Below are 72,089 nucleotides of genomic sequence, written 5' to 3'. Positions count from 1 at the left end.
CCATAATTATCCAAACTGCTGTAGATGTAACGTAGAATTAATTGTATTATGGTTATTATTGTCTAAAGATCAGATACAGATGTATGAGGAAGAGAATGTGATCATGCAAAGAGACACAGGAGTGGGAAGAAAGATTTATAAAAAGAAACTGGAGAAGAACTTAGACGTTGATGAAACTTGAGAATATAGCAGAAGGTGAGAGAAGCTTAAAGGGAAGGAAGGGTAGAGTGCAAAGGGAGGGAGGGCAGGCTGCATGATGAGGAGGTGAGAGAAGCTTAAAGGGAAGGAAGGGTAGAGTGCAAAGGGAGGGAGGGAAGGCTGCATGATGAGGAGGTGAGAGAAGCTTAAAGGGAAGGAAGGGTAGAGTGCAAAGGGAGGGAGGGAAGGCTGCATGATGAGGAGGTGAGAGAAGCTTAAAGGGAAGGAAGGGTAGAGTGCAAAGGGAGGGAGGGAAGGCTGCATGATGAGGAGGTGAGGAGAAGAGGAGTGGAGTGTGGAGGTGGTTCAGATAAGGAGGATGTTCAAAGAGTGTGTCTAAGTGAGCTTCCAATGGTTGGTTTTCCTCTTTATCGCCTGCCTGGCACTCTAAGACCTCTTCAATGCTGCGGATGGATGAGAGAGGGAGACGGAGAGGGAGAGGGAGAGGGAGAGAGAGAGAGAGAGACAGAGACAGACAGACAGACAGACAGACAGACAGACAGACAGACAGACAGACAGAGAGGGAGAGAGAGTAAGGGGGAGAGACAGACAGACAGACAGACAGAGAGAGAGAGAGAGGGAGGGAGAGTAAGGGGGAGAGAGAGAGACAGACAGACAGACAGACAGAGAGACAGAGAGAGAGAGGGAGGGAGAGTAAGGGGGAGAGAGAGAGACAGACAGACAGATAGACAGACAGACAGACGGAGAGGGGGAGAGGGAGGGAGTCCTTCGACTGGATAATCCTCTCCATTAATACTAATCCCTCCCCTCTCACACACACAGTTTTCCCGCTTTACTAGTCAACTTCACTCCCACATACGTGTGTGTGTGTGTGTGTGTGTGTGTGTGTGTGTGTGTGTGTGTGTGTGTGTGTGTGTGTGTGTGTGTGTGTGACATGCACTATATGACCAAAAGTATGTGGACACCCTGACAAATGACCTGAAACAGGAAATGACTAAAACAAAGCAGGAAGAGTTTATCTGAATGTTTTTTACACGTTATCTTTGTACTCTATTTGTTTAGGGACATGAATGACTTTATATTATATAATAAGATGAAATATAAGAACTCGAAGAATAGTACTAAATTATTAATGTTGAAATATAAATATTGATATTTATATTCTGGATTTGATTGTCAATTTGAAGCCAAGTTCACAAACTTGATTTGGTCTGTTTATTCTTTCAGGTTCACAATTTCACAATATTATATTTAATAATATTGTATATTAGGGAGCTTTGAACCAGAGTGTTTCTGCGTCAAATCTAAAACCTGCAGCACATCAGCACCGTAGGACCTGAGGGGGCTCCACTGGAGAAGTTAGGAGATTAAATGCCTTGCTTAATGGAACTGTGGTAGAGAGCGAGTGTGTGTATGAGCGAGTGTGTGTATGTTTTGAAAGGTCAGAAGAGCATCTCGCTCTCTCTCCATCTCTCTCTCTGAGCTCCCCAAAGTCATTAATTATGATATGCACCTACTACCACACACACACACACACACACACACACACACACACACACACACACACACACACACACACACACACACACACACACACACACACTTCCATGGCTAAGCAGATAAAGGATTAGTGGTTGATCCTGTTTAGGCCAGGCTGTTTGGTTGAGCTGACTTTCACACTACCAACCTCACTCACACACTCACACACACACACACACACACACACACACACACACACACACACACACACACACACACACACACACACACACACACACACACTTTACCCTGGGGCATATACAGACAATGTCTTAGCACAGGCATATTTAAAGAAACACACACTAAAATTGACACACACACATTTCAGACTTTGACACACACACTCACAAGAAAGAAAAGAGGAACACAGATATAAATGGAAACAAACAGGAATTTAAAAATAAATAATATCAACCAAGCAAACAAGTAGTTGAGTGAGACAATAAGTGAAATATAAGGGACAGTGAAGGTGCTGAAGAGATGTAGGGTGTGGGTAATATATGCAGGTTCACACACATATGGACAGACAGACCGCCTCCTCCTCCTCCTCCCCCCCCCTCCTCCTCCTCCTCCTCCTCTTCTCATTGACTGAGCTGCAGGGTCATTTACTCTGAGGGGAGAGAATCAGGAGGTAGTGGATATCAAATAGCCTGTTCAGCTTAAAATCTAAAAGTTTTCAATTCAATCATTCTCTCCTTCCCCCCGGAGCAGATGAGAGGGGCCAACCTTCCCACCTAACCATTATTTTAATGCTACAGATCTTCATTAACAGAGAAGGACAGGGCAGCCCACATTATAATTCCCTCATTAAGATTTTACTTTGAAAACGCCAACTTTCTATTTTAGTTTTCAATTAATTTTTTTTCCCGTAAATTACAGAGAATTAATTAAAAGCGCTTCTGATTAAAAAGGTGTCTTTTCTTTCTCTTTAATTCCCCTGCCTTATTATGGGCTGTCAAGAGACGCAACGCAGGTTTCATGGCAACCTGAAAGAATACCTACAAAAAGAGGAGCAGGTGGAGGAAACGCTTCTTTACATGCAGTAAACCAAAACGACTCCACAGGTTGTAACCTATTCACAATCATTAAGGCACACACACACACACACACACACACACACACACACACACACACACACACACACACACACACACAGGCGAGAAATACGAACGAGTTGCTCTTGGCCACACCCCCACACGTGATGCCAACGTTTGAATCCACACAGAGTAGTGTGTTTCCATCCATGTTTTCTGGGATTTAACGTCACTCAAGCTTCCACGGAAGTGACGACATCATCAGATCTATTCATGCACGAGACAGACGTAATGTCATGTGTACATTGTCCACATGGGTTTGCATCGTTTGACTGGCGCTCTTACAGAATCACAAGAGTTGTCTGTGAATGCTCTGCAAAGACTCAGTGCTGGCGATGGCACATATTGAGGAGAAGATGTCTGCACTCTGAGGACCTTTACACACCGAGGTCGAATAAACAACACCGAAAATACGAAAAACTTTCCTTTTTGTGAAATGTGAGTTCCTTCTGGTTAAAGGTTACGCAGCGTACACGACTTGGGATTTGCTTTATTGTTTGCTGTCTTGGTTCCTACAGCAATATACAGGTCTGTGTACTTATTCAGGGCTCGCTCAGGGAAATGGACTCTTTTTGGCCACATAACATTCACGTTGGTGTTTTTGCACTTGTCTCTTGGTAATTGCATGTCTCCTAATGACTTTGCATTTACATATATGCACATATTTGATTGGAACACATTTAATTTGACAAACAAATACAGAAATGTGTTTAAAATTGTGCAGCAACGTGAAGGAAACGTAACAAGAGGACATACAAACACAGCAGTTATGTCGAAGTCTGCACTGGGTTAGATTAAGAGGTGATTCTTGTCACTTACAGCGGCAGGTCCTTCCGATCCCCTTGATTAAATACCTGCAGTCGTCACACAGCGGCACGAATAATACAAGCGCTCCATCTTCACTCTCTAATGTGAGGAATGTGCTGTGTGTAATTACCAGCAGCGTGGGTTCTCTCATTAATCTGTTCAGTCCTGTGACTCAGCATCATGGGCTTCTACGCACCAGATTGGTAAACTCTTCTGCACAGAAGTGAAAGGATTTGGAGAAGCCGGCGTCCCCCGGATGCATCCTGAGCTCCATCAAAGATGTTGCTACTTTTTCAAATAGCATCACGTCTGCATCTTTATTCATTCTGTGTAATATTTGCACCATTGGGATCATTTTCTCATCAGTTATCTGCATTTTACAAACTGGTTTGCACTGAACATGAGGCCTAAAAGGGAGCAGAGGGAAGAGGGTATGACTGATTATTAAATGTTTTACATTTACATTTGTTATCTTGCTTGCTACAATGGATCCCCTCAATGACCTACAGTTTCATGTCAGTCGGTCATTTTTGAAAGGCACAAAGTTACAAATTAATGAGTGTGAATATTAATTCCACACACGGTGTCCTGCGCAGAGGGAGAGTGAGTGATTGATTTTGTGTGCTTGTGTATGTGGGAGAGTGCTGATGTGCCCCGTTAAAGGTTGTCAGCGTGTGACTGGAGCCGCCTGTTAAGTAGAATAACAGTAACTCGATTAGCACACATCTGATCTGGTGTTTAACAACTAGATCACACCTGCAGGCTCGCCGTGGGGTGTGTGAGACTCTGTGGTGGAAATGTTTTCTTATACTTCACAGATGTTCCAGATGTTTAGGGTGTGCAGTGACAGTATGTGTAATAAAATGTACTGATTTAGATTTAGTGTTAAGATATATAATATATGTGTATTTTTCCTCTAACCAAAACGTAGTTGCCTTTCTTATTTCAGAGCAGCGGCCCCCAAACCTTTTGTTTCATGCAAGACAATTACATAACAAAACACACAATTAAGTGCAAATAATATCATTTAATTATTACATACAGTATATCTCAAAAGTGAGTACACCCTTTAGATTTTTGCAAATATTCTGTTATATCCTTTCAGGGGATAACATTATCCTACTGAAACTTTGATATAACTTAAAGTAGTCAGTGTGCTGCTTGAATAACAGTATAGATTTATTGTCCTTTGAAAATTACTCAGTACACAGCTGTTAATGTCTAAACAGCTGGCAACAAAAGTGAGTACACCCCATAGTGAACATGTCCTAATTGTGCCCAATGATGTTGTTTTCCCGCCCTGGTGTCATGTGACTCGTTAGTGTTACAAGGATTCAGGTGTAAATGATAAGCAGGGCTGTTAAATTTGGTGTTTTGGGCACAATTCTCTCTGAATGCTGGACAACATGGCACCTCATGGCAAGGAACTCTCTGAGCGGCTGAAAAAAAGGATTATTGCGCTTCACAAAGATGGCCTTGGCTATAAGAAGATTGCCAACACCATGAAAATGAGTTGCAGCACAGTGGCTAAGATCATACAGCGGTTTTCCAGGACAGGTTCCACTCGGAACAGGCCTCGCCAGGGTCGACCAAAGAAGTTGAGTCCACGTGCTCAGCGTCATATCCAGAGGTTGGTTTCCAAAAATAGACGTGCGAGTGCTTCCAGCATTGCTGCAGAGGTTGCAGAAGTGGGATGTCAGCCTGTCAGTGCCCAGACCATACGCCGCACACTGCATCAAATCGGTTTGTATGGCCGTCGCCCCAGACAGAAGCCCCTTCTGAAACCGATGCATAAGAAAGCCCGCAAACAGTTTGCTGAAGACAATGAATCCAAGAACATGAGTTACTGGAACCATGTCCTGTGGTCTGATGAGACCAAAATAAACCTGTTTGGGTCAGATGGTGTCCGGCGTGTGTGGCGGCACCCTGGTGAGGAGTACCAAGACAAATGTGTTTTGCCTACAGTCAAGCATGGTGGTGGCAGCATCATGGTCTGGGGCTGCATGAGTGCTGCCGGCACTGGGGAGCTGCATTTCATTGAGGGACACATGAATTCCAATATATACTGTGACATCCTGCAGCAGAGCATGATCCCCTCTCTTCGGAAACTGGGCCGTAGGGCAGTTTTCCAACATGATAATGACCCTAAACACACCTCCAAGATGACAACGGCCTTGCTGAAGAAGCTGAAGGTTAAGGTGATGGACTGGCCAAGTATGTCTCCAGACCTAAACCCAATTGAGCACATGTGGGGCATCCTCAAGAGGAAGGTGGAGGAGTGCAAGGTGTCCAACATCCGTGCGCTCCGTGATGTCGTCGTGGAGGAGTGGAAGAAGATTCCAGAAGCAACCTGTGCAGCTCTGGTGAATTCCATGCCCAGGAGGGTTAAAGCAGTGCTAGATAACAATGGTGGTCACACAAAATATTGACACTTTGGGCACAATTTAGACATGTTCACTATGGGGTGTACTCACTTTTGTTGCCAGCTGTTTAGACATTAACAGCTGTGTACTGAGTAATTTTCAAAGGACAATAAATCTATACTGTTATTCAAGCAGCACACTGACTACTTTAAGTTATATCAAAGTTTCAGTAGGATAATGTTATCCCCTGAAAGGATATAACAGAATATTTGCAAAAATCTAAAGGGTGTACTCACTTTGAGATATACTGTATATATACATAGATATATACATATATATATATATATACATATATATATATATATATATAACACATATATGAGAGAGAGAAGAGACACCAGAGAGAGGAGAGAGGAGAGGAGAGAGGAGAGCGAGAGAGGAGAGAGGAGAGAGAGAGAGAAAACACACAAAAGAGAGAGAGAGAGAGAGAGAGAGAGAGAGAGAAGGAGAGAGGACGAGAGAGAAAAAGGAGAGAGAGAGAGGGGAGAGAGAGCACAGAAGAGGAGGAAGAACAGAGAAGAGAGAGAGAGAGAGAGAGAGACACACACACAGAGGAGACACACAGTAGAGAGAGGAGGAGTAGAGACGAGAGAAAGGGGGAAAAGAGAGAGAGAGGGGGGAAGAGAGAGAGAGAGCGGCTACACAAAACAAGAAGATAGACAAAAAGTAGCAATATTAGAGATAGGAGATTAGATATATGGAATATGGGGAGATCTATATATAGGAAGATAGAGATATAAAAAGATATAGATATAGAGAGAGATGAGATAGAGAGGTGGAAGAGAGAGATAAGAGATATATATAGAGGGTAGATATATATATATATATATATATAGATATATATATATATATATATACACATATATATATATATACACATATATATATATACACACATATATATATATATATATATATATATATACACACATATATATATATATATATATAATGTAAATTTAATTATTCCATTTTATATTATGCACGCATAATGCATATTATATTATTTCATTTTCTAAATAAAATACCCTGCACACTGATGCAATAAATATTACCAATGTTCTGTGCGGCCCGGTACCAGATGGGAGGTGGTAGGGGACCCCTGTGTCACGGACCACAGCACAAAAAACTCAAGATCCAAAATACACGACTCCAAAAAGTGTCTGACGTACAAACAAAAGGTCTTTTAATACAACGTTTACCCGTTAACAAGAACCATACACTCGACTAGATCAACCAGACGAACTGGCACAAGACGAGGGGAGACAGGACTGTTTATACTGAGGTAAGGGGTCACAGGCAACAATCAGGGGCGGGGCAGACGATGCTGAAGCTGGAAAACACACAAAGGCAGGAAGTTAAGTGACCTGGAACGAGAGGGAAAGATGAGTTTCAAAACAAAACAGGAAGTGCAAGACGACACTAGACAAGCGTGACGGTAACTTAACGTAACATGACCTGAAAGACATTAAACACTGCACATGAACTATAACATAAATACATAACGTTAAATAATCTGACGGGACATGACACCCTGCTTTAGAAAGTGAGAATTAAAAAATGAAATTAGCATTGGACATTAAAATAAAGTAATTCTTGTGATGTCGGTTTTGCAGAATTGTCCAATATCCAGTTCTTGTTTGAGCTTTTTATGTGTGACGAGTTTTTCTAGAATATAATCTGCACACAGGTTCTTTCAGTGGGGAGAGCAGCATCAGCACCAAAGGACTCAGATACTTCAATCAATGCCAACGTTATCTGCAAATTCACATCCAATATATATTCATAATCACTGTCGCTTGTCTCAATCAGCCTCGGCAGCCTTCAGTCAGAGAGCTGCAATGCTGCAGCCACTCAGCTGTTGTCATAGCAAGTTGTGTCTCTCTAGATAATACACAACACATCACACTGCATCAGAATACACCGTGCTGTGAACGCCACATCCAGGACGTGGTCAGACCGTACTCCCCAGCCTGGCCGCTGCTCCCTCACACGGTCAGATGGACCACCAGTCGAAGCAAGTTGACTGGAGGATTCACTATTTTGATGTTCCACTTTGAAAGTTTGTCTTTCTGGGATATGCAAATGTCCTCGCCTTGTCGAGGGAGGATGTAAAGAGAAGGAGGTTGTTAAAATGTAGGACAGAAGCTCCTGCCGAGCTGTTAGATCTCCCTCTGCCAACGTTTCTTTATTTTTCCTTTTGTACCTGCCGCCAAAAAATAAAATAAAAAATCCTTTAATTTGATGGACAGCCAAAAATATTAATGAGACTAAAATGTGTACCTGTCATTGTGAGGGACCAGTAGACACACACGCTGCAGAGAGCCAGTGACGTGCATGAGAGGAGTGTGTGTGTCACTAATGAATACATGTGGTGTCTCCAACCACCGGGCCGCGGACCACTACCGGGCCGTGCATCATTTGGTACAGGGGTGTGTGTGTGTGTGTGTGTGTGTGTGTGTGTGTGTGTGTGTGTGTGTGTGAGTGTGTGTGTGTGTGTTATCTGTTTCTGAGACGCTTCATGGCGTGTGAAATACAAACGGTTTTATTAATCAACATCCTGACCTCGCCTCGGTTTTATAAGTTTTAGTTGGAGTGTAAATGTGCGAGTTGCTTCCAATGCTTCCGTCCAGCATGAAGAAACACTTCCTGTGGACTCCAAACAAAGTGTGTGTGTGTGATACATTGTGAAGTATCACACACACACACGTTTCCACTGGGGTTTCTTGAGCATGCCTGCTTTAGTTTCTTCTCTTTCCTGCACTTCTGTGTACAAAATCTGTCGGTGCTTTTTCTTTTTCTTCGGCGACATCTGTCTCTTTCTCTTTGCCAGTTCTAACCTTCTGCAAAGCAACACCAAGGCGTCTCTACAACAGACAGACGAAATAATGACTTAACTGTGTGCACGATGCCAGAACAAATGGTAATATCAACATATACACGTCGCTTTTTAATTGCATTTGTGTGTGTTTATCATAAATACAGTATTTGTCGTGTTTGTTTTCAAGCAGTAGTTGTGTACTTGTGAATCTGTGTGAACATAGTGTTCATGCATGTGTGCCTTCTGTGGCACGTGTAGTCCGTGTGTGTGTTTAAAGTGTGTGTTGCTCCGGCTGGTACAGGCCCCTCTCTAGTACCCCCCAGCTCCGTCTCTCCTGCCAATAGCTAATTGATTTGGCTCCATCCTGCCTGCTCTACTTACTCAAGTAGTTAATTAACTCAACTTTTAATTTGTTTCCACACAGTGCCTGGGTAAAGCATAAAGCTGACACGGGCTGCGCGACCACTCACCCTGTTTGTGTGTAACAGAGCACACAAAGCTGGGAGTCCCTCAGCTCGTAAACTGGCCGGCAGAGGTCGAGAAGTTGCTCAATAGGGTTTAGTGAACAAGCCGCTGGCTTTGCTCCACGACTCCAGATCTACATGTTGCTCCTTTTTACTTAATGCTTTGTAACTCCTGCCTTTTCCAGTGTTGCTCCATTTTCTCTCTTCAGCTTTTTACTGATTCCTCTTGTTAAATGTACATTAATTATGATTTTAATTGGCGCATAACAAGACATTACCATACTGCATCTGTATGGGGTTGATGAGCTTCTTGATTAATAGCAATTACTCTGCGATTACTTCACCAGGTTCTGAGATGACTGGCTTTCAAAAATCGCTTTCAAGCCCGTGTTCTTCTGGAACAAAAGCTTCTCTCACACCTACTCACATCAAGAACGCTGCTAGAAACAAGCTGCGTGCGTGCAGATATTATTGAACACCATGGATTCACTTGGACCTCTTCTGCATGTTTAACGTCACAGACGTTTTATTCCAGGTCCGCTGTGTTTCCCGATGCAGCAGCAAGTGATTTGCAGCGTGTGCGTCCTGTTCATGGAGGTCAATGTGACTCGTCATAACAGGAAATGTGCAGGTGGAACTACTGACATTGACATGATCCACTCAGGTGTCCGAGTCGGGCAGCGAGCCAGGAGACACGGCACCAGTGACCTCATACATAACGTGCATTATTCAACGTTTGAGTTGCACCTGTGCTTTTACATGATGTGACAAAAAAAAGTGGATAATCAAATATGAAGCATGTACATTCAGGAGTCGTGTCGTGCAGAAAAAACAAAAAAGGTAAGCGTGGCATCTTGTACTCAGAGACTCGTATGTTGTAACAGTAACAATATTACAAACGTCATGATATGCAGATCTTCTTCTGACGAGTAAAGGATGAACGTACGTTTCTCCACGCCTACTTTTAAACTTCCAAATCAAATCCCCTGTGTTATCAGTGCATAAACACATTGTATGGCACCCGTCCCCCCGTCCCCCCCGTCCCGGCCTCTCTGTCTGTCTCTTTCTTTTCCTTCGGGTCTGTCTGTTCATTTGTCTCTTTTTGTCCTTGTGGGCTGCTGAACGATTCTGTAACCCTTTGTTGGCTCAACTGTGTGACAGACATGGAAACATTGTGCACATGTTTCTTCTCTCTGCTGGCTTGAAGATAGAGAAGTCCATTCTGCTGCCACTCCGGGGGGTCGGACACTTTCTCCTCTCAGCTGCTTGTGCTGGACTTGTTTGGGTCTGTGTTTGGGTACAATGGAAACCACAGCCAACAGTTCAGTGTTGTGTGAATGTGCCTCTGTGTGTTTATTCATGTTCAACAGTTGGAGAGCGTCATGCCAAAAACAGAAATCTACAATTCTGAGCAAAAGGGAACGATGACGACAAGATGTGAAGGAACCAGAGCACGCACGGCGTCCACACGCGTGATGATCGTGTTGAATAACAACGCTTCAGTGTGTGACACAAGTCTTTATACAAAGTCCAAGAATCACACCTTCCTTTACCTTACAATACTGACACACACACACACACACACACACACACACACACACACACACACACACACAGACACACACACACACACACACACACACACACAGACACACACACACACAGACACACACACACAGACACACACACACACAGACACACACACACACACACACACACACACACAGACACACACACACACACACACACACACACACACACACACACACACACACAGACACACACACACAGACACACACACACAGACACACACAGACACACACAGACACACACACACACACACACACACACACACAGACACACCAGTTAACTTCTCTCATCCCCAGAAAGAAGAAAGAGAAGGAACACATCCCGACCCGGAGCAGAGCTGATAAACACAGAACACACTGATGATGTCAAGGTTGAACAAGAAGGAAAACAACAAGACTGCAGGACGTCTCATCATCCAGATGTGTTTATGACCCAGATTTGGATATTTCTGCGTGGAACAGAGAGGAGCCTTCGTGATCAGAAGGTTAACGAGCCTCTCAGGAAGAAGCAGAGACACAATTAATGCTAAAACCTCCACTGGAGTTTACAGGCGAACGATGTGCGCCTGCAATCTGCTCGCTAAACGCTTACCGATGAAAGATATCTAGAAACCGAAGAGACGACAGGTTAACGTTACTTCCCTGCACACTCGCCCGTGTGCACTAAAGATTTAAACATGTTTCAGGTCGGTGGCGTTGCAGATATTTGTTACTTCATTGTCTGACGGGAGGGGCTCCGATCTCCATGTTTTGTGCTCCACAGTTTCCCTCGGGATAAATAAAGTTCTATCTTATCTTATGTGTTCCGGCTGTATATGGATTTCAAGTTACTATATTAATAATATATATATATATATATATATATATTATTAATAAGGACAGCACACTGCATATGCCGATGCATAATTAAACAGGACGCTACAGCTGTGCAGATATGTTTAAAAAACTTCCATCCCTCCAGCCGATCGAGTATTCTCTGTGGTCCTGGTATAAAAACAGGATGTGTAAAATGTGTTTGAGTGTGTGACAACCAAACTTTTTAGAGCACCTTCTTCCCCTCTTTACTTTCTTGCAGAAAAACATTGACTTGTATTGACACATGGGAGCTGTTCAGTACGACTGCAGGCAACTGAGCCGCTCCACTCGACCACTCCAGTTCTTCACTTCATTAGCTCCTCCAGACTTCCCCCGCCGGTCCGAGGACTCCACTTGACTTGTCCTAACAAGAGTCTTCGCCTTTTTTGACCCATTTTGCTGGATCTTGCCGACAGTGAAGGCGGGCCTCGGTGATATCGGAGCACATCCTCTCTGATGTTCACCTGTAGTGTTGGAGGTCAGGGGTCACCGCAGAAAGAAAAACATTTTATCCTGTTCTGGGATTTAAAAAAAAGATGGCTGATGACAGCGAAAGATGAGACCCGCTGTGGACTTTCACCTTGTAGGTGTGCAGAAATGTGATGATGCTGAATACTCGAACGTGAGTGCTATTAATATGGCATCAAATATAATTCTCCATGCTGTTACCTTGTTCCCCTGTTTGTAATGATGTTCTGTAAAGATATATAAAGACAACTTCCTTCTAACTTCTACCTAAAAGTATTATTACTGTTGTATAAAGCCTGCAGGTTTTCATACTTTGTGAGAAGAACATTCGTAGAGACAATAGACTGATGCTGAATGAATCTGTTCAGAAACAGCAACGTGTTGAAGAGAACTGGATGTTTGAAACTAAGTTCTATAGGAAGAAATAATGAGGCTTAATGTTAGAAGTGGAGAAATGTGCAGGCAACACTGCCCTCTGCTGGACACCTGCAGTAAGTTCAATAAGCAGCATGTTCACACAACACAAAGGGGGCAGGAATAAAAACAGATTTTTCCACACTTGAATAGGAAATATAATGTATTTAAATAATATTACATAATAAAATGATATCAAAGTCCTCATCATGTGTCTGACACTCACCTGTGTGTCTGGGCTCCTTTATGTCTTTGTGATGGCAGCTTTGAAACATTTACGTACATTTGGTCCAGGTTTCATTATTGAGGGGGTTTGTGAGACGTCGTGTTTACTGTCAGGTTTGGGGTTGTAAACGTTAAGTTTAGGAGCTTTTAATAAAATGATGTCAATGTTGCTCCAGAATTTATAAGTTAACTTAACTTAACAGAACAATAACAAGTAAAATGTTAAAGCATTATGTAGTACTGGAGAATAAGAGGAGTGTTGTACAGGTTTAAGAGTCAACATGCACCTCTCATTACTGAGCAGCAGAGAGCAGCACAGAGCAGCACAGAGAAGCACAGAGAAGAACAGAGAAGAACAGATAAGTACGAGCAGCACAGAGAAGCACAATGCAGCACAGAGCAGCCAAGAGGCAGAGAGCAGTAGTAAGAAGTACAGAGCAGCAGAGAAAAGTACAGAGCCACAGAGAGCAGTACAAGCAGCACAGAGCAGCAGATAACAGCACAGAGCAGCAGAGAGAAGCAGCACAGAGAAGCACAGAGCAGCAGCACAGAGAGGCACAGAGCAGCAGAGAGAAGCACAGAGCAGCAGACAGAAGCACAGAGCAGCAGCACAGAAAGGCACAGAGCAGCACAGAGCTGCAGAGAGAAGCACAGAGCAGCAGAGAATAGCACAGAGCAGCAGAGAGAAGCACAGAGCAGCAGAGAGAAGCACAGAGCAGCAGCACAGAGCAGCAGAGACAAGCATAGAGCAGCAGAGAGTAGCACAAAGTAACAGAGAGAAGCAGAGAGCAGCAGCACAGAGCAGCACAGCACAGAGCAGCACAGAGCAGCAGCAGAGAGAAGCACCGCACAGAGCAGCAGCACAGAGAAGCACAGAGCAGCAGCACAGAGCAGCACAGCACAGAGCAGCACAGCACAGAGCAGCACAGAGCAGCAGCAGAGAGAAGCACCGCACAGAGCAGCACCGCACAGAGCAGCACAGAACAGCAGCACAGAGAAGCACAGAGCAGCAGCACAGAGCAGCAGAGAGCAGCATCCTGCAGCCATTCTTCATTTGTGGGATTCTGATCGGAGTTATTCATCAATTGGAAACGTGTGTATGTGATTTTGAGGATCATATTATGCGTCACGATTATGAGTCGTTATAATAGCACATGCACTGAGTTACAGAAATGTTGAAAATATTAGTTGAATAATTTTCCAAGATGTTCTGAAATCCTGGCAAATTTCACGTGGCAGCATTTTCACAGAAATTGGCATTTTGAAGTGTGAATAATAAAGTGCTCAACATCAGCTGTTAGATGTGTTATATTTCAGAATGTATTGCGTAAAAACAAAAAGAAGACGTATGATTATTGATTTATTGGCGGCTATTATTCCTGTGACCGCTGTCAAAACTGATATATATATATCTTTTGTATTGTCATATCGTTTCCAAGTTATAAAGTATCAAAGTAGAGAATTAAAACGTGCTTGAGGTTCACACATTGTAAGCTCTTACTGAAGTCTATTCTTGTCTTTATGTGGTATAATAAATATTAAATATTGAATTTAATTAAATATTATTATTGCTTACAGAGTTTCATTCATTCACAAACAACTGATGCCTGAACAATAAGCACAACTGTGTAATGTGATGTCTAATATGCTAATCTGAATCATTGACTGATATTTCAATTGTGATATTAGCGGGAATAATATTCTTTACACAATTATTCTTATTTGAATAGAAAGAGATATGTAAACTATTATAGAGGGATTTTGGGACGGATCTGTACCAACACACAGACTCTCTGACCTGCACTGACATCTGGATCCTCTTCACACACACACACACACACACACTCACACACACACACACACACACACTCACACACACACACACACACACAACACACACACACACACACACACACACACACACACAGACTCACACACACACACACACATTGCCCAGCAGTGAGTTGTCCAGCTGTCTCTTCTGTGTGTGTGTGTGTGTGTGTGTGTGTGTGTGTGTGTGTGTGTGTGTGTGTGTGTGTGTGTGTGTGTGTGTGTGTGTGTGTGTGTGTGTGTGTGTCTTGCACTAATAATGAATTTGAATAGATCATTTTTATCTGAAACACTTTCCTATGAATACATGTCAGTTTTTTCTTTCTGGGTCCCACTCGCAGTGAGGGAGCAGCGAGCCGATTGGCCGATGTAGAGCGAAGTGTACCAAGTGAGCGAAGTGAGCGAGCTGGGGTGTCTGGTTTGTAGGAAGGACCTGATCCATTCACAGCATGGTGGACCAACACCAGAGTCTGGAAACAGATTCAGGCAGCGACTGGTAACCAGTGAAGGGAGGGAGGAGTGGTGCATTGTGGGAGAACTTGGGTTAAAGACCAGTCAGGCTGCTGCATTCTGGATGAGCTGTAGAGGTCGGATGGCACATGAAGGTAGTCCAGCGAGGAGGGAGCTGCAGTAATCAGTGAGATGACAAGAGTCAGAACCTGTGTTGCCCTCTGAATCAGTAGGAGACGTGTCCTCCTGATGTTGTACAGAGTGTGTCTGCAGGAGGGGACGTGTCCTCCTGATGTTGTACAGAGTGTGTCTGCAGGAGGGGACGTATCCTCCTGATGTTGTACAGAGTGTCTGTAGGAGGGGACGTGTCCTCCTGATGTTGTACAGAGTGTCTCTGCAGGAGGAGACGTGTCCTCCTGATGTTGTACAGAGTGTGTCTGCAGGAGGGGACGTGTCCTCCTGATGTTGTACAGTGTGTGTCTGCAGTAGGGGACGTGTCCTCCTGATGTTGTACAGTGTGTGTCTGCAGTAGGGGACGTGTCCTCCTGATGTTGTACAGAGTGTGTCTGCAGGAGGGGACGTGTCCTCCTGATGTTGTACAGAGTGTGTCTGCAGGAGGGGACGTATCCTCCTGATGTTGTACAGAGTGTCTGCAGGAGGGGACGTGTCCTCCTGATGTTGTACAGAGTGTGTCTGCAGGAGGGGACGTGTCCTCCTGATGTTGTACAGAGTGTGTCTGCTGGAGGAGACGTGTCCTCCTGATGATGTACAGAGTGTCTGCAGGAGGGGACGTGTCCTCCTGATGTTGTACAGAGTGTGTCTGCAGGAGGAGACGTGTCCTCCTGATGTTGTACAGAGTGTGTCTGCAGGAGGGGACGTGTCCTCCTGATGTTGTACAGAGTGTGTCTGCAGGAGGGGACGTGTCCTCCTGATGTTGTACAGAGTGTGTCTACAGGAGGGGACGTGTCCTCCTGATGTTGTACAGTGTGTCTGCAGGAGGAGACGTGTCCTCCTGATGTTGTACAGAGTGTGTCTGCAGGAGGGGACGTGTCCTCCTGATGTTGTACAGAGTGTGTCTGCAGGAGGGGACGTGTCCTCCTGATGTTGTACAGAGTGTCTGCAGGAGGAGACGTGTCCTCCTGATGTTGTACAGAGTGTGTCTGCAGGAGGGGACGTGTCCTCCTGATGTTGTACAGAGTGTGTCTGCAGGAGGGGACGTGTCCTCCTGATGTTGTACAGAGTGTCTGCAGGAGGAGACGTGTCCTCCTGATGTTCTACAGAGTGTGTCTGCAGGAGGGGACGTGTCCTCCTGATGTTGTACAGAGTGTGTCTGCAGGAGGGGACGTGTCCTCCTGATGTTGTACAGAGTGTGTCTGCAGGAGGGGACGTATCCTCCTGATGTTGTACAGAGTGTCTGCAGGAGGGGACGTGTCCTCCTGATGTTGTACAGAGTGTGTCTGCAGGAGGGGACGTGTCCTCCTGATGTTGTACAGAGTGTCTGCAGGAGGGGACGTGTCCTCCTGATGTTGTACAGAGTGTCTGCAGGAGGAGACGTGTCCTCCTGATGTTGTACAGAGTGTCTGCAGGAGGGGACGTGTCCTCCTGATGTTGTACAGAGTGTCTTCAGGAGGGGACGTGTCCTCCTGATGTTGTACAGAGTGTGTCTGCTGGAGGAGACGTGTCCTCCTGATGTTGTACAGAGTGTCTGCAGGAGGGGACGTGTCCTCCTGATGTTGTACAGAGTGTGTCTGCAGGAGGGGACGTGTCCTCCTGATGTTGTACAGAGTGTGTCTGCAGGAGGGGACGTATCCTCCTGATGTTGTACAGAGTGTCTGCAGGAGGGGACGTGTCCTCCTGATGTTGTACAGTGTGTCTGCAGGAGGGGACGTGTCCTCCTGATGTTGTACAGAGTGTGTCTGCAGGAGGGGACGTGTCCTCCTGATGTTGTACAGAGTGTCTGCAGGAGGAGACGTGTCCTCCTGATGTTGTACAGAGTGTGTCTACAGGAGGGGACGTGTCCTCCTGATGTTGTACAGAGTGTGTCTGCAGGAGGGGACGTGTCCTCCTGATGTTGTACAGAGTGTGTCTACAGGAGGGGACGTGTCCTCCTGATGTTGTACAGAGTGTGTCTACAGGAGGGGACGTGTCCTCCTGATGTTGTACAGAGTGTCTGCAGGAGGAGACGTGTCCTCCTGATGTTGTACAGAGTGTGTCTACAGGAGGGGACGTGTCCTCCTGATGTTGTACAGAGTGTGTCTGCAGGAGGGGACGTGTCCTCCTGATGTTGTACAGAGTGTGTCTGCAGGAGGGGACGTGTCCTCCTGATGTTGTACAGAGTGTGTCTGCAGGAGGAGACGTGTCCTCCTGATGTTGTACAGAGTGTGTCTGCAGGAGGAGACGTGTCCTCCTGATGTTGTACAGAGTGTGTCTGCAGGAGGGGACGTATCCTCCTGATGTTGTACAGAGTGTCTGCAGGAGGGGACGTGTCCTCCTGATGTTGTACAGAGTGTGTCTGCAGGAGGGGACGTGTCCTCCTGATGTTCTACAGAGTGTGTCTGCAGGAGGAGACGTGTCCTCCTGATGTTGTACAGTGTGTCTGCAGGAGGGGACGTGTCCTCCTGATGTTCTACAGAGTGTGTCTGCAGGAGGAGACGTGTCCTCCTGATGTTGTACAGTGTGTCTGCAGGAGGGGACGTGTCCTCCTGATGTTCTTCAGAGTGTGTCTGCAGGAGGAGACGTGTCCTCCTGATGTTGTACAGTGTGTCTGCAGGAGGGGACGTGTCCTCCTGATGTTGTACAGTGTGTCTGCAGGAGGGGACGTGTCCTCCTGATGTTGTACAGAGTGTGTCTGCAGGAGGAGACGTGTCCTCCTGATGTTGTACAGTGTGTCTGCAGGAGGGGACGTGTCCTCCTGATGTTGTACAGAGTGTGTCTGCAGGAGGGGACGTGTCCTCCTGATGTTGTACAGAGTGTGTCTGCAGGAGGAGACGTGTCCTCCTGATGTTCTACAGAGTGTGTCTGCAGGAGGGGACGTGTCCTCCTGATGTTGTACAGAGTGTGTCTGCAGGAGGAGACGTGTCCTCCTGATGTTCTTCAGAGTGTGTCTGCAGGAACGGCTGCTGCAGCTATCCTGGCACTGAAGGACAGTTGGTAGTCCAGTGTCACACACAGATTCCTTGCAGTCCAAGTCGGAGAAACAACCGAGGTGCCGATGTTGAAACTAAAGTCTTGGATGGGCGAGCCCTTCCCTGAAGGATGAGCAGTTCGGTCTTGTGAGGTTGTTCTTAATTGTAAAGCTGAGATGCAGCATCAGCAGAACAAAGTTCAGATGTAACTGTTTGTTGTTAACATTGTTTTCTGCAGAGCTACTTTAACTTTGGGCAACATTGAACAACTTCCTCTCAAGTTATAACTTATATAACTGGCTTTAGATAATTAGATCACTAATTAGTTAAGGTGGCAAGAATCTCTGGAACCATCTGACCCCATAAACTTGAACTCTACACTGATGAGAGGGCAGAAACATTATTAATAATAAACGTTCTTAATAATAACAAAATATGTGTTTATTCTTCACTTACTCTGTGTGATTACTACTAACAGAGAATATGGGTATATAATAGTTATTTATGAGCAATACAAATAATATTTTATCAATAAATATTATAATATCTCCAAATTGCACAGTTTGGTGTTACTCTTGGACAAACCTGTCTAATAAATTAAGTTTTTATCCTTTTTATCTGAAGTTTGGTGGTGAACTTGATAACACTTGGTTCTATGTTATTGTGTATTTCAGCTCTGGACTACCAGCTGTACCATCTTCATCTTTTTCAACAACAAACTTCAGATGGAGTGTATTTTCTTCACATTCAGTATATTCAGACCACTATTACTCAGTGAAGAAGCACTTCAACTGATTCTTCACTGTTTTGAACAATAAGAGAGTTATCTTTTGAATGAGACCAAAATCATGCAGCTGGTGCAAATGGTTGAAGAGCAGCTTTCAATTTACTTTAAGTATGTTGTTTGTAGGTATTATTATTATTATTATTATTATTATTAAGAACGGAGGGAACAGTGAATACGTAAACCGGACAGAGGAAGTACAGTCAGATTTAGAAAGCAGACATAAAAACATGCCGATGAACAGCGAGAGATAAGACCAGCGCCACATGGCGGCGAGAGTGAGATCCAGAAGAAGGCAGAGAGAAGGCCGTGGCCCGTGGGAAAGAATGCATGTTTCTAAGCTGAGAGTGTTCGAGGGAGTTGAGTGGAAGAGATTTACACTGCAGCTCCTCAGCCGGCCACATATGGTGCACCTGCGATTATGTGTGTGTGCTCAACAAGTCTGCAGCAGGTCCAGCTCCAGCATCAAACACTCGACCGTGAACCGTAGGGCACCCTGTACGTGTCTGGCTTTGTTGATGACATTTCCTGTCACGTCTCTGCTTTCAGATATCAAATAAACGTATTTCTAAAAACTCACTTCAATTGGTGACGTCGTTGCCTCCATCAAACAAACCCCAGGTGTTAAATTACACAAAGTACTTTCACTGGCTCCTTTAAATTATAACTGCTGAGTTTGAGACACATCATTTTAAAGAATCTATGTTTTAATCATAATCATGAAAAAAAGCGCCTGGAAGGGTTTTCTTTGTATTATCTTATGTGTTATAATGCAAAACAAATCAGATTAACTTTTCTCTTCAAACGATGTATTAATGTGGAGGCTGGGCTGCTCGCTGTTGCACTAATGCGAGCTGGTTAGATGTCTGCAGCGAGCGCGTACCCTGAAGCAAAGGAAACTCTGCGTTCAGCCGAGTTCCTGCTGATAAAATGATCACATCCAGCTTGTGTGTTTCTTCCGACCTCAGAACACCGAACGGCTTCTTTGTTCCTCTCTTGTTCTCGTCATGAAACCTTCGTGGAGAAGGTTGCGTGATGCCCCTTTATTTCCCACTGGGATGATTGAGTCAAGCTTGTTCTGAGGAATCTGGGTTTTGGAGGCTCCATGGGAGCTCCGCTTCCCATCCAGCACGAACTGAGTCACTGAAGGGATCTGATTTGTTCCATACATCACTAAACAAGGACATGCTCTCATTGTTCCCGTATACAGGTACTAAGTGTTGTTTTTCAAAAGCACCCTTCACGGCAATGAAATTCACTTTATGGAAAGGTTTCTTTACGACTATGTTTTTAAGGTCTAGTTTTAGTTTGATGAATATTATTATGATACTATTTTACTTTTACTACTTTTTCATGTTAATTGCTGCATCATTGTTATACAACAGGGTAACAACAGGGAGTCCAAACATATTATCTAAACCACATACAGTATATAAACACTTTCAAATATTATCGGCCGACTTGTGATAAATCAACCATTCTAATGTGTCGAAGAGGCCAAACTGCACCTACTGCGTTGTAGAGGACGAGTGACATGTTTCAAAACTGAAGGAAAAGTAGCGATTTCAAAACAAAACTACTTCTTTTTGTTTCTGAAAAGGTTGAAATAAACCTGTGAACACAAAGAAACATTATGTTGGTTTTACAAAGAACACCAAGGTCTCTCTCCTTATGGAGCTCCTCGCTCTTTATTCTACGTCACCTCACTTTCCCCTTTGCTCCTCTTCTGTACGGTCTCTAGAGGTCGATGTTGTCTTCTTGTATTCCTTCTTTCTGTGATCGACTGTGTGCATAGATGTTAAATCCTGTGTAGCATCCATGAGGCTGATAACTACTGATGATGTCCATTTAATTGGCGCCGGGTGATTTAGAGGTAAGTGTGTGTGTGCATATATCACGTTAATACAGCTAATCAACCAGGAAGTCACTCACTGACGACAGAGATGTTGGTTATTGTTCGTGTTCCATGCTCAAATAAAAGCTGAATTTTCCTTTAACTGTGGGAAACCTCGACACTTTGCAAGTGTCAGAGCCATGACGATACACGTAGCTCATCTGTATATGGCAGCTCTGTCCTAATCCACCACGTTACAGAAGCCTCTCTCGGGTGGAGATCAGGAGGTTGAAGCATGTCCAAAGAGTTTCATCGTACGGCAACATGTGCATGTGAACGGATCGAGGAGAACGTCAGTGTTTCAGGGATATAACAACCGTGCTGAAGGGGAAAAAGTCCTGCTGGTATGAAGCAATACAATATAATTATTCCACCCACAATGCAACGGTACAAAGCCGGATGAAAGTCATGAATGAATGAACAGGGTTTGGCGTTATTTCTTTAGGAATAACGGTTATGTGACGTTCAAGTCATGTCAAAGTGTTTGTGTGTGTGTGTGTGTGTGCGTGTGTGTGTGTGTGTGTGTGTGTGTGTGTGTTTGTACTCACGTAAATCCACCATACTTTATATCAGCCTATATACCTGCCTCAGGAGGTGCCCATCAAGTTCAGCTCTTTTACATTTGTCTTTTATCTTCCAGAGTGTATCTGTTTCAAAGGCTCTCGTGATGAGTGATGAGACTTTTCAGTGTGTGTGTGTGTGTGTGTGTCCTTTTTTATGGTTCTTTATTACACTGAGGCTTTAACATCGAGCTTTGAACCTACAATCAGAGCCGAAAGGTTCAAATCCTGAAGTGAAAAGAGACTCCATGCAAATCAGATCTGTCACAGTGTCGATGTTATAAGTGAGCGTTCCGGACAATATATGGATATTATATCTATATAGTGATGTGAGACTAGATATCAACTTAGATTTTGGATATCATAATATCATTATATCATAATATCATAATATCATAATATCATAATATCATAATATGGCATAGGTTCCTGGTTTAAAGGCTGCAGAAATAACTTGGAAATTCTTCTGAGCAATGTGAAATTGACAGCTCCACAGTACATTTCCTCTTCAATGTATATTTTATACAGTGTATATATTTTATTTATATATAGAACATTCATATTCTAAGTACATATTTAATTTTTCTGCACTTTTATAAATATTTATGACACTTATTCCCTCTGTGACAGTACGCCAGTACAACAACATGTCATTTGAATTGTACATAATAATTGTGTAAAGTTTTGATTGATTGATTGATGATTACAGTAAAGTGATGTCATTTTCTGAACTTATCAAACTGTTCTATTATTTGTCATTATATCCACATTACTGAGGATTATTTATTAAAAATATTTTTGTGAAAGCACTAATAGTCAACCCTACAAAACCGATACTGAAGTATGTGATTAAAGATATTTAGATATTTGATTTCCTCCACGTCGCCCAGCTCTACTTCAGATCAGCCTTAAGTTATGTAATAAATATTATCATTATATTTTTATATATTGCTGCTAACACAATAGATTTGGTACTGATACCAAAACAATTAAAGGTTTGAGCAATATTAGAAATATGTTCTGATTGAGATCAATGAATATCTCTTCAGAGAACAAGTAACTGAAGTATCTGATGAAGCGTTAAGTGGCAACAACATATGTTTTGTTTTACCTGCTGTAAATCATTAAAACATTACAACATTTAAATGCTCCTCCACCTTCTTAGAAACTCATTTAGTGTTGAGATCATTTAGCAATCTGGCACCTTATATTAAGCAGGAACTTCTCTAAACGTGTGACGCAGGTATGACGCACTGCAGAGGAGCAGCAGTCCTCCATGTGGGGCTTTTATCATGGCCGCATGCGTCTCATATCTAAAGTGTTCAAACGTTTCTTGAAGCTCCTGATGGGAAGAACTCGGGGTGGAGAGAACGCCAGATCTGATATCTTATCTTTCCAGGTGCTTATCTGACACTGGCAGTACAAACTAAAAGTCACCAGAATTAACTTGTGTGTGTGTGTTTGATCAGAGCCATGGGGTCTTCAGGGAGAACAGTTAGCAGTCGAGGTGTCAGAGATACGATGTGCAGATAAACTTGCGTTGCCACTAAACAGTCTATAACTCACACACACACACACACACACACACACACACACACAGACAGACACACCGCATCTGTTGCACATTTACCCTGTGGTCATGGCCTTGTGGAGGCCTGTGCTTCTCTCTCTCTCTCTCTCTCTCTCTCTCTCTCTCTCTCTCTCTCTCTCTTTTCCGATTGCTCTTTTCCTCGCTCTGTTTCCAGAGAGCAGCCTTCACTCTCCTCTCGTTCTGTCCTCTCTCTAAGATCCTCTGTTTCCTCTCTCTATTGTCCCCCTGTCTCCTCTCCTTCATACTGCACCACACTCATGAGATGTATATCTTAACCCAGAGGGAAAGCATATTAGAGAAGCCTTCATGTTCTGCTGGTGTCACCAGACAAGCCCAGAGGAGGTTTAGTCAAATGTAAACATTACATTGTTCTCAGTACAATAAAATGATATTTTAGACGATAGTGTGCTTCCAACTTTCCTGTTTCAACATAACATTGTTCTGTGCACAAAAAAACAAACAGCCGTGTTGATCTCAGAAGGAGTTTCTCATTTCTAACCTCTAATAATCTGGTAACTGAGCGTATACATGTTGCTGAAACATTAAGAGAGAGCAGCCATCCTTTCTCCTTTAGCTTCATAAACAACGAGCATGTGAGGAGTCAGAACTGGTTGTGAACACATGAAGCTCATCCCTCCAGTGATGAACTATGGACCGTGGACGTACAGTACTCTCTATTATTTTCTTTCTTCTATGTAGTGACATAGAAGTGGCTAAAATGTATGTTTTAGTTGCGGTCCGTTTTACATATTCTACACAAACTGCATCGAAAAACAAAACAAACGATGGTGGAGATGTTCCAAACCTCCACAGCAGCTCTTTATCAGATCAAGGACTAAGCCACAGAAACATGTACGCTCACACATACACACACACACACACACACACACACACACACACACACACACACACACACACACCCACACACACACACACACACACACACAAACTCTATGTGACCTTGCCTTCCACTTCCCCTTCCTTTGCTGATTTCATTCATCTATCCACTTTGAGGGAAATGGTTTTAATCACACTGAGGGGGTTACTGTCCATTCACACTGAGGAAGCACAATGTACACACTGAGGAAGCACAATGTACACACTGAGGAAGCACAATGTACACACTGAGGAAGCACAATGTACACACTGAGGAAGCACAATGTACACACTGAGGAAGCACAATGTACACAATGTACACACTGAGGAAGCACAATGTACACACTTAGGAAGCACAATGTACACACTGAGGAAGCACAACGTACACACTCTCTGTCTGTCTCTCTCTCTGTCTCTCTCTCTCTCTCTCTCTGTCTCTCTCTCTGTCTGTCTCTTTCTGTCTATCTGTCTCTCTCTCTCTCTCTGTCTCTCTCTCTCTCTCTCTCTCTCTCTCTGTCTCTCTCTCTCTCTGTCTGTCTCTCTCTCTCTCTCTCTCTCTCGGTGCATGCTGGGAGTTTGGTTGTGTGAGTGAGACGCTGAGCAGGTGCTAATTCGATACTTTCTTTTCTTACTTTATTTAATAATGGGTTTTGATTTAACTTAGTTCATTGGTGACAGTTTGATTTAGTTTACTTTTTGGTGCGTTTGGGTGGATAGTCGGGGTGCTCTTGGGTGTTTTTCTCCTGCCGGTGTCCTGCCGGCCGGCGTCTGACGTCATGGCAAATGGAGACTATACCAAGCTAACGAGGAAGCACGGGATCAAAATATCAGCCGGCTTCCCGTGTAGCGTTGAGGAGATCGGGTTAGCTGTGGGAGACAAGGTCGGACATGGCAGTGTGAAGTCTCTGGCGCGGATGAACGGGGCTGTTGTCATCTTCCTGGACCAGGTGGAGCGGGTGCACCGCGTCATCGAGACAGGTATTACGGTGAGCGGAGTGTTTGTGCAGGTGATGCCACTCACTCTGCCCGCAACCAAAGTGGTAATATCTAATGTCCCTCCGTTCATAACCGATGAGTTTCTCAGCAGAGAACTATCCAGACACGGGAAAGTTGTTTCCCCGGTAAAAAAGATTCTGTCTGGATGTAAATCTCAGTTGCTGAAGCACGTAGTGTCTCACCGAAGACAGCTGTACATGATACTGAATAACCGAGATGCGGAGCTCAACCTCCGCTTCCACGTTAAAGTAGATGATTATGAATACGTGTTATTTGCAACTTCATCGGTTATGAAATGTTTTGGTTGCGGGGAGGAGGGACACACCGCGAGAGCCTGTCCGAAGCGCGGGGGTCCAGCTCCGCCTGGTCCTGGAGGAGCGGCTGCCGCTCCCCCGGCGGGGGGCTCTTCGCCGGGAGAGGCCGCGGCTTAGGAGGAGGGCTCTCCGCTGGGGCGGCCGGTGGCCGCTCCACGCGCCGCGCCGGGACGCGCAGCTGCTGTGTCCAGCTTTGTACACGGGATAGGTGGTGTTAATTCACTTGGTGTGGTGGAAAAAAATGGGGAAAAAAAACAAAAAAAACAGGGAGAGGAAGTGCAGGGGGTGTCAGGTGGTATGGGAGGAGAAGAGGTAGAGGAGATAGGTGGTGTAGAGGAGATGGGTGGTGGGGAAGAGGTAGGTGGTACAGAGGAGGTTGGTGAGATGAGAGTAGAAGATTTAAAGGAGGTAAGTGATGTAGCAAAAGAGGGGGGGGATGCAGAGGAGGTGAGTGTAGTAGGAGTAGGAGAGGTAAAGGAGGCAAGTGAGGCAGAGGAGGTGAGTGAGGTAAGGACAGAAGAGGAAAAGGAAGCGGGCGATGTAGTTGAGGAAATGGGTGGTGTAGAAGGAGAGAGGACAGGAAAAATACAGGTTCCGTGGAGTGAGCAGGTAGAAGAGGCAGAGATGGAGGAAGAGGTTAAAAAAACAAAACCTGCCACAAAACGGAAAAAGAAAAGTCTGAGTGCATCCAGTGATGCCAAGAATAGTAAAGTCGGGGAGGAAGGACAGACAGGCAGGAAGCAGGGACAGGCAGAAGACAGTGCTAGTGAAGAGGAGTGTGTGTCAGACAGCAGCGACATCCCTGGTTTTACTCTGACCAACAGCCAGAAAACAAAAATGTACTCAGTTGAAATGTTGAAAGTTTTCCTCCAACACACAAAAAACCAACACGGAGTAAAAGTGGAGGATTATTTTCCGGATTTACTCGTTTTTATTAGCTCAAGCAGATTCCATATGAACCAAAAAGAGTCTGGCCTCATTGAGCAGGAGGTTTATAGATTTAAAAAAACTGGTGCTTAAAGTAAAAAAACAAATAAACAGTGATGATGGGGGTCTTAATTAATTTATTTGTTTTTATTTTTTCTTATTTTAACATGTCAGCCATGGATACTTTTAAAGTGGGTGTTTTAAATGTGAACGGAGCCAGAGTTTTTAAAAAAAGGACACAAATTTATGAAACTGCAAAATTAAAACACATTGATGTCCTTTTTTTACAGGAGACGCACAGCGACGGCTCTAACGAGATAGACTGGAGGAGGGAGTGGGAAGGGGAAGTCATTTTAAGCCACAACACATCTCTTAGTGGAGGAGTGGGCTTCCTCTTCTCCAAATCTTTTACTCCAGTCTCACTGGAGGTCGAGCATTTTATCGAGGGGAGGTTGCTTTTAGTAAAAGCCCGGTTTGACCTTTTTAATGCTGTTTTTATAAATGTGTATGCCCCAACAATCGGTGCAGAGAGGAAGTTGTTTTTACAAAAAATTAATGATGTTTTAAATAGCTGTGCCTCGGAGGATTTTTTATTCTTGGGGGGGGATTTTAACTGTACAGAAAATGCTTTTTTAGATCGGAACCACGCAGAGCCGCATCCAGCGTCCCAGCATGTTCTGAGGCAGCTGGTCCGCTCTCATGGTCTGGTGGATGTATGGAGGAGGATGAACGCAGAGGCTAAACAATACACATGGTCCCACTGCAGAGGGAATAGGATTTCCTCTGCCAGGTTAGATCGTATTTATTGTTTTAAACATCATTTTAACATTTTTAAAATGTGTAATATTATACCTGTTGGTTTTACCGATCACTCTTTGCTTTTATGTAATGTTTTTATAAGAAATGTGTTGCCAAGAAGCGCATACTGGCACTTTAACTCAGTTTTAACATTTGATAAAAATTTTAGAGAAGCTTTTATTTATTTCTGGAGTGTTTTTAGGCAAAGGAAGAGTGATTTTAACAGTCTTAGGCAGTGGTGGGACCATGGTAAGACTGAAATTAAAATGCTTTGTCAGCAGCACACCCTCAATGTCACACATGACATCACCAGATCTATGAAAGACCTGGAGGGTGATATAGTGGAACTAGAACAAATAAGTGAGTCCACAGGAGATCGAGGATATATTGAAATCCTCAAAGTAAAAAAAATGGCATTAGCCGACCTGCTAGACGTTAAAGTCCAGGGCGCACTGGTCCGGTCCCGGTTCCAAAACGCCACCGAAATGGATGCTCCATCCAGTTTCTTCTTCGGCCTGGAGAAGAAGAACGGACAGAAGAGGGTAATCCACTCACTGCTCTCAGTCACAGGGCAAGAGATAACGGAACCAAGCCAGATCAGAACACGGGCTGTGAGTTTTTATTCCTCCCTATACTCGAGTGAGTACGAGGGGGAGGAAACGTTTTTAGAGGGGTTTTTAGGGGGACTACCTCAGGTAGCAGAGCAAACCAACTCACAGCTGGAGGGGCCGTTGACCACACGGGAGCTACAGGCTGCTCTGCAAAAAATGCAAGGACGGCGGGCTCCCGGCATCGACGGCCTCACTGTTGAGTTTTTTAAAGCATATTGGGACATTTTAGCAACAGATCTTTTAGATGTTTTTAACGAGAGTCTGGCCTCTGGTTCCATGCCGATGTCCTGCCGCAGGGCCGTGATAACGCTCCTGCCCAAGAAAGGAAACCTACAGGACATCGGAAACTGGCGCCCTGTGTCTTTGCTGTGTGTGGATTACAAGCTTCTGTCCAAAGCTCTGGCCACCAGGCTGGGGGGGGCTATGGAGCAGGTCATCCACCGGGACCAGACCTACTGTGTGCCCGGCAGGTCCATGGTAGACAATGTCTACCTAATTCGAGATGTTTTGGAGGTCTCCAGCTCATTGGGCTTTGATACTGGTCTGATTTCTCTAGACCAGGAAAAGGCTTTTGACCGCGTTGAACACAACTTCCTCTGGAAAGTAATGGAGAAGTTTGGGTTCAGCGCTGGTTTCATAGGCAAGATCAAGGTGTTGTACAGTGAAGTTGAGAGTGTGCTGAAGTTTAATGGTACTCTGTGTGCTCCTTTTAGAGTGTGTAGAGGGGTCCGGCAGGGCTGTGCTCTGTCGGGGATGCTCTATGCGCTCTCCCTGGAACCTCTCCTCTGCAAAATACGCTCCAGCCTACAAGGTCTGGTTTTACCTGGTTTTAATAGCAGATTTGTTTTATCTGCATACGCAGATGATATTATTGTTTTTATTAAAAGCCAGAGAGATGCGGACATTTTAACAGATATAGTAGATAGTTTTAGTGTAACATCGGCAGCGAAGGTAAATTGGAAGAAAAGTGAGGCCCTCGCTGTCGGGGAGTGGCGTGGCGGTCTCCCAGTTCTTCCCCAGAGCCTCACCTGGAGAAATGACGGCCTGAAATATCTCGGAGTATTTGTAGGAAAAGAAATTATTGTCCAGAAGAACTGGGAGAACGTCACAGAAAAGATTCAGGGAAAGCTTTCCAAGTGGAAGTGGCTGCTCCCTCAGATGTCTTTTAAAGGTAGGGTTTTGGTTTTAAACAACCTTGTAGCATCCCAATTGTGGCACCGTCTGACCTGTGTAGACCCTCCCTCTGGCCTTTTAGCAAAACTGCAGAAAGAAATGGTAGATTTTTTTTGGGATGGTCTACACTGGGTGCCACAGGGGGTGCTGTTTTTATCCAGAGAGGAGGGGGGACAGGGCCTTGTCCACCTGGCCAGCCGAACAGCCACTTTTAGACTTCAGTTTTTACAAAAATATCTTACCGGCCCAGCTGATTTGGTGTGGAGAGATGTGACCAGCTGCATTCTCAGACGTGTAAATAACCTGGGGCTGGATGCTGCTCTGTTTTTAACTGATTCTAATTTTTTAAAGTTAAATGGGCTGCCTCCATTTTATCAGGGTGTTTTTAAGTCTTGGGCCCTTTTTAATCATAAAAGGTGTCCAATGTCGGACTCTCTGCACTGGTTGTTGAAGGAGCCTTTGATTTACAGAGCCAGGCTGGACGTCAGCAGCAGCAGCACACCCAGCCTGATGGTGGCGCTCTGCAGGTCCAGAACCCTGTGCCTGCAGCAACTGGTGGATGCAGTGGGGCCGGCGCTGAGTGATGCCCGAGCCCTGGGCTTGCTGCTGGGTCTGACCTCCGTTCGAGTGGCTGAGAGGATTCTGGAGCTGTGGAGCCAGAGGCTATCGGGGAAGGAGAAGATAATAATAAAAGACTACAGTGACGGGAAGGCTTCTCCAGACCCAGCAGACCCTTTTCCAGAGATCAACCTGAGCCCAGGGCTGGGAGAACTGACCGGTCCCCTGCTCAAGGTCATTAACCCGGCAGGACTGACGCTGCACAGAGCCGACAAAAAGACTCTATACATGAACTGTGTCAAAAGCATCCACAAGAAAGGCCTGTGCAGCAGACCCTCCACTGTGTGGAGCAACAGACTGGGTTCAGGAAGTGGACCAAGCCCACAGTGGGGGTCTTTTTACAAACCTCCCCTCAAAAAGCGGACAGCCGACCTCCAGTGGAGGATTTTACATGGTGCCGTCGCTTGTAACGCTTTTATCGCCGTTATTAATCCCGCTGTTTTTAACAAATGCCCTTTCTGCAACCTACGTGAGACTGTATTCCATGTTTTTACTGAGTGTAAGAGACTCACAGAGTTCTTCTCTCTTTTAACATTTGTTTTTAGTCTTTTTAACGTAGTTTTTACCGAGAGTGTTTTTATCATGGGAGCTGCCTACAAAAAAGACAACAAAGAAAAGTGGCAGCTCCTAAATTTCCTCTCGGTAGAGGCAAAAATGGCCATGTACATTAGCAGGAAAAACAGAGTTGAGAACAGAGAGGGGCAGGAGGCCAAGACAGTGTGGCTGTGCAATATCAGGGCAAGACTCTGGCTCGATTTTAGGTTTCACAAACATACCGGGGATCTCGACACTTTTAAAGAACGTTGGTGTTTTAAAAATATTATCTGCAGTGTGAACAATGAATGTTTACACTTTGCACAGGTTTTTATTGGATAATTGTTATATATTTATAGAGTTGTTATTTATAAATGTATATTTTTTGATATGATAATATGATTTTTCGTTACACTTTATTAGTAAACTGTTTGTTTTAAGAATATGTAAATAAAGTGTTTTTGAAAAATCAAAAAAATCTCTGTCTCTCTGTCTCTCTCTTTCTCCTCTCTCTCTCTCTGTCTCTCTCTTTCTCCTCTCTCTCTCTCTGTCTCTCTCTGTCTCTCTCTCTCTCTCTCTCTGTCTCTCTCTGTCTCCTCTCTGTCTCTCTCTGTCTCTCTGTCTCTCTCTGTCTCTCTCTGTCTCCTCTCTGTCTCTCTCTGTCTCTCTCTGTCTCTGTCTCTCTCTGTCTCTCTCTGTCTCTCTGTCTCTCTCTCGTCTCTCTCTCTCTCTCTGTCTCTCTGTCTCTCTTCTCTCTCTGTCTCTCTGTCTCTCTCTCTCTCTCTCCTCTCTCTCTCTGTCTCTCTGTCTCTCTCTCTCTCTCTGTCTCTCTCTCTCTGTCTGTCTCTCTCTCTGTCTCTGTCTCTCTCTCTCTGTCTCCTCTCTGTCTCTCTCTGTCTCTCTCTCTCTCTCTGTCTCTCTCTGTCTCTCTGTCTCTCTGTCTCTCTCTGTCTCTCTGTCTCTCTCTGTCTCTCTGTCTCTCTCTGTCTCTCTGTCTCTCTCTCTGTCTCTCTCTGTCTCTCTGTCTCTCTCTCTCTGTCTCTCTGTCTCTCTCTGTCTCTCTGTCTCTCTCTCTCTCTCTGTCTCTCTCTCTCTGTCTCTCTCTGTCTCTCTGTCTCTCTCTGTCTCTCTGTCTCTCTGTCTCTCTGTCTCTCTCTGTCTCTCTCTTTCACCCACTTTCTCGCTCTGCGGCTTTTATATCAATTAAAAAGCACAAAGAAAAAGAATAACCCTTTCACAGCACTAGTATATAGTGATGACTACAGCTGACAGAGTGTAACCACTTACCCGTCTGGGTAAGACGGGTAAAAATGTGCAAATGATTTTCCTTTTATTGTGATTTTAAAGTACAAATGTGCACATGTGCAGCAGGAATGCACAGATTGAGACAGAAACATGAAGATATCAATATGAAATGATGGAGGGACTTCAGTTCCCCGCTGCCAACACTGGTTGGTGGTTAACTGAAAGGAAACGCTTCACCTCCAACACCCCCACACCCCGCCATGACCAATTCAACCGCCAACTGTGTGTATCCGTGAAGTTAAGTGTGTGCTAACAATGTGTTTAGTGGCGCTCTGTCAGCAGCTAGTTCAGTGTGTGTCTTTAGGCTAAATGAAGGTCTGTCAGTGAATAAAGAAACTGCAGTTTGGCCTTTTAATAACCTGCTTCAGTTACTGTGATGGAGGAGTCCGTGCGCTCTGCTGCGGTCAACCTGCAGCTGCCAGGAGGACGATGAAACCCGAGCTTGACTCACAGGAGAAGGACTTGTTGACACACTGATGACAAATGTTTCCTTAGTAAATGCCACGGTGCAAATGAACCTTTCAGTACTTTGTATTTAGTGGCTGCAGTTTATCTGATGATGATTTCTGCTCCAAACGGCACCTGTGACGTTCCCACTCTGTTATTTCCTTGATGGCTTTTCTTCTAACTTCAAATGTTCGGCGCTCTTTAGCTTTGAGCGTGCAATGAAGCATTTCTGCAACTCCGATCACAATACTATTGTTCTCTTCGGTGAGCGTGCGGACCCTTTTATGGCCGTACACCTAATTGTTCTTTGGACTCTAATCCCCTGCTCTGCATACTTCAGTGAGTTGTTTATATGTTTTTTGAGTTCACTCCTCTATAAAATATATTTTTCCCATTATCGAGGGACATTCCTGTTTTGTTTTTTTTTATAATAGGAGATGCAGTGCCAGCGGTGCCAAACAGGCGGAGGCAGCGAGCTCCAGATACCAATAAAAGACCTTCTTACTTAATGTCTCTCTGCTTTTATTTCACCACAGGCCACAGTTTACTCCAACCCTGTAAAAAAAGACTGTGGCTGCAAAACATCTAAATAAAAATGACAGCCAGGCTTAAAGTGGAAGCCTGAAAATCACAAGAAGGAGTCAATTATTGTTAAATGTGTGGGGAGGGAAACACATTAAAACCTTGCATCTCAATAGTCAACTCAGTTGGAACTAAAGAAAGACAAAAGCTCAGTTTGCAGAGCGACATCTTTTGTTTTGAACGTTTCAGCTGACTGGATATTACGAAGGTAAAAAGGGGAGACAGCACAGGTGAAGAGATATCAGCATGAAACTTCCCCAGCTGATTATCTACATTAAGACAATTCTTTTTTTGTATTACAAGTTTCCTATAATGTTATGTTTATATATGCAAATGTGGAATTATCTTTTATTAAATGTGCTCATTTGCATACATTTGCAGAGCAGAAATCTGAAGCCAGGTTAAAAAATGTTTTTATTTTACATATTAGAGTCAAAAGTTCTTACAGAGGGAATTATATATATATATATATATATATATATATATATATATATATATATATATATATATATATATCCATAAATCAGAAGATACTGTCAACATAAAATAAATACATTTTCTCCATGTTTTTAGGAATTAAATGTTATATAATCATTCATGATCAAACCCCTCAGTAAGAACCTGAAGTAGAGATTGTTTTTGAAGATATATATTGTAATATTTCATACATTTAGCAAACGTACTAATATATATCACCAGGAAACTTCCCCAGTTGAGAAGTTATATTAAGAAATGATTTGGGAATTAGTGTCTTGCTCAAAGGCACTTCAGGGACGGATCCATTAGCTGCTGCAGAGATCGAATCTGTGACCTTTTCTTTATGGCTTCTTTCTTCCCCCTCAGGCCACCCGCAGGGAAACACACTCCTGCTTCAGGGACGTGAACTTGTCGTTCAACAGCGGCGTGCATAGTGCGCGCGTAGTTCATCAGAGGATACTCTCAGTTCAACAGGGCATCTACAAACACCTTTAAATGATTTCCTGGGAAAATATTAAAAGCTTTCGCAGACATCTGGCAGAGATTTGCGAGAGATATGTAAAAGGGTTCTTCTGCTGCTGTTACCAAGAAGGTTCCTCAAAGATGTTTTACTTTGTGCAAAAAACTCAAAATGTCCCTCGTACATAAAAGTGCATCTTTGATCTGTGGATGTGAGTCAGTAAATCAGTTTGACTTTAGAAGCTAAATGGAGACATGACATTGAACACTTAACTCAAAGTCAAAGCCACACTGCAGTGTGCACTGTTGACCTATGGAGCTAATACACTGCAATATATACATACATACATATATATATATATATATATATATATATATATATATATGTATGTATATTTATTGAATAGAACGAGTGTTTTACATTTATATTGTATTTTTTGTTTAAAGAAAATCATACAATTGCTCTTGATGTTTTAGATGCAATATTTAAATGTATATGTGTAAATAAATCATTTTCTTAATTCGATGTAATCTCCAAACAATGGACAATAAAAGATTGAAGAAGCGTTGCCTGGTCAGCGACGTTCAGATGGACATACCTTTGCGTGAACAACATGGACGCCTCGTGTCGGATGTGTTAGTGTAATGTGTAATGTGTAGTGTAATGTGTAGTGTAATGTAACGTGTAGTGTAATGTGTAATGTGTAGTGTAACGTGTAGTGTAATGTGTAATGTGTAGTGTAACGTGTAGTGTAATGTAACGTGTAGTGTAACGTGTAATGTGTAGTGTAATGTGTAGTGTAATGTGTAGTGTAATGTAACGTGTAGTGTAATGTGTAATGTGTAGTGTAATGTGTAGTGTAATGTAACGTGTAGTGTAATGTGTAATGTGTAGTGTAATGTGTAGTGTAATGTAACGTGTAGTGTAATGTGTAATGTGTAGTGTAATGTAACGTGTAGTGTAATGTGTAATGTGTAGTGTAATGTGTAGTGTAATGTGTAGTGTAATGTAACGTGTAGTGTAATGTGTAATGTGTAGTGTAATGTGTAGTGTAATGTAACGTGTAGTGTAATGTGTAATGTGTAGTGTAATGTAACGTGTAGTGTAATGTGTAATGTGTAGTGTAATGTAACGTGTAGTGTAATGTGTAGTGTAATGTAACGTGTAGTGTAATGTGTAATGTGTAGTGTAACGTGTAGTGTAATGTAACGTGTAGTGTAACGTGTAGTGTAATGTGTAATGTGTAGTGTAACGTGTAGTGTAATGTAACGTGTAGTGTAACGTGTAGTGTAATGTAACGTGTAGTGTAATGTGTAATGTGTAGTGTAACGTGTAGTGTAATGTGTAGTGTAATGTAACGTGTAGTGTAATGTAACGTGTAGTGTAATGTGTAATGTGTAGTGTAACGTGTAGTGTAATGTAACGTGTAGTGTAATGTGTAATGTGTAGTGTAACGTGTAGTGTAATGTAACGTGTAGTGTAACGTGTAGTGTAATGTAACGTGTAGTGTAACGTGTAGTGTAATGTGTAATGTGTAGTGTAACGTGTAGTGTAATGTAACGTGTAGTGTAACGTGTAGTGTAATGTGTAATGTGTAGTGTAACGTGTAGTGTAATGTAACGTGTAGTGTAACGTGTAGTGTAATGTGTTAGTGGTGCAATGCTTGATAAATTTACAGTGCATCGAGTCCTCGGGACACAACAACAGTCGAGTTAAACTCAGGTTATAATTCCACTTATATTCATGTGTGTTGAAACTAAAATCAGCAAATTGAACAAATAAAATCCCAATTCTGAAAACTGTTTTTACAAAACATTATACAAACCAAATGTTAAATAACATAATTTATAATAATTATGAATGAAACATGCAACCTGAAAAAGAAAGCAGTAAAAAAGCTGAAAGTCCTAGAATAAAATATGTTGGAGGAAGGAAGACGATGAGCATCTCTCGTGCTCAGATGGTAAGAAAGAGGTGACACACACACACGCGCGCGCACGCACACGCACACACACACACACACACACACACACACACACACACACACACGCGTGAGAGCTTGGATAAAGATGTGTGTACATTTGAAAGAAGTTCGGGATGATTCATCCAACATGTTTTGTTAATCTGGCCCAACAGGAAGGATTACGATCAACCAAAGAGGTTTAGTTGCTTGATACATGAACATCTATCTATAACTACACGACCTCTTCATCTTCCACGTGTAGATCCCAGACTGTCTATCCGTCTCCTCACCCAAACAGGCACAACACATCAATTGCACACGCACAGTAAGCTATAATCAAACTCTAAACTCTGTTACGCTGCTCTCCAGCTGTGTATCCTCCTCTCAGGGTATTCAAATTAAGTTTCATCGTCTACCCAATTTAATAGGATTATCACAAAAAAAAATTGCCCAGTACAGGCAAAGAAAACAAACAAGGATAATAAAAGGAGGAGACTGAACAACAATAGATGGAGTCAGGAGGAGGGGGCTAAAGATCAAGCTGACAATATGGAAGCACTTAGGCCCAGAGAGCGCACCCCATAAAGGGTTAAAGATGGCTGCGGGATAAGTGCAGCTCGTTTATCGCAAATTTGACAGTGGTAGTTAAATGGTGAGTTTTCCCTCCAAGCTGCCAGTCTGGGGAAGCAGACGAGGCTCTCTGCTCTCCTCACCTCCAGTCTTTCCAACGTGCTTTGTTGTTTACGGTCGGCTGTCTCCTCATCTTAGCCCCGTGAAAGAGAAAAGGGGATTTTTATGTCTTGTCTCACCTTTATACTAATCTTTTTTCATCGCTGCTCTGGGTCTGCTTATATTCTCCGCTTCATCTCCATTCATCCCATCCTCTTTTAAACCCCCTGTCTTTTCCCCCTTTTGTCTTTTTCTGTCCTTCGCCGTGGAAATAAATCTCCAACCTGCCACCGCTGGAGTCCTTGCAGATGTCCGCAGCCTGGCGCTGAAGCGGGCGCTTGCCAGCAGCCAGATGCATTTGCAACTCTTTGCCATTGTGATATCGTTGCTATGTGAGGTGATCAAGATGGGGTCCGGCGCCGTGCAGAAGCAAAGTGGTGAGTACACAAGGAAGCAACCTTTAAAGACCACTTTGGGGTTGAAGTCTTCCTGCAGTCACTTGTTGAACACTGTCTTCAGTGTCTTCGTGGGAACTGATTCTTTACATTATGCTAAATACAAAAACACGCAGAAATGGTCATTATAAAATATAGTTATTTAACAGTTATATATATATACACAAATAAATAAGTATAACTTTAATATTGAGTATAACATTTTAGAGGGTTTTTTATATGTAATACATTTTAAATTAGAATTACAAAATGTATTTTTATAATTTACCACATGGTTACATTATATATATAATGTATATATATATATATATATATATATATATATATATATATATATATATATATATATATATATATATATATACATTATATATATATATATATATATAATGTATATATATATATATATTAATACAGCAGGTGTTTGTAAAAAGCGCTGAAGTTGATGAAATATTTAAAAAATAACACATTACATGAAGTCTCAGTGCAGGATGTCTCTTCACTAATGTTACAACTTAAAAATGACAAAAGAAACTAAAATATGGATCATTTATCTGATGTAAAATGTAAAGTTCTGGTGCCTCGCTCAGTAGCTGTTCAACAAGACATTTGACATGAAAATAATATTCTGCCATTAAAAGCAGCTTTTCCATCCATTGCTACACATCCAGAATTCAAAGCCTCTCCAGGACAAGTTGAATAGATCATCTCTATAATCTAGATGTATTTATGTGTTTATGTACAGTGTGTGTCTCACAGTTATCAGGGTGTGTGTTGTCACTGCTTGTAAAGCTCTGCGCTAGCAGAGATTCCACAGCGGTTGGAAACTCTCCCCAAAACCAAATTTGTGGCTTTTGAAAATCCCCCCCGATTGAAAACAGTCCTGACCACAGCCTCACAGGTATGTGGGGACCCTCGTGCTCACTGCTGTCTGGCATTTCCTCAGGAATTTGGGACTAATAGAGGGGGATCCGGTCTCAGTTACACCATCATTTTCTGGCTTCCACACTGCCCCCGTAAGCCAAGCACAGAGGAGGCGTTAGATAATGATGAGGGGGGCTGAGTGGTGCCTTCAGGTACCACTGACTCCTTCAAGGTAACAGTTTGTGACAGCAAGATTACACACTTTCAAATATTGCAGGTCAATTACCAGAAAAGAAAACATAAAGCACAACTTCAACTCGATGCAAGAGTTTAGCAGAAACTGGCAGCCTCCTTTCTAATAATAATAATAATAATAAAACTTTTATAACCTGTTGTAAAAGTCTAATATCTGCTTGAAAAAATATTTAATAATTGACAAAAATCAAAATAATTAGCTGGTTCAAAAGTAAATAACTTTATGGATATCCTAGAATTCAATGTGCAATATATATCATCGATATCATCGTGTAAAAAACTGCTGATTTAAATATCTTTCATGCATCGTCTTCAGGCAATGCATGTAAACAATTATATTTATAGATATAAGATAGAAACATTTTGAGCACGACTCTGTAAAGTCATATGAAAACACAATATTACTTAAAATGCTACAGAAAGACTTGAGTCTTGGTTTGATGCTAATAGTTTAGAACACTTTGAATTTAAACCTTATTTTAGGTCTGACGGGTCAAATGCTGGCTGTGGGCGCGACAGGTTGACCTGCTGTCACAATTCATCTCTTCACACCAGAGGGATTGACGTTGACATTTTATTCTTCCCTCCCCCTCATACCCCTTTTTCCTCTCCTTCACTTCCCCCTCGTACCCTCCTCACACCCCCTCTCCCACCTTTTCTCCCGCTGTCACATCTGGATTTGGTTCTTTTAGCTGTTAAAACTCTCACACACTCACACACACACACACACACACACACACACACACACACACACACACACACACACACACACACACACACACACACACACACACACACACACACACACACACACACACTGTTCTGAGAACTGAAAAGCATTGCGGTGTTGCAGAGGTGGAGAATTGAACTGTAAAAGTCGGGAGGTTGAAGCCATTATTTTGTCCATTAGTGTTCCTGTAAGGTTGCTGTAATTGTGAGCACCTGTGACTGTTTTTCAGAGGGAGTGAGACTGATCAACTGTTCAGATAAAATGTTTCCCCGGCTGCGTGTCCAGTTCCAAACGCTGGCAGTCTGATCCGCACGACTCTTATTACACAACTCGATGAATCAAAACGTAAACGTGACTCTGTACCAACAATTATAACGCACAGTAGTGGGAGAAGTATTCAGATATTTACCTTTAAAGGTAGAAAAAACATCTTAAAAAGTCTTGTATGCATTAAGAAGAAGTATTATCATCAGCTAAATGTACTTAAAGTAAAAGTAATCTTTATGCAGAAAGGCTCCTTTACATTTATTTAATTAGTTTATTACTAACACGTACACGTAACAGGATTGTAATGTTGTAATTCATCAATGTGGAGCCAGTTTCAGGTACTTTGTATACGATAATGAGAGTATTACTGCATCTTAACATATATTGTTATTATGGAAGGATGCAGTAAAAGTAGAATATCTGAAGTATAAAGTAGCAGAAACTGTAAACACTCAACCGAAGTACAAGTATGTAAAACGTTTACTTAAGTACAGCCTTTGAGTAAATGCACGTAGTGTGTTAATACATTACTCAAATCTCATTTTGAAATTGATTGAAAATGATCATTTGTTTTGCAGCCTTTGGCAGTGTGTGTGAAGTGTGTGTGTGAAGTGTGAAGTGTGTGTTTGTTCAGCAGCTCAGAGGGATTGCTGTCCAAACACCAGGAGCAAAGTTTCCTTTGGTTTTCCACCAGACCCTCTCCTGTTTGCTGCTCTGTCTGCAAACACACCGAGCTGCATCTCTGCAGAAGCCGAAGACTGAAAGCAGCTTAATGCACTCGTTGGAGAAAACCATCATTCAAAGTCTGCGGTGTGAGAATGAAGCTGTAACTCCAGCGTCTGTGACTTCCCTCCGTCACGTGCTGAGAAATGTGTGAAGCAACATCTTCAAGCCCAACTGCTTTCAATTGTCTGGGTATCCACACGTGGGTCATTAGGGACTGCACATCTTGTGTTATTTTAACACGTCACCCCAACTGGCACGTTTTTCTTGTTAATGTACACATTGTGGTGCATTGTGGGTGTTTTGGCACCATCTCCAGAAGCGGCGGCTGCTGTATGTTGCCGTGAAATCACACCCTAAAACCGAATTCTTGCTATTTCTACTAGTGAGGCTTAATGCTTAATAGCGTGATATAAATGGACTTTTGGTCAACGACATTAATTCAGAAACAAGCAACATTCAAACCGTAACATTTATATTTGAATAAACGTCTTTAAAATCATATGATCATATGTGTGAAGTGAGCCCTGCCAGGTCCATCAATGCACAGGACATCCGCATGCTGTGTCACTAAAACTCAAGATATTAAGAGTAAATATCAGGACAGTAAAACTAGAAGAAGCTGTAATAAGATTTGACCATTTACAATACTTTGTCTTGGATCTTAAATTCTGCATTTCTCCACCAAAACCAGTGAAAAAATACGTTTCATCAGCCTTTATTCAAAACCATCTTTCTTTATACCTTCAGCACATTATGTGAAGTCAGTTTCGGGGTGGAATGCCCCTTTTAAAACACTAGCATGTTTCCCTGAAACCCCAGCGGACCTTGTTACACCTGGTGCTTGTTAAAACCCCAGTGCAATCCCATGCAAGGTCAAAGGTCAACGTTTTACGCTACCTAAACCTGCCGCGCCTCTAAAAGTCCGTTAAGCCTGCAGATCGATAACATGTGTGTAGAGAAATGTTTCTCAGACGATAAGTCGAGACCTCAAAGTGACGAGTAAATCTTCTGTTCTTCTCATCTCTATTCTTGAACTATTAATAGCTCTGCTCAACTCTTCTCAAACTTTCTAGAAAACGTATCTTTAACATGTGCGAGGTCAAAGGTCAATGTTAAGTGCAGCACAACATGTTTGACAAGAGAATCACTTCAAATGTGAGTTTGGAGGCTCAGCGAGAGTCCTGACGTGTTCTCGACTTCTTCACTTATTGTTTGTCTCCGTCTCTGGTGCGTTGGTGTTTCTGTAATTACGTGATGATCTTAGTTCTTGTTTTTGCTGTCGATTACACGTCTGAAGAGTTTCTGAAGGCGTGTCCGAAAACACGGACCAGCTTCTTCACAGTTTACATTTCTAGACCGATTACGTCAGAACTGGCCGAAAGCGCCTGTCCGAGTTCAAAGGCTCGTCTAAGTGTAGCGAGGGGTGCAGCTTGTTTTTGCCAGAATATGGAAATGTTTTTGTTGCCATCACTTTCCCATAATCCACTGCAGCTGCGACGTACACATGACTTGCAAACTGGAGTTGTTGCACTGACTGTTTGTTATGTTTGTCAGATCATCAGATCAGATCAGCCCAAAGCAGTGACACCTTTAATTGCAATTACTCAAGTTTGATTATAGTGTGTATTTACGTTGAAAGGAGCCAGTTGAGGTGGTTCATCTAGTAAGGAGCCACCTGGACGCCTCCCTAGGGAGGTGTTCCAGGCACGTCCAGCTGGGAGGAGACCCCGGGGAAGACCCAGGACTCGGTGGAGAGATTATATCCCTCACTGGGAACGCCTCGGCCCCCCAGTCGGAGCTGGAGGATGTGGCCCGGAGAAGGGAAGATTGGGGTTCCTTACTGGAGCTGCTGCCCCCGTGACCCGACCCCAAGAAAAAAGCTTGGACTCATTGTTAGTAACGGGACATTAAAGATAAATGGAAGTTATTAATCGCCATCAACCATTTGTCCACCAAGCGTCACATTCATTGTTACATTAGTGTGTTAAGATAATGCAGGAGGTACATGTTAGTGTTCAAAAGAGGTATTCTAAAGTTACATAATGTGCTGAAGGGAATCTGCTGAAAAAAACATCATTACATCATGGATGTGATGTGATGTTCTTGTGGCTGCGTTGCATTCTGGTCCGTCGGGGCTTCTGTTGGTGGAGAAGATGCGCTCCCTGTGTGATTGATGGACTGCAAAATGGCAACTCTTAAAAGAATCCGTTGCTCTTTGAAAGCTCATGTCAGTGCTACACAACTCAGACACACATTTATTCATCTGATGAATTAGGACTACATGTCCACCCGGGAGCTTCTGGGGGAAACGTGCTGGGAGAATGAGCTGCTAAACTGAAGTAACCGGGGTTAAGTGCTCGGTTAAAAGGCTTTTCAGCAGCTGTTGTTTTTTAAAGTGCAGTTTCATCAGGATTCCTCTTGATAAATTCCTTTAAAATACTTCTAATCCCTAAAAAACATCTGATGTCAATTTCTACAATCAGACATGATGCATGAGATCCTCCCAATGTGCACCAGCAGGACTGCCTGCAGCACTAACACACAGATAAAGGAACAGTCTGTACCTATTTCATTTACACACAGATGGCACAGGTTAGCGCTGCCATGTCTTCTAAATAATGTATGTGTTACATTTTCTTAGAATTTACGAATCTGTGAGTAGCAAAAAAAATATGATTTGTCCTGACAAGTTTATTGAAAAAACTTTACATTTTCAAAGAGATAAGCTTCACTTGTAAATGTAAATGTCAGTACTCTCCTGTAGGATTACTGTATCCCCTTATACATCAGTGGTTTAACACAAAATCAAACAATCCCTTTATATTTCTTTATCCTCTTCATATTTGCATTTGAGACATCAAATCAAATGTATTTATATAGCCCAATATCACAAATTATACATTCGTCTCAGTGTGCTTTACAGACTGTACAGGATACGACACCCTCTGTCCTTAGACCCTCTGTCCTCAGACCCTCTGTCCTTAGACCCTCTGTCCTCAGACCCTCTGTCCTCAGACCCTCTGTCCTAGACCCTCTGTCCTTAGACCCTCTGTCCTTAGACCCTGTCCTCAGACCCTCTGTCCTTAGACCCTCTGTCCTCAGACCCTCTGTCATTAGACCCTCTGTCCTAGACCCTCTGTTCCTCAGACCCTCTGTCCTTAGACCCTCTGTCCTTAGACCCTGTCCTCAGACCCTCTGTCCTTAGACCCTCTGTCCTCAGACCCTCTGTCATTAGACCCTCTGTCCTTAGACCCTCTGTCCTCAGACCCTCTGTCCTTAGACCCTCTGTCCTTAGACCCTCTGTCTTTAGACCCTCTGTCCTTAGACCCTCTGTCTTTAGACCCTCTGTCTTTAGACCCTCTGTCCTTAGACCCTCTGTCCTCAGACCCTCTGTCCTTAGACCCTCTGTCCTTAGACCCTCTGTCTTTAGACCCTCTGTCCTTAGACCCTCTGTCCTCAGACCCTCTGTCCTTAGACCCTCTGTCATTAGACCCTCTGTCCTCAGACCCTCTGTCCTCAGACCCTCTGTCCTTAGACCCTCTGTCCTTAGACCCTCTGTCCTCAGACCCTCTGTCCTTAGACCCTCTGTCCTTAGACCCTCTGTCCTCAGACCCTCTGTCCTTAGACCCTCGCATCGCACAAGGAAAAAACTTCCTAAAAGAAACCCCATAATTAAAGGGGAAAATGTTAGAAACCTCAGGGAGAGACTGAGGAGGGATCCCTCTCCCAGGACGCACAGACGTGCAATAGATGTCGTGTGTACAGGATAAACAACATAGTACAAATACAACATTTGACAGAAATGATGTTGTGTTGGAAAAGAGAAAGTTTGGATGAATCCAGGAAAATGTCAAAAAGGCTTCCCTGGTGTCCAGCAGGTACCAGGGCAGCAGGCGCAGCCACGATTCATGATCCTGACTGTAAACTTTATCAGTGGCAACCTGCCACATGAGACACAGAAACTCCGGGGATGATACCCCGGATGATGAGTTAGTAACATACATTTACCTAAATGTATACAGATAGAGAGGGAGAAGAAGAGAGGGAGGGGAGGAGAGAGGAAGAGAAGGAAGAGAGCAGGGAGGTGTCCCCCGGCAGTCTAAGCCTATAGCAGCATAACTAGGGGCTGATCCAGGGCAAACCTGAGCCAGCCCTAACTATAAGCTTCATCAAAAAGGAAAGTCTTATCATATGCACATTTGAATATATTCACATTATTAACAATCTTGAACATTCATCCTTTATATTCCATTTTCTAATCCTTATTTTTCTTTCTTTTTGCACATCCTTAAGAGACACAATACATAGCAGTCACTTCTTGTCCACTTATTGAACCGAATAGTTTTCCTTCTTTCAAATCATGTTCAGCCTCAGTTCAGCCCCCTTATCCGCATCTCATTGGAAGCATTCCTACTTTGTCTGTTGAGTCTTGGGAGCAGACTCCGGCGCTTGCTGTTATAATGTAATAAGACTTACTCTGGCTTAGTAAACCTAACTGTAATGCTACCAAGACGTGTGAAATATATCGCCAGAGAATCAGGACTGAACTCACTTCAGGTGCCAGAAGATCTCAGGTCGTATCCTCAGTGTGTTCCATGGGTTTTATATCACAAGTTTGTAAAGAAACATGAATACATGCTGAGATACAGGACCAATAGACCTACAAGATATATACTGGAAACCTCATTATTTGAGCAAAATTAATGAGTTTCCTATAATTTAATTTATTATAATTTCAGTGACCTGGTTGTTCTTTTACATCAGGGGACATAGTACTGGATAGTTTTGGCCAACATAGATGTTTGCACAGAACAGAAAATGGCGGATTCAACAACAGGAAATGGAATTTAAAAAGGGCAACTTATTTGACAATGAAAGAAGAAATTAGAAATGTACAGTATATCTCAAAAGTGAGTACACCCTTTAGATTTTTGCAAATATTCTGTTATATCCTTTCAGGGGATAACATTATCCTACTGAAACTTTGATATAACTTAAAGTAGTCAGTGTGCTGCTTGAATAACAGTATAGATTTATTGTCCTTTGAAAATTACTCAGTACACAGCTGTTAATGTCTAAACAGCTGGCAACAAAAGTGAGTACACCCCATAGTGAACATGTCCTAATTGTGCCCAATGATGTTGTTTTCCCGCCCTGGTGTCATGTGACTCGTTAGTGTTACAAGGATTCAGGTGTAAATGATAAGCAGGGCTGTTAAATTTGGTGTTTTGGGCACAATTCTCTCTGAATGCTGGACAACATGGCACCTCATGGCAAGGAACTCTCTGAGCGGCTGAAAAAAAGGATTATTGCGCTTCACAAAGATGGCCTTGGCTATAAGAAGATTGCCAACACCATGAAAATGAGTTGCAGCACAGTGGCTAAGATCATACAGCGGTTTTCCAGGACAGGTTCCACTCGGAACAGGCCTCGCCAGGGTCGACCAAAGAAGTTGAGTCCACGTGCTCAGCGTCATATCCAGAGGTTGGTTTCCAAAAATAGACGTGCGAGTGCTTCCAGCATTGCTGCAGAGGTTGCAGAAGTGGGATGTCAGCCTGTCAGTGCCCAGACCATACGCCGCACACTGCATCAAATTGGTTTGTATGGCGGTCGCCCCAGACAGAAGCCCCTTCTGAAACCGATGCATAAGAAAGCCCGCAAACAGTTTGCTGAAGACAATGAATCCAAGAACATGAGTTACTGGAACCATGTCCTGTGGTCTGATGAGACCAAAATAAACCTGTTTGGGTCAGATGGTGTCCGGCGTGTGTGGCGGCACCCTGGTGAGGAGTACCAAGACAAATGTGTTTTGCCTACAGTCAAGCATGGTGGTGGCAGCATCATGGTCTGGGGCTGCATGAGTGCTGCCGGCACTGGGGAGCTGCATTTCATTGAGGGACACATGAATTCCAATATATACTGTGACATCCTGCAGCAGAGCATGATCCCCTCTCTTCGGAAACTGGGCCGTAGGGCAGTTTTCCAACATGATAATGACCCTAAACACACCTCCAAGATGACAACGGCCTTGCTGAAGAAGCTGAAGGTTAAGGTGATGGACTGGCCAAGTATGTCTCCAGACCTAAACCCAATTGAGCACATGTGGGGCATCCTCAAGAGGAAGGTGGAGGAGTGCAAGGTGTCCAACATCCGTGCGCTCCGTGATGTCGTCGTGGAGGAGTGGAAGAAGATTCCAGAAGCAACCTGTGCAGCTCTGGTGAATTCCATGCCCAGGAGGGTTAAAGCAGTGCTAGATAACAATGGTGGTCACACAAAATATTGACACTTTGGGCACAATTTAGACATGTTCACTATGGGGTGTACTCACTTTTGTTGCCAGCTGTTTAGACATTAACAGCTGTGTACTGAGTAATTTTCAAAGGACAATAAATCTATACTGTTATTCAAGCAGCACACTGACTACTTTAAGTTATATCAAAGTTTCAGTAGGATAATGTTATCCCCTGAAAGGATATAACAGAATATTTGCAAAAATCTAAAGGGTGTACTCACTTTTGAGATATACTGTATATGCATGGCTTTTATTTTGGTAGAATAGAAAACAAACCTTCGTAACATATAATGATAAACAAATACTTCTGTTTGATGTAGATTCATGATTTAATGTCTCGAATGAAGATTACTCCACCTTCTAATCCCCTTTTAAAACGTTGTATATAAAGACACCTGCTCTTACACACCAAGAAAATCATTCTTTAAATAATCATAAATAGCTGTATCGATTAAAACACTTAGTTAGTGGTTTCTATATACAAGAAGTACAGACTTAGGATTTGCATTTGGTTTGGTTTGACTAGCTGCACAGTATCCAGAGTCAACAGGTAACAGAGGTATAGATAGGAATGTATTCTCTCTGTATCTTGTGGATTTGTCTCCTTTCCTTCCTTCTTGCTCTCCTTTCCTGATCCTCTCCGTTGTCTCACAGCTCACAGAGAGACATCAGAGGACTGTCGGAGCTGCCTGGAGTGTTCCCGTGATAACGGCTGCGTGCGTTGCCCCGAGCGACTCTTCCTGTTCCTGCAGAGGGATGGGATGTCCCACCATGGAACTTGTCTCCACGCCTGCCCCGCTGGACACTATGGACAGAGAGGGAAGGACATCAACCGCTGCATGAGTATGTTTTTAAGGGTTTGTGACCTGCAGACGTGTCTCTGATATTAAGTCTCACTCACATGACTCATCCGTCTAGAGGCCGGTAATAGTGAGGAAAGAATTCCCAACAACAGACAACATTGTGCCTATAAAATGGAAAACAAACGCACTAGTGCAGAGTTCATCGAGTCCCATCCACTAACAAATGTATTTGACTCAAAGCGTCGTCACAAAGAGTTTCTTTATCGCAGACAGAAAGTGCAGACTAATTACTCATGACTACACTACCCTACAAGTCAGGTGCAAAATTCACGTACGACTCTGTACTGATACTTCTTTCACTCTATTTTATTCTATTTAATTATTGTGTACTCACCACTTTACTTTCTTGTTGTTTTTTTGATCGCGTTTCAGAGATGGAGAGAAATTATTGCGAATAGTTTAGCTTCTGCTGACCGCAGCCTCTCAGGGATATTTGATTTATTGATTGCTACATTACCCACCAGCTTTAAGTGGAGATCAGGCTGACTAAAACAAACTGTAGTTTATTTTCTGAATTCAGCTGAATTCTTCACGGGATGTGTGAATGTCTCCCTCCTCTCAGAGTGCCGCTCTTTGGACTGTGAGCACTGTTTCAGCCGGGACTTCTGTACCAAATGTAAGTCCGGCTTCCACCTGTACAAAGGCAAGTGTCTGTCCCGCTGCCCAGCAGGAACCTTCTCCCACCAGACAGACTGTCTTGGTAAGTAAAGTAGTTCTACAATTACAATTTCAATATTTGAAGAACTTACTTTAAACAAATACAAGTAATCCGACAGCAACATCTGATGAATCCGGTGTGTGTGTGTGTGTGTGTGTGTGTGTGTGTGAGAAATCTATTAAAAGCATTTATATTCACCTAATCCCATTTACACCGACGGGCTGCACTGGAGCACCAAATGTAGATTAATCCGCCGCTAAAAATAGTCCCTAACAAAGGCACTGTTTCCTCCTACAAAACAGTCATTTCCAGCCCTTATGGTTGAATGTTGAATAAAAGTATAAGTCTATTATACCAGTGCATATGTAAATATACGTATTCTTTAGAACGCTGTCACCCAAATAACCTCCTTACATCACACAGTTTACAACCTTTAGTGACTTGTTTCCTATTTTAATTGCTGTTTCAAGTTACTGTCTGTTATAAAGCGGGTGAAGTAAAAGTGCATTGAACCTCAGCGAGCTATTGCATTCAGATCCGCTCCACAATGGACGCATGGATGAAGGTAATCTAAGAGGCTTAATGAACAGCAGACATGCGTCTCTGGCTCTGTGCTCACTTCTCTGCAGGGTTTCACGTGTGAAGCTTTGAGTATTTGTTGGTTGTGTTTTCTTAATCTTGCATCAAGATGATTTTAGTCGCTGAACAAGAAAACAAATCATTTTCAAAAACTTTCACATGGATCAAATCATTGTTCTCAAAGAAGCGACATTATTCAATTTAAGGAATATTATCACATTAAATACGAGCAAGCAGCGTAATGACACCAAGCTACAAGTTCTGTCTTTGGGTCATTTTGTCTTGAAATATTTAAAAGCTTCTTCTGAGAACTGATTCCGATCTTCGTCTGTTTCTGTGGACTTGCATGTGCTCCATTTATTTCTCTTTATCTCTCAGATTTGTTCTTTTCTAATATGGAGCCAAACTTTCAATGCAACACATGATTCACATTAAAAGTCTTCAGTGAAGTTTCAGAATTTATCTTCATATCTTCGTAAGTAAGATATATTGTTGGGATTCCCCCTCTGCTCTCCACCTGCACCACCTGCACCACCTGCACCACCTGCAGCTACTGTTATTCCTTTGCATCGTGACCACATCTGCTTTTTATGTCGACGTTTCATGTCCGACTGTTGGTACACACCTCAAGCAACTCCAGAAAAGACTCATTGGAAATCTATTCATTTTATACCCAAACTCTGATAATGATAATGATGATTACCAGGACATGTTGTCCCAACTTGGCCGACGCTGCTGCTTTTTCCATTGTGGGCCGCGTGGAAAAACTTGCGGCGATTGATTTTGTGGGTGACATCACTCATCAGCAACCAGTCACTACAAGTATTAACGCTTCATCTGGCATTCATCTATCTTAAATGATAGCAATGTGGTTGCCAGGGGTCTGAAGACAACATAGTCTTAATATATTGTTAGTACTCCAAAGGTTATTGTTGTAAAGTATTGATTTATTTTAATTATCAGAGTGCTTGCATTTCTCTAATAGAAGAGCACATCCAGCCAAGACATTACAGTTAGAAGGGAAGTTCTTTCGGCACTCTTATGGTACGTGTTTGGACGTAAGTGGCCACGCAGCTTCCCAGCACTGGACGCTTGATGGGCGTGCCACTAGGCATCAGGCACTGGACCCCGAATGCTTCCACTTGTGTTATCCACTGTCCACTGTTATCCCTCATTACGAAACTAGTTCAATGAAATGTGTTTCTGAAATCATTTGAGGCGAGAAATAATCCATGCAGTTGCCGAATCATCATTTTAGATCGACTACGGTCAATTTCAAGGTTTTTCAGGATTTGCATGAAGTAAGTGAAGTCTTTCAAAGCGGCGCTACAAGAATGCACTGCTGGGCTTCTTACATAGATCATGAATGTGAAGCGTCAAAACGACGGATCCTGTGGACATGTATCATTAGGCTGAGAGAAGAAAAGTGCAAGTTAAGTATTTATTTAGTCAGACATATAATAGTTAAGAACACTCAGAACTTTCCTCCTCACTAGATCGTCAAAGTGTCTGAAGAACTTATCTTCATCTTTGAGAGCACCTTCAGGTTCCCTGGATTCATCACATGTGAAACTGGTTGACTACTTGGCTTCTGCAATCCTCTTTTTGTCTTCTTTTCAGATATGCGGCTTTGGAAAGTAAACTCAAATGAATAAATAAAAATGCTTTTATCTGACCTTGAAAACTCCTAATCCTCTTCTCTCTTAGAGGACTGTCTGCTGGCTCCATTGGGAAACTGGAGCGACTGGAGCGTCTGTCTCCGTGACGGCGTCACATGCGGCTTCAGATGGGGCAAGCAGACCAGGACGCGGGGTGCCGAGCAGTCCGGCAGAACGCCTGAAGAGAAAGCAGCATCACTTTGTCCGTCCCACAGCGAGACGCAGAGGTGCAGGATGAAGAAAAAGTGTTCTACAGGTGAGAAGGGAAGAAAGGAGGTAGATTACAGGTGCAAACAGTCGCTGCAACAAGCGCCTGGAAGATTTAATTGTCATTTATATATACGTTCTAAATCAACCACAAACAAAGTGCAGCAGAATCTGGCTGCTTCTTCTTTATTACGCTGGACTGAGAACATCTGTTAATTCTCTTCGTTGTTTGGCGTTATGTGACGTGTTGACACACGATTTATAACGCCTTGTGGGAGAGATTAGACCTTCATGTGCTACTTCTAGTTAACACTTGAAGGCTGATGTAAACAGTTTTCCTTTTGGTAGCAGTGGTGGCTTACTTACTTTTAATCTTTTCTGTTGTTTTGATGAAGACAGTGTCAAAGTTTCAGGGTTCCTGATCGATGACGGAGGTCTAATGTACCTGAATGAGTCAACTGAGTCAGAATGCACTCTGTATGGATAACATCATGGACATGTCCAAATCAAACTTGAGCAAACAACAACACATTGTTCTTTCAAGGGTTGTTTCATAAACTACTGCCAGTTCAGCCTGACTTCAATACATCAAGCTTCTTTACAGTCATGGTATCAAGAAGTTCACTTTTATAAAGCAAGCTCTGGCCGACAGTCTGTTGCCTTTTTGTTGACTCATCCGTCACAAACTCCTCCTGACTGTCGTTCTAGAACACCTCCCCTGACGTCTTCACTCCTGTCATAGTTAAACGTATCCTCATACATCGGTTCTGATATCCTTCAAAACGCTATTTGGTCATTTGTCATGTCCAGCAACACGATCTATCAGTGCGCCTGCGCAAGCCCCTGCATTGCAGAACCTTGCGATTGTGTTTTGGGTTTGAATACATAGGCTACCGAAATGTCGTAATTTACATACAGAACTTATAAACGAAACTTATGTAACAAATAATCAACTTCAGGTTGACTTTGTTGCTCTTTTTACTACGTCACCTGTCCTAATTCTAGAGTAAGTAGTTTATACAAATAGATTTTGTGGATTATATACGAATTACAGTGCATTACTTTCCGTAGGTATAAGTACAAACAGCGTACGAGAACAGCCGGCATAGTTTCCTGAAGTGATCGATTGTCGTTTTTCTTGGGTGGACAGTCTCGATGCATCCTTTGGATCTTGTCGTAGTGCTGTTAACAGACTCTATGATCCTATATGTGCTGCTGCTGGCAGGGAATGTTGCAGGAAATGTAGAGTTAACTTGTTTTTGTTGCGATTTTGTGTTTGAATCATTACAACACAGTTTGGGAGCTTTTGTTTATGGCAAATGAAATATGACACAAACATGGTACAAACCAAAGTTTCTGATGACGGCATGCGTTGGAACAAGTGAAAGGTTGTTGGGAGGAAACCACTTTCAAACTGTTTATCTGTTTTATTCAAAATGAAAAACTGAATAAATCCCACATGGGGTGATTTATGAAAGAAGTCAGAATATTATGGAAAAAGTGATGATAATTTTGAAAAGCAGCATTTCTAACAAGAACTGAGCTAGAGGACACCAATCACACTGTTTTCCCATTCCTGTAAAGTCAAACCAGGAAACTTATTGATATTTCTTCCTAATTACGTTGTTGGAGTGGCATCTCAGAGTTTAATCCTGTGCAAACATCCTCACAGACGCATTTACAGACCCTCACTGAGGCTTCCTGCCCTGAGCCCCGGAAAAAAAAAGTTCCAGATGGAAACAGAAGGGAATGAAGTATGAAGATGAAAACGATAACAGACTGTATGTCCACCTCGCTCGGCTCCGCGTGGCTAAAAAAGGGCTTGTTTTTCTTTATGTCGGCTGCTCCGCTGCAAGATAACATCTAAAAACATCACGCCACCTCAGCTTCATCAGAAGGTTATGCTTTTACACTGCTTCCATCCAAGGATATCCAGCCTCAGAGGAGTGCAGGGCGTAATGCTCATCTTGTGTTCTGTGTTTGTGAGCGTCTAATGGAGCCTTAAAATAACTTTGAAAGCTCTGTGTTATGAAAATGCTGTCAATACTGGTTAAAATTGTATTGAATAGAACAAAAACACAGAATATTTAGTCCCTTGCACATTGGCCCTCATCAGCAGTTTAACTATTGTGTTGGGAGATCTGTATTAAATTAATGATGGACTTCATCCAGTTATTTCAAATCTTCAAAACTAAACTTGGCAGCTCTCTCCTTCCAAAACAAGTTGTTGTTGTGACCTTTTTATTTTTGTATTGTTCCTTATTTTCTTTGTCTTACACAAACATTAGTGTGGGAGAATGTACAAAAATGTTTGAGAAAATGTATGAGAAAGCTATCAGTAATTTCCCCGTAAAGCTCTGTGTGTGTGTGTGTGTGTGTGTGTGTGTGTGTGTGTGCGTGTGTGAGTGTGAGTGTGTGTGCGTGTTATCCACTTCTTCCACAATGGAAGCCATGTCATTTGAAGTGATTATCATTATCATTGTCAGATCGTATATCCGGTGGCATTAGCAGAGGAAGAAATGTGATCCAGCAGAGTCTGGCGCGGGGATCGGGCCTGTGGACCTAATAGCACACATCTGGGATAAAAGGGTGCTGTGGCATCTCTCTGACATTCCTCTGTTGTTCCAGATTAGACAGCTCTAGTCTTTTAATTCCTGCTCTCTTGTTGTCTTATTGTTTTCAGATGATGAGGAAGGACGTGGGTCTCATCTCCCGTCCACTCTCCCTCTGTTTTTCTCTCCGTCTCTTCACCGATGGCAGCAAACTGTCATGAGCTAACAATGGGCTTTGTAGCTTGCTCTACTGGCAACTTAGCAACATCTTACATAGACGTTTCAGATGTTGTCGGGGAAGGTCTTGGTAGTTAACGCAACATATTTCCTGATCAACGGTCACTTCTAAGGAGCGGTGGTCCAGCTGTTAGACAGAGAATCACAGTCACTAAGGTTCAAGTCCCAGTCAAGTGTTCAAAGGTGAAGATTTAGTAGTTGCAGATGATGCTGTCCAGGCTCTGACTTTGGTTAGAGAATCATACTTGTAACTGGTAGGCTGGCAATTTCTGTAGCTGCAAGATAAATCTGGGCGGTTCAAGTAAACGAGAAGCATCTATCTCTTTGGCATTGCCACTGCGGAGCAAACCACCCTGGATACATTTAGGAATTTTAAGAGTCTACAGCCACGGTAGCATCTGTGTGAAGTTGTATTTAGGCACAGTGGTGCACTAAAATCTAGCACATGTTACTTTAGCATGTTAGCATGCTAACATTTGTTATTTAGCACTAAACACAAAGTACAGCTGAGGATGTACCAAGTGTTTCGTTTGAATTCACAACTTTAACCACGTGTTTACTGTGACCATAGTGGAGCGCCATAGTTTAACACTTAGGGCTGCCCAGTGTGTTGGAAGTGACACCAAGGGGTCCTCGCCAAGCTTCTGTGTGACGAGTTGGGAATAAGAACGGGTGGAAAAACTGTGTGCCAGTCCAAGTAGAGGTTTCACAGAATCCGCAACAACTTTGACTGATGGTGGAACGAAAGGAAAAGTCAAGAGATCACCAAAGTGATTATGATTCTTCCCACAAGCACCATTAATGTCTGTACAACATTGCGATCCCGCGAGCCGCTCGCATGCAAGAGACATGCAAAGACATACCATCAATCCATGTTCACAGTTAGGACTGCCCAACATTTGTTTGTTCCAACATTAGAATCAAACATTAAATGTCGGCGCGTTTACTTTTGAGAACCCCAAATAGATATGCAATCTTATAATTAAAGGTCCACTTACTATTGATTGATTGAAACTCTGACTTGTTGGTAAAGCTACCCTTTCTGGATTCTCTTCACTATATATTGTTCCCAATGATTAATAATGAACGTCTGCTGAACACACAGAACACTTTAACTACACTTCACTAGACATCTGATTTCACTGATAGTTGACATCAGGAAATAATCCAAGAACCCGAATGTTTGGATACTTGAGGTGGCTCAGGGCGTGATTGAGTTCATACAACCATCAATAATCCAAACATATTTAATAAATCGGGGGAGGCCGTAGTGATCCCACTAAGAGACGTGATGTGTTAAATAGAAAGCATCTACTTAGTGCACATCTTTGAGCTGTTTGATATCTTCCAAAGCCTGAAAGAGCATGTTTGTGTCTGTTGTCTTTGTTAAAACAGTAGGACTGTAACAAATCAAAGAAGCAAAACATTGTAAATTAAAAACTGTTGCTCGGTTTTACAGCATTTCAAATGACTGAATCACAAAGGCTGGGCCCCAGATAGATATTATTTTGTCTGAGGACATCTCACGTTACTTGAAGTTGGCCAGAATGACACTCTGTGATCATCTCAGTGATCACACTACAGGATTTACAAGGATTGACAAGGATGTCAAGTAAGTTCGATAGCAGTCGGGATGTTGCCAGGAGAACAAGATGGTGAATAAACAGGCACATATTGACCCTCTCACATCAGGATCTGTACATAACCTGAACATATTTGAGTCTTTTTGTGACTCTGTGGTAAGGTATTCAGATGAACATAAACAAAGCAACCACAACATTTCTGTTCACGTACAGTGTGAGCACGCATGTCGTGGTTTGACGATCGGACTGAACAACGTGAGCATATAAATCGTGATGTTTGGCTTCACATCGCAGACGATTTACTCTCACAGTATGAGTTAAATATGAAACAACATTTGTAAAATGCTACAGCTTAAGCGCTTTATTACACAAGCATTCATCACACGTTCATATACTGTTGGCAGAGGCTACCATACAAGGTGTTACCCGCTCGTCAGGAGACTTTAGGGCCTGGGGATCAAACCCCCGACCTTTGGATTATACAAACTCCGTCCACATGTTGATAACTCTGACAGCCTTTTCCTTGGTTCCGTAGTTTAGTCTGCATATATATTTGTTAGATTACTTTGGCCAGTACAGACACATGTTTGCTGTTACAATGAAAGCTTATTAGTTGTATTTATGGTGGTGATAATCTCCCAGAGTCAGACTGTTTCACTTGTCTCCCTTGAGAGCGGCAGTGCAGAGCTTACTTAGGAAATAATGCATTTCCCCTGCTTTAAAGTCGTAAGAAGCTGCATAGGTAGGGATTTATGTTGCAGTACAACACATGTAAACTAAAGGAAATCTGTGGTATCCATGTTCAAGACCATTAGCATGCATCTGCCTTCCATCTGTATTACAAAAGGCTAAAACAACTGTGGCTGGACTCCTCTGTCAAACTCCCATCCTTCATGATTAGTGCTGCAGCGTTTTGTTTTATAAATGGATATAAGTCATAATACAAAACTGAAATCCCTTGCGGCTTGCTGCCTAGTCATTACTTTTGTACTCTGAATGCTGAAAAAGAGAGCAAAGCTTAATTTGTACAAGTTGTACAACAGCTGTACTTCAGTGTTTAATGTACTAAAGGGAATAAAGAATCAAGCACAGGCTTGGGACGGTCCCACAGCACACGCATAGTTCTGCACGCTACAGCTAGCTAGCCAAAAACAAGTTAAAAACACAATCAGGCTTTAAATAACATAACTGTAAGTGAGTCCATACTGACAAATATCCTATAATATTAACAGGAAATTACCCAAGCTGTGCAAAAAAAAAACTATATTTATAAAATACTAATTCACATATAAAAAGAAATTCGAGGACATCAAGAAAACTGCAGTTTTGGAAGACTACTGCTAACTTTACATGTTTTAACTTGACAAGTAGCACATCAGTCCACCAGATGTTGATCTATAACAAACCTAGAATGCGTGTTGACATTGACAACATACGATCTAGGACGGCTCGTCGCGATGACGCCGGCACCACATATTCCAACAGTACCCTCTACAACAGTGCCCAGTCTGAAGTACACTAGACCTTCCTTTAATCTTTGCTTTTCTTGTGTCATTCCTAGGGCTGTCAAATAAGTGCGTTAATTTCGATTAATTAATCACAGAAAGAATAACGCAACATATAAATTAACGCAGATTAATCGCGCTCTGAGATGCCCCTTGACTCTTGACGTCACCTACGCGGCGCGGCCACAGCAGCCTCGTCAACACGATGAAGCGGATGAGAAAACGTTACTTGGTCCAGTGAATAGAACGTTTACATTAATAAACTCCCGGATGTAACTGTTGATGCGCCGCTCTGTGAGATTCCTGCAGCAAAGAATGTTCGAACCATCGAGAACTTCAAGATGAAATATCACCTCAACGCAAAGCACTTAGTAGCTAGCTTGGAGCTAGCTAGCACTGCCGCTGATGCTAAAGTGAGCGACCCGTCTGGTCATCTCTCGATCAGGCGTTCAGACGCAGAATGAGTCGGTCTACCTGAGACACATTAACAACTCCATCACAACATGTATTACAATGGACTGCAGGAGGTAGAGGACAGGGGGCTAACGGAGGCTTCACACATGGCGTCACATGACACAACTTTAAACATATTGTTTATTGTGCGATGAAAGATGTTATGCCAGATTTTAAATTGCACTTTATGTCAAACTGATTGTCTGTGTTGTCTAAGACATAGGTCTTTAACAGGGGGTCCACGGAGGTACTTAAGGGGGGGGGGTCGCAAAATTGTTTGTAGATATAGCAAAATAATGTGCACATTCACATCCACATCCACAACCTATTGACCCTGCAAGTGTTGCACGACAATAATACTATAGAACTACACTATAAAAAATGACCATTAAGCGGAATAAAGTCTCCGAACCTAATCCAGTTGGTTTAAAGGCACAAACAAAAGCACGACCTGGGGCGACCTGGGGCACCTGACAGAGATGTTGAGTTCAAATCTGACTCTTTCGTAAGGCACGACCTCATGTTTCCCATCACTCTGTGCGGTCATATAAATGCTTTCTTCTTACTTATCGTGCAGTCAAATGTACGATTAATGCAGGAAGGGGAAACTGCTACTAGTACGACCTCTTTACTATTGATGCAGTCTGATGCCTGTAAACTACATTCAGGATGAGTTCATTCATATGAATATAGTATATGAAAGGTCTTTCCCTATTCACTGACGACTTCTCAGATGGTTCTGTGTAACAAACCTTCTGGGGAGTCTGGTTATGTGATGTAAAATGTTATAAATCCTGGTTTCAGTATTAAAAAAGGTTGAATAACGTTAGTAAGTAATCGTACTTTGTTCCCCGTGTGTCTGTACTGCAGGACACATGGCGGGATCTGTAAAGTTGTCTGTGGCTCGGTGGTGACGGGCCAGTCTGGCTCAAATTTTAGGGACGGTTTATTTCTTTTACCGCAGTCCACCACTGAGAACAGATGTGCATCAGATAGAGTGGGTACTTCTGGCAGCGAGAGAACTATCGTGATCCCAATTGTCCCTCGTTGAGTTCAGACATGTGCAGCTAAATATGCAACAAAACATCTGAGCACTAAAGTGAGTTAATCCAATGTGCAGTCTGTTCTCAGACAAAGCTACTTTAAGTGTTATGCCAATGTCTCAAAGCTCTCTAATACTTCCTACCTCTTGCTTAACCATTTAATACAAGCCCGTTATTTCAGAATGTACTTTCCAGGAACAATTACCTTAAGCCTGCTTTCTCAAAACGTAAGAAAGGAAAGGACTAATAATGTAAACAAACAAAAGATAAACGTGCATTGGCCATTATTAGGCAATTCAATTTATGTCTGTCATATTACAAACATATTGTTTTGATATATGGAAATGAGTTACATTGCAAAGAACGATCTCCACCAAGCAGTCCGACGAATCCCTGACAGAGTTATGATAGATGTCAGACGCTGCTGCTTGGATATGCTCAGTGTAGAACTCATTGCCCCTCTCGTCCAGCAACACATGGGTCTGGGTAGAGCTTACAGTGTACAGTAACACAACACAGACAGTGAGCTAAAGTCCATTTTCCCGAGTATCATATGCATTAGGTTAGCGCATAGCAATCCCGGCGCAGACGTAGCCTCGAGGCAACTAAAACTCCTGACAACAGGTATTCATTAGAGAACAAGGAGCTCTCTGCACACCAACTCTTTTTTATCTCACTTTTGCCCCTTGAATGTCCTTAATGTAATTTAGAGGCAGACCTAAGTGAAAGCTAGTAACGATATGTTTGTCTTCCTTTGCCGCGATGGGAAAGTTTCGCTGTGGATTCCAGGCGTTTTCATGAGGTTTGATGTTAGTGTGACCGATTCAAATCAGCTGGATTAAATCTCTTTCAATTTGCTTTAATAAACTTTTAATCAGACCATCAAGAATTTAGAGTTTCCGGATGCTCTGCATGTGGTACTTGTACACACTGTTTTGAAGTACTAGATGTATCAAAGACGCCCGTCGGTCTGCTTCTAGGATTATTTTACAACTTGCAGGTGTCCTTTGTCCTCGGCTGTTGTCTCAGTGAAGCTGACCTCATTAAGACTCGCTCGTAAACCGTAATGAGGACAGGTGAACTTATTACTGTAATTACTGTAATTACAGACAACAGCTCCTGCGGCACCTGCTGTGGTACTTGTACACAAGCCTTTAGTACTCTTTTGGTTCACAGTACAAGAGTTGATAAACCTTTGTGTGCCGTGAAGGTGTGACGTACTGCATACTGCAGGCATCGACTTGTTTCCAGGTTTTAAGACTCATTCCTGCAGCACTTTATTTCTGTTATATACAGAGCACATTATATTTTAGTTATGATATATTCCCATCTAGTTTAGGTCCAGAGGATTGTGGTTGAGAGACATTGTGGGAGTTTTGTTAAAAAATAAGAAATCTATCTTGAAGCAGACATCATGTAGCCAGTGTAAGAAAATACCAAACCTAATCATATAAATCACAATACAAACATAAAGAAACACAAAACGGATGTAACATCTCAGTCATACACGAGCTCCACCGCTGACACATCTCAACAACGACTGGATGGATTGTGGAGACATTGAGGGTGACGGACTTTGTTTTTCTCTGGAGACCCTCTGAGGTCAACGTCTTCACTGCTGCTCCTTTATGTTGAAAGGAGCCAGTTGAGGTGGTTCATCTAGTAAGGAGCCACGGGGTTCCTTACTGGAGCTGCTGCCCCCGCGACCCGATCCCGGATAAGCGGTAGACGATGGATGGATGGATGGATGGATGGATGGATGGATGGATGGCCACCATGAGGTCATAAAATGTGCTACAAACATTTGTGTCCCTCTCGAGATGAATTAAAATCTCTCTCGTTATCCCCCCCGACCTTTCCTGCGGTTCCTTCATGAGGTTGAAAGTGACGTTTGTCCGATACTTTCACAGACGCTCGCATGGCTCTTTGTCTTATTTGATATTTCCAGTCTGGATTCGAACCTTCAAAAGTCAAATGTATAAGTTGTTGTTGCTCCTGTTGCTCTGCTTTACCGTGTGTTTGCTTGTTTACATGTGACGGTACATGTGTGTGTGTGTGACGCCACAGTTGGCTTCACTGACTGTGTGTGTGTGTGTGTGTGTGTGTGTTGGCCCACAAGGCACCAATGGCGCTTGTGACTTAATTTGGATTTATCAAAAGTTAACAGTACTCCCCCCCCCCCCTGCAACATGAGGTTCACAGTGTAACTCTGTGTTGTGCAAGGAGTCAGTACAAGCTCAAGGATAATACCAGCTTTTCTGAAAAATCCTCCCTTTCCGTGTTTGTCTAGTACATTCTCTCCCTCGGAGACGTGGCCACATCTAAGTCAGATATTATCTTGATTTAAAGGATGAGTAATTCATCCCTGATGGTGTATAGCCACACAACATAAAATTGAAACAAAAAGCACTGAAAAATAACTGAATAAGTCCACAAGTCTTCGGACCTAAATGACAAAACAGGTTGTTTGTCAAAACTAAACTTTTCTAAAAACAATCTTGTCAAGTTTATACAAATAGAACTAGCTGGTAGAAACATAAGATAATTACTTCCTGTACACACACTGTGCTCATAATATCGTCACTGACACAAACAATCAAACTGCCAACAAATTGGAATTCTGAATTATTTAAAAAGAAATAAACTCAACAGAAGTGTTTGAAACACTTGGTGTATTCAGGTCAACAGTGTACCGGCAACACATGTAAGATTTTAATGTCTGTATTCATTGTGTAACAGTGGAGTTGACCATCGGGACAAACATTGAAGTGTTTGTGATGTGGTCTCACACTCAGTGTTGAGGTTTGAGAGAATACATGGAATCCAACAGAATAGCCACAAGGACAACATTTGTATTTCTGTTTGTGTGCAAGCATTATGAGTGACTATACATTGTGTGTGTGTGTGTGTGTGTGTGTGTGTGTGTGTGTGTGTGTGTGTCTAGTCTGCCTGTGGTTAGGTTGTTTTGCGATGAGCAGGGCAGTTTTCCAGCACAGCGCTTGATTCAGTTAAGATGGACGAGAGATGGTTCACTCTCATGACATACCAGCTACATCCCATCTGGTTCACTGTCTCTGTGTGTGTGTGTGTGTGTGTGTGTGTGTGTGTGTGTGTGCGTGTGCGTGTGCGTGTGTGTGTGCGTACTCACATGTGTTCAGTGTGTATTTGGGTGAGAACTGCTTCAGGTATTTATGATGTGTACATCAGAGGTGAGAAGTGACTCCACGTGTACTTGTACTGCACTAAACTTAGCTTAAAGAAAAACATCTAGCATCTTTAAATGTAAAGAGATTTATATGGAGCTACAACAGTGACAATACATTCAGGCATCTACAAAAATGTAAATGGAATTAAAAACACATTTGTATTAATAAGTATAAAATAAACAGGCATTAAACATTATTTATTATTATTTTGCATTCTGATGTGTTTATCCTTCAGATTTGTATTTATTTATTAATGTCAGTTTTATTTATTTTTTGTTTTTTTAAGCTGACCTTACTGTTTTGGCGTGGTAGGGGGGGGGGGGGGGGGCTACCTCCAGCATCACCACACGTCTAGCATACGATGATTCCTGGCGGTGTTTTTATTCCACTGATGTTTTGTAGTCTCAGAGTTTCTGAACGTTCAAATATGATGATTTGTGAATGTGTTAGTGTGTCTTGAGGTTCTCCGACGTGTGTTACTCTCTGGCCCTTTAACGTACCCGGTGTTTGGGGAGATGAACTCGTGGAAGACGTACAGTAGCTGTATGTGTCATGTGCGGCCATAGATGGCAGGTTCAGGCACAAAACTACCGTCAGTGGAAACAAATCTAAAGGTTGTCATCAAACAAAGAGATCAGAATGTAAACATTATTAAATCAGGCCGTTTGGACAAGTGAAAAATACTGCGTGTATCCGCCCGCTGATTCAGATCGGCTCACACATGTAGTGGGTTCTTCCCTGACCCATAATACACCCTTTTATAAAAACAGGGCTTTTTTTGTTCCATCATCCTCCTTCGCGGAGTTAATCAATTGTAATGCCTGTGTTTGATTTTTCAGTGGAACAAGAGTTTCAATTCCAATGTTTTCTCTTTCAGTTTAAGTTTGTTTCCTTTTTTAATGCCTAAATTCCCTGTTCCAGCTCCACAGTGATCGTACAACTGACGATTTTTAACAATAACTAAAGCTACGAACAGCAAGATAACCAAACGCTAAGACGTGGGAAAGTGTTTTGAGTCGATATTGGAGGAAATGTAGCAGCCAACTCCCTCAGGTCAGACAAGCTGAGAGATGAGAGGGATCTAAAATATACGGAGCATCGAGCCCCCGAAGAGCCTTAAAAACCAACCGTAAGACCCTAAAGTCAGTTCTCTGCACAAGAGGCCCGAGAGGAGAGGCCAGCACAGGGGGGGGGGGGGGGGGGGTGTTGTGGCTGTCCCTGTAGGAGGCCTGACAGCAGCAAGTTAGAGCTGCAGCTAGAGACTCAAACCTGCAGCAGATACAGCAGTCGAGGTGGCAGGATTATTAGGTTTATAGCTGTAATCTTTGAGGAATCCTAAAACTACAATAATAATATCCTCCAATGACATCTTTCCACAGCATGAAGTTAAACATGTTTCCTTCTCTTGTGCCGCTGAGCCACCTGCTGCACGCAAGTGAAGAGCGATTCACTCACATCCCAGAGGAAACCTCTCGTGCGTATGAATGCATTAATCACCATATGAACAGATATACTCGTATACGGTTAGTTCCATCATTAAGTATGATATATCCATGCATGTGCAGAGTTTGCCATCTCTTACAGTAAGACATGTACAGACGCAGAGAGAAAGCAGAGAGTCGTTTGAGGACAGCCAGTCTTAATTCCCGATCATCAGCGCAGCGTCCAAAATCAAAGCCATTGTGACAGCATCACTAATGAAGGACAGATTACAGGAAAGAAGGGATGGCAGGGGAGGGGAGGAGGGAGGGAGTGCGTCGAGAGGGAGTTGGAAAAGGAGAGGAAGAGCTGATTGATTTAAGGAAGAAGATGAGGAGAGGAGACAGGAGGGGATTTACAAAACCCAATCTCTGAAGATGGCCTCTCATTACTAATGAAGGACAGATGACGGTGTGGCATCATGGCGTGCACCGCAGCCTTCCTATAACTGAGGGTTCTGATGTAAACATACAGAACTGAAACATCTTCTCATCACTTTGGCCTCTGACACGAGAGATAAACAAGTAAATGACATTCAAAGCAACGTGTGAGAAGCAATCTGTGGCCGACCTCCAGTGTGGAACAGAGTTTTCACTGCGAACCCGGCGGATACGATGTCATGCAAGCAGCTGGCTCGAAGTCAGAAAGTTGTCAGTTTGAGACGTTTGTGTAGGTTTGTGGGTGGAAACTCCAGCTCAAGTGATGCGCCTTTGAACAACAGTTACAGCACCACAACTGTACTGTGGAGCCCGACGGCAACCGGTATTTCAGATTGATGGAGGTGAGATATAGTGAAAGCACCATCTGTATTTTCTTTATCGCTGTAATAATTTGTGTACAGCGTCCGTCCACATGTTTCGGATAGAACGAGAGAGGAAGAGAAGCGAAACGACAGAAGGAAATCATAATTCATTCTGAATCATTTGTGTTTGTCCCAACGTTACTTTTTTGGAATTCCATTTAATCTTTTTTCAACCCAGCAGGAAACTTCTTATGGTGAAGTATATGTTGGGACACACGGCAGAGTGCAGAACGAAGAAGCAGGAGGAGAAGAAGTTCTAGAAGAAACGCAAAAGGTTTCGTTTAGGTGACTAATACGTTTTGTGACTGACTGGTGAGAGGTGTTCAGGGAGGTGTGAGGTGTTCAGGGTGGTGTGAGGTGTTCAGGGTGGTGAGAGGTGTTCAGGGTGGTGTGAGGTGTTCAGGGTGGTGTGAGGTGTTCAGGGTGGTGAGAGGTGTTCAGGGTGGTGAGAGGTGTTCAGGGTGGTGTGAGGTGTTCAGGGTGGTGTGAGGTGTTCAGGGTGGTGAGAGGTGTTCAGGGTGGTGAGAGGTGTTCAGGGTGGTTTGAGGTGTTCAGGGTGGTGAGAGGTATTCAGGGTGGTGAGAGGTATTCAGGGTGGTGAGAGGTGTTCAGGGAGGTGTGAGGTGTTGAGGGTGGTGAGAGGTGTTCAGGGTGGTGAGAGGTGTTCAGGGTGGTGTGAGGTGTTCAGGGTGGTGTGAGTGTTCAGGGTGGTGAGAGGTGTTCAGGGAGGTGTGAGGTGTTGAGGGTGGTGAGAGGTGTTCAGGGTGGTGGGAGGTGTTCAGGGTGGTGGGAGGTGTTGAGGGTGGTGAGAGGTGTTCAGGGTGGTGTGAGGTGTTTCAGGGTGGTGAGAGGTGTTCAGGGAGGTGTGAGGTGTTGAGGGTGGTGAGAGGTGTTCAGGGTGGTGGGAGGTGTTCAGGGGTGGTGGGAGGTGTTCAGGGTGGTGTTCAGGGTGGTGGGAGGTGTTCAGGGTGGTGTGAGGTGTGAAGTGTTCAGGGTGGTGTGAGGTGTGAATAGTTTCAGGGTGGTGTGAGGTGTGAAGTGTTCAGGGTGGGTGTGAGGTGTGAAGTGTTCAGGGTGGTGGGAAGTGTTCAGGGAGGTGTGAGTGTTCAGGGTGGTGAGAGGTGTTCAGGGGGTTGTGAGGTGTTCAGGGTGGTGAGGTGTTCAGGGTGGTGTGAGGTATTCAGGTTGGTGTGAGGTGTTCAGGGTGGTGAGAGGTGTTCAGGGTGGTGAGAGGTGTTCAGGGTGGTGTGAGGTGTGAAGTGTTCAGGGTGGTGTGAGGTGTGAAGTGTTCAGGGTGGTGTGAAGTGTTCAGGGTGGTGTGAGGTGTGAAGTGTTCAGGGTGGTGGGAAGTGTTCAGGGTGGTGTGAGGTGTGAAGTGTTCAGGGTGGTGAGAGGTGTTCAGGGTGGTGAGAGGTGTTCAGGGTGGTGAGAGGTGTTCAGGGAGGTGTGAGGTGTTCAGGGAGGTGAGAGGTGTTCAGGGTGGTGAGAGGTGTTCAGGGTGGTGTGAGGTGTGAAGTGTTCAGGGTGGTGTGAGGTGTGAAGTATTCAGGGTGGTGTGAGGTGTGAAGTGTTCAGGGTGGTGTGAGGTGTGAAGTGTTCAGGGTGGTGAGAGGTGTTCAGGGTGGTGTGAAGTGTTCAGGGAGGTGTGAGGTATTCAGGGTAGTGTGAGGTGTTCAGGGTGGTGAGAGGTGTTCAGGGAGGTGGGAGGTATTCAGGTTGGTGTGAATAGTTCAGGGAGGTGTGAGGTGTTCAGGGTGGTGAGAGGTGTTCAGGGAGGTGGGAGGTATTCAGGTTGGTGTGAATAGTTCAGGGAGGTGTGAGGTGTTCAGGGTGGTGGGAGGTGTTCAGGGAGGTGTGAGGTGTTCAGGGAGGTGGGAGGTATTCAGGTTGGTGTGAATAGTTCAGGGAGGTGTGAGGTGTTCAGGGAGGTGTGAGGTATTCAGGGTGGTGTGAGGTGTTCAGGGAGGTGTTCAGGGAGGTGGGAGGTGTTCAGGGTGGTGAGAGGTGTTCAGGGTGGCGTTAGGTGTTCAGGGTGGTGTGAGGTGTGAAGTGTTCAGGGTGGTGGGAGGTGTGAGGTGTTCAGGGTGGTGTGAGGTGTGAAGTGTTCAGGGTGGTGTGAGGTGATCAGGGTGGTGTGAGGTGTGAATAGTTCAGGGTGGTGTGAGGTGATCAGGGTGGTGTGAGGTGTTCAGGGTGGTGTGAGGTGTTCAGGGTGGTGAGAGGTGTTCAGGGAGGTGTGAGGTATTCAGGGTGGTGTGAGGTGTTCAGGGTGGTGAGAGGTGTTCAGGGTGGTGTGAGGTATTCAGGGTGGTGTGAGGTGTTCAGGGAGGTGTGAGGTGTTCAGGGAGGTGTGAACTGTTCAGCGTGGTGGGAGGTGTTCAGGGTGGTGAGAGGTGATGAGGTGTTCAGGGTTGTGGGAGGTATTCAGGGTGGTGTGAGGTGTTCAGGGTGGCGTGAGGTGTTCAGGGTGTAAACTGAACTTCCTGGATCCCGTCTCGTTATCTCTCCACACAAACGCGTCCGCTTTCATTTTTAAGTACAAGACTGTTCTCGATAAGTGCAAAGTGCGATTGTCATAAAATTATATTTCTCAGTTGAGTTCACCTCTCAGTGAATTTATCTTGTCTTTTATTTTTTGGCTTCATATTTATTTCGGGTTTCTTTTTGTTATCCTTGGCAGAGGAACCGAAAGAGGTTAGAAGAGAGGTGACGTTTTACTTTTACCCTCTGAAGTCCAACCAACCTCTAAATCAACCTCACTGCTGCATGTTACAGAAAATGATTCCACTTTTGAACCGGAGCCAAAAAAACACGGCAAGCTCAACATCAAAACCACATTTTGTATCCTGACTAAACCTCGCTTTAATATCACATGATAGATATGTGGATACGTCTTAACCTGAAGTGTCATGATGGATTGTGAAATATGAAAACCCACTAAAGTCCTGAGGCATTTAAAGATGACAAAAGATCTATGTGTGTGTTCACCACAGAGAACATATCTGCGGTGAGACTTTGTTCACTTGTGGCAAAAATTCCCTTCTCAAAGCAGCGATACATCACCAAGAATATTTCACTGACACGGAGCATCAGCGTCCAGCGCATCAGTTTACATAACGCTTCACAATAACGGCTCCCAAACACCTCAACAACATTTACAGTGTGTGAGAAAGCTACCGTTAGCTTTTCTGTAGTTCTGCACATTTTTTCCGATGAAATATGAACAATTGATGGAGGTGCAGAGCAGCTGTTTGAACCCTCAGCTCTGCTGCTGCACGGTGGACGTCTGGTCGCCTCACATTTCATTCAGACAGTTTAACGGTGTTTAAACTCTAGTACAGCAAAGTGGACCCAGTTCACCTGATGGATGTCTTTTTATTCTGGTTTTGAGGGTTTTTTTACAACATAGTTTCTTTTATTCTGCCTCTAAAAATCTGCACGGGAAGAAAGAAACTGTAGTTTTCATCTTAAAACAATATTATATTATATAATAATAATAATAATAATAATAATAATGTGCATTTCACTGTCTTTTGTCAAACGGGAGAAATTGAAGTTGTATTTAATTTGCTGCCATGACAACAGCTCTTATGTTATTAATCTGCAGGGGACTTAACTTTTTGGTGGTACTGAAATCTGATTGGTGCAATCGCTTTTCATTTCCTCCTGATGACCAGAGAGGAAGTTAAAAGGATGATCACGTCAGCTGTTGCTTTGTAGTGTCTCTTACCGTCAGTCAACCACCCAGACACTTAAAGCTCACAGTTTATGTTGTTTATTGTTATTATGTTATTGTAAATAGGATTTTGCAGCTTGTAAATTGTGTTCTTGTCAACGTTAGAATTACGAAAAATACGGACAATAGCTGCAGAATTATTATCGTTTATATTTCCGTACACAAAAAGAGAGAAGAAATCAATTAACTAATTAACTCTTCAAAAATAGTGAACTTATTGTTTAAATCGAAAGTCTATTAAAGTAGATGAATAGTTTTGATGTCTCGGTCTGTTCTTTCAACAGCTTTAAATACATTAAGTTTGTATTTTAATGTAAACGTCAATCATTTAGTAACATAGACACAACTTCATCTAGATTTAATCATAATTAGCATCTTGTAACAAAAGAATATATAGAGACTCATGTATATTTCATTGCATACACGACGTCCGCTTTATAATTATTCATAAAAGCGGGAAAAGCAAACGGAATCCATTGAAGCATTACTCTGAAGCATTACTCTGCTTATTGTGCACGAGCTCTGCAGGTGAGGCTGTTTATAAAGGATAAAAACAAAGTATGCACTTACGTAACTGTAACCAGACACAGATGTGCGACGAGCAAAAGCCTCCCCACATAAACTGCGGAATTGAAACACAAATATTTGTACTATTCACCGTTTTAACTTTGCTTTTCATCCGTCAGAAAGAAGAAAGAATAAAAAAGGAGGACTTGGAAGGAAGAGGGAGAGAAAACGACAACAGCTGCTCGCCAACGACAACGCTGGCAGCCCGGCGAACACAACAACAGACGGCGGAGAGCACGAGGACCCCTGAGCACGAGACGGACACACTGCTCGCTGCCACACCTGATCAGCTGACGTCAGCAGCCACACCTGATCAGCTGACGTCAGCAGCAGCTTTGTGATCGGAGAGAAAGTCCTTGTTTATTATGAGCTCTGCACAATCTTTATTAAAACGCACTGTCACTGAGCAAAATCCTGTTTCCTGGAAACAAAAAAGAACAAATCAGTTGAAATTATGAGTAAGAAGTTCTGACGTGACGACCAATGAGTCAAACCTCCCACCCACTAATAAAGTCCAGCATTCATTAATCAGCAAATGTCTCTCTGACATTTAGTCATTAAACATTCCTCGTGAATTCAGAAAAGACTTTAAGACTAAAAGGCCCAAGTCAAAAAATGATATTTAAAGAAACGTACCAACAAATAGAAATCATGGAACATGAGATTAAAGGTGCACTGTGGAGCTTTTAATGCCAACAACATTCTCAGCAGTGTGTTCTTAAGGTTTAACAGGCGTGTGGAGTTTATTTTCTTCCTCATTAAGTCTGAACTAACTCTGCTTCGTGGTATAAACGGTGGTGAAAAGCTCCACGAGAACCTTTAATCCCGTAGATGTGACACTCTTCTTCGTGCACAGAGCTTCTCTGAGCTGCTCATCAGTTACAGCTTTCATCTGAAGCGTTCAACTCAAAGTGTGTGTGTGCTTCAGTAATAGTGTGCAGTCATGGCACCTGCTCTTAACTATTACAGTATATATATATATATAATTCTAAACTAATTATTAAATTAAAGATGACGATAGACTTATATTACGCTAGTGAACAGTCTCTGAATGTGTCATGCTGGTGAAGTTACCTGCTGTGTCCTGTGTGGCTTTTCCAAATCCACGAGAAAAAGAAACTCTGAAAAAAGAAAGAAAATAAATTAAAGCATCATTTCATCAGTAATTCTAAATATAGATAATACTAATTACTATTTACTCTGGCCTCCGAATCATCTCATATACGTAACGTCGCTTTCTTTCCCGAATGGTTTTTATATTAAAAATGCTGTAAATGTAGATAAACATGTTGCATATTGTTTCACACGCACGTTTGTTTGTTCCCACACAGGGAAAGTTGTTACTAAGAAGTTTAACTTTAAGTACTAAGTTCACGTGTCGATATAAACGTGCTGTATGCATGAAAGGCGACGGCTGCACGATATAAGCATTAAATGTTGTAGTAACTCTTCAGCCTCACGATCAGTCGAATGTGATGCTGTACGTCCGTCTGTTGTATATTTATCTATATTTCTTTATTCCATAACATGAATGTATGTTTCAATAATGTATATTTTTGATGCTGCAGTTTTTTAAATCTATAACTGTACAGAAATGTGCCTTCTATAAAATGCTTGAATTCCTAACTTTGCATCCATGTGACATTAAGATTGTGGAGTAAAACGTTTCCCTCGACCTGATGCGTGTGTCCATCTTCAGTCGTGGTGCACAACAGCACGGACACATGTGGCTGCAACGCTTGTTTCAACTGCATTTAAATAAGTATATTCTAATGCATGCTTACATTTCAAAATAAACTATTCACTGCTGCTTTAACTCGTAACAAAGTAAAACATATAAGAAAACTAGAAACCAGAGCAGCAGCAGAGAGGATCCGATCAAATACAACGAGAAGCATTAAAGTGGAGATGAATAATACCTTAATATTTTATTAGAAAATACTTTTTTTATGAAATATCTTCATCCTGCGCTTTTCATTATGAGACATGAAGATCTAATAATGTTCATTGCATCTCTACCTGCTCAATCCCGCAGTCTTTCCCAGCATGCAATGTGCAAAAGCAAGAGCAACGCATGGAACGTGCTGCCAGAACCCTTCAGGGTCATCGAGGTCAACCATCCTGGAATCCAACACAAAACAACGACATTACAGCAGATCATTACTCCTCACAATTAATTAATTACTCACCAACGACAAGAAAAAGTTGAAAGTCATCTTTTATTGCACAATAAAAGATCACATTTACCATGTTTTGACTCATGAGATTGGTCCACATGGGAATACAGAGAGCTATAGTTACAAATAAGAAAGTAAAAGAAAGAAGATAAAAACCCCACCATAAAACGTACTTAGTAACGACCAGGCTTCTGACTTCAGGAGCAGCCAGTTCTCCTATTTTCTGCTCTTTAAACAAACGTCCCTGTGGATTTCATTGCACTCGGTTCAGGAGCTGTGAACTGTCGAATGTTATTTAACTTCCAGCTTTGTAATAATGAGCCGGGTGGTTTCACAGACATGAATTAGGAAGCGGTGTTCAAGTCCTCGTTCACCTGCGATTCAAATCTTTAATTTAGCAGGAAGTGTAAACTCTACTTTCTGAATGCATCTTTGTTAGTTTCTCTTCAACACGCCTGTATTTGACTTCATCTCTATGAGCCGACTCGTCTTCCCGTATTGACGCAGCCTCCGTTCGACTTGCTCTCCTGCAGAAACAGAAGATGACGTTTCTTATAAAAGCTGCTGTATGTTAATATTACACGGGGGGGGGGGGGGGGGGGGGGGGGGGGGGAGTAAGTCCAGCAGCTGTAGTCTAAGAGTAGTTCAGTGTCTGTGAAACCAGCCTGGAAGGACATGATTCTTTTTTACAAAGCAAAATAAACATTTGAATGGAACGTGAGACTCGTTAAGCCTTTATGTTTGTGGATCTTAGTGTTTGGATTTTCTCTCACGTGACCCGGCTACATTCACCTTTTTAGATTTTTTTTCATTTTTTTTTTACAAACCCTCCTTCTACAGGGAGGTCAAAGGTCACAGTCAGCTACAAAACAGCTGACGGGGGATACAGTGAACATGGACCCTCCAAATAAAGGTAAAAACCCAGCAGCTCCATTAAAGTAAGTGAGAACAGTGTGATGGTGGTGACGGTCTCTCGTGTGCACGTCACCACAGCCGCCGGTGATGCTTTGGTTACCCGCTAACTTCAGCTAATCAAGACAAAATGGTGATAAACATTTATCTTTTTTTTTTCTTTACAAAGAAAAGTAATCCGACCGGGCGTGGAAGCCAGAATCTGCCCTCTTCTTTATCTTTAATGGATGTTGTGAACATCTTACATCTAATTGACGATTCTGCACCTGAGTCGACATGACCCGGCGTTTCTGAGAAAACTAAAGGAACGTTTTAATCGTGTTAATCTATGTCTGCTTCCTGGTTCAGGGATGCATCTATCTGCTAGTTTTCAGTCATCGTCAAAAAATACACAAATGTACATTTCAACATTTGGACCAGCTGCATCATGCGGACGACTACTGAATATCTCCACGTCTGTTCAGCGATGCAAATCTGCTGATGTGCTCTTTGACAAGTTTCCCTGGATGGAAAGCAACGGAGCCCATCAGGGGGAAGAAAGAGATGAAACATACAAGTCGTTATAAATCAACACATTTCCTCAATTTACTTGCAAATGTTAGGTTAACCGACACACACACACACACACACACACACACACACACACACACACACACACACACACACACACACACACACACGTCTCCCCTTTGTCACAATATTGTATCAAACCGCACCATGTCCCTCCTGCCCTCGTGTCCCTCGTGTCCCTCCTGCCCCTAGTGTCCCTCCTGCCCCTAGTGTCCCTCCTGCCCCTAGTGTCCCTCGTGCCCCTCCTGCCCTCGTGTCCCTCCTGCCCCTAGTGTCCCTCCTGCCCCTCCTGCCCTCGTGTCCCTCCTGTTTCTCCTCACCATGTGTCGGAGGTCTGCTGGCAGCTTCTGGATCTGCTCAAACTCTTTGATCTTCTCTGCGTCCAAGTCCTCCTGCAGCTCCCACGTCGCCTCTTCGTACGACAGACTGCACCACTTAACCAGGTAATGGGTCACCTCCTACAACAACACACAGGAAAATAAGGTGTGTTTTGTGTGTGTGTGTGTGTGTGTGTGTGTGTGTGTGTCACAGGACTGACAGTGTACCCTCACACTGAAGGAGAGTGTCTGTGTTGGTGTCACCCACCTCTCCAGTCTCAGTGTCTGTAGTAACAGCCACCTCCAGCACTCTGTCCGCCTCGATGTAGTCCGGGTTAAATAAATCCTCGTCGGGCTGGAACAGGGGACAAAGAGATTATTCATCATTAATTATCAGGTCAATTAGCAACACTTTCATAAAGCAAGTCTGTGCAAACAATGTAAAATAAGCAAAAAGCTGTAAAATATATAAATAAGTCTATAAAATAGGGTAAACATAAGAACATATTGGTTGTAATATCGTTCTTTCTCGTTGGTTATTATACTTGTATTTATCTTTTATTGAACAGCGTTGTTTTGTTACTTCTTTCCACCCTGTATGTTTGACTTAACATTTGTTCTAAATTTAAAAAAGCTTTGGTCGAGGGAAACAATGAAGTCTGATAAAGTATGCTACCATGAAGTTGAAATTTATTATCAATTAAGCTTCTAAATCAAGGTGTTGCCTTGGTAACAGCATGTTGGAGTTAACCTTGTGACCTTAAAAGCACTTTCAACACTTGGCAGCAACACCGGCTGTGAATTATGAGACGGTGTTCATTCATTACGCACCTGAAGTAATCACGTTCTCATGTTCCTCACAACTCTGTGGGTAATATCTTTGCTAGATAATTAAATACAAATGTGTCCAAGCGTGACTCAAAAGAAGAAGATCAGCCTTCCATCCAGACCTGAGCAGCGGATAAGGACGATAAGCTGCAGATTAATTGTTACCTCGGTGAACAAATGTTTCATCTGAGCCTGTTTGGTCCTGAAGCGTTTGATCTTCTGCTGGATTCTGGGATCTTTCTCCAGCTCTTCCATAGTGGCCCACTTGCAGTGCATGTAGGAACTGAAATGACACAAAAGAATCCGCACAGCTTTCATTTCATTTCATTTCAGATCATATGTGTATATATGTGTGTGTGTGTGTGTGTATGTGTATATATGTGTGTGTGTGTGTGTGTGTATGTGTATATATGTGTGTGTGTGTGTGTGGTGATGTGGTGGTGGGTGTTGGATTTGTGTGTGTGTGTATGGGTGTAGCTTTAGTGTGTGTTGTGATTTGTGGTGTGTCTGTGTTTCTGTTGTGCTGTGTATACTTGGTGTTGTGTGGTGTGTTGTCTGTGATTGTGTGTAGTGTTTGTGCTGATGTCTTGCCTCCTTTTGATCTTGGTGCTCGGTGTGAGTGTGATGCTGGTGTCTGCTGTGTAGTATATATCTTATACTAATCTACTATAACTATACTCTACTTAGCTCTATATCTTTCTACTACTTCCAATCTCTCCCCCGCAA

General features: G+C 43.1%; 2 protein-coding genes and 1 long non-coding RNA gene across 3 annotated transcripts in view; 1 reads left to right on the top strand and 2 right to left on the bottom strand.

Annotated features, from left to right (window-relative positions):
* The first annotated feature begins 12,307 nt into the window (after nucleotides 1-12,307).
* rspo4 (R-spondin 4) lies at nucleotides 12,308-49,883 on the top strand. The gene is made up of 5 exons (XM_029430745.1): nucleotides 12,308-12,373; nucleotides 46,001-46,274; nucleotides 46,857-46,994; nucleotides 49,239-49,445; nucleotides 49,792-49,883. Exons 1-5 carry the CDS (start codon nucleotides 12,308-12,310, stop codon nucleotides 49,881-49,883), a joined length of 777 nt encoding a protein of 258 aa, XP_029286605.1.
* Nucleotides 49,884-60,422: 10,539 nt separating this feature from the next.
* LOC115007817 (uncharacterized) lies at nucleotides 60,423-70,083 on the bottom strand. The gene is made up of 3 exons (XR_003832232.1): nucleotides 68,579-70,083; nucleotides 67,634-67,680; nucleotides 60,423-60,583 (listed from the first exon to the last, which is right to left on the bottom strand). It is a non-coding gene; the product is annotated as an uncharacterized LOC115007817 (long non-coding RNA).
* A 359-nt stretch (nucleotides 70,084-70,442) lies between these two features.
* Nucleotides 70,443-72,089, bottom strand: part of chd6 (chromodomain helicase DNA binding protein 6) — a 47,687-nt gene continuing 46,040 nt past the window's right edge. Inside the window, exons 9-11 of the mRNA XM_029430744.1 lie at nucleotides 71,529-71,646; nucleotides 70,804-70,890; nucleotides 70,443-70,676 (exon numbers count right to left, since the gene is read on the bottom strand). Coding sequence (XP_029286604.1) covers nucleotides 70,443-70,676; nucleotides 70,804-70,890; nucleotides 71,529-71,646 — 439 coding nt within the window. The remainder of the gene's footprint in view (nucleotides 70,677-70,803; nucleotides 70,891-71,528; nucleotides 71,647-72,089) is intronic.

Source organism: Cottoperca gobio, chromosome 5 (assembly GCF_900634415.1).
Source record: "Cottoperca gobio chromosome 5, fCotGob3.1, whole genome shotgun sequence".
NCBI lineage: Eukaryota > Metazoa > Chordata > Actinopteri > Perciformes > Bovichtidae > Cottoperca > Cottoperca gobio.
Note: the sequence above shows the minus strand (reverse complement) of the source record. Positions and strands in the feature narration are given on the sequence as shown.

Excerpts from the sequence above, each read along its gene's own strand:
- rspo4 (XM_029430745.1), top strand. The coding sequence starts at position 12,308 with ATGAGACCCGCTGTGGACTTTCACCTTGTAGGTGTGCAGAAATGTGAT. Across the intron at positions 12,374-46,000 it reads ATGATGCTGAATACTCGAAC|GAATGTATTCTCTCTGTATC; the intron begins GTGAGTGCTATT and ends AGGTATAGATAG. Across the intron at positions 46,275-46,856 it reads GGACATCAACCGCTGCATGA|AGTGCCGCTCTTTGGACTGT; the intron begins GTATGTTTTTAA and ends CCCTCCTCTCAG.